Source organism: Gossypium hirsutum, chromosome D02, assembly GCF_007990345.1.
Source record: "Gossypium hirsutum isolate 1008001.06 chromosome D02, Gossypium_hirsutum_v2.1, whole genome shotgun sequence".
NCBI lineage: Eukaryota > Viridiplantae > Streptophyta > Magnoliopsida > Malvales > Malvaceae > Gossypium > Gossypium hirsutum.
Genome location: NC_053438.1, coordinates 55,691,495 through 55,763,583, shown reverse-complemented (window position 1 = coordinate 55,763,583; position 72,089 = coordinate 55,691,495). Strand labels below are relative to the sequence as shown.

General features: G+C 36.1%; 1 protein-coding gene and 1 non-coding gene across 7 annotated transcripts in view; both read right to left on the bottom strand.

Annotated features, from left to right (window-relative positions):
• Window positions 1-3,040, bottom strand: part of LOC107909848 (teosinte glume architecture 1-like) — a 3,840-nt gene extending 800 nt beyond the window's left edge. Inside the window, exons 1-4 of one of the 6 annotated variants that reach the window (XM_016837535.2) lie at window positions 2,803-3,040; window positions 2,531-2,585; window positions 606-881; window positions 30-166 (exon numbers count right to left, since the gene is read on the bottom strand). In XM_016837535.2, the coding sequence (XP_016693024.1) occupies window positions 30-166; window positions 606-817 (349 nt within the window). In that variant the 5' untranslated portion in view covers window positions 818-881; window positions 2,531-2,585; window positions 2,803-3,040. Of the gene's footprint in view, window positions 1-29; window positions 167-605; window positions 920-2,530 lie in introns of those variants that run through there. The other 5 variants (XM_041087878.1, XM_041087877.1, XM_016837531.2 and 2 more) reach the window with 5 other exon arrangements.
• A 33,136-nt stretch (window positions 3,041-36,176) lies between these two features.
• Window positions 36,177-36,283, bottom strand: LOC121215086 (small nucleolar RNA R71). The gene has a single exon (XR_005910818.1). It is a non-coding gene; the product is annotated as a small nucleolar RNA R71 (small nucleolar RNA).
• Window positions 36,284-72,089: the final 35,806 nt, after the last annotated feature.

Genomic DNA, 72,089 nt, shown 5'->3' with positions numbered 1-72,089 from the left:
AGCCATTGCATGGGAATATGAAGGCATACCTGGGGGATTTGAAAGTAAGCTTCCAGAATTTACAGTCAAAGCATTAGGTTGAGGCTTTCTCCGCCGTCTGTTGTGTCCATCTAGACGCTTCCGGCAGCTTCGTTTCCCTTCGTCAAACTCCACTAACGAATGAAACCTAATAACATTGCATTCACCAGAAACAAACTCTTACCATTTATGAAACAAAATAAGCTAAGAATGAAAGCATGTGATAGAATCTTGCTAAGGAGCAAATCACATTAGAACATTTATCGATGCCATTAACTTTCATGATGCATCACAAGAGAATTTCTCACTTGATAGAATTAATTTCCATCATGAAAAAGGAGAGTTTTAGCGGAGACTAAACAGCTTTATCGATTCTAATCTCAAGATAAACAAATCATACTCATAAACCTTAAAACACAAAGGAAATACCCAAATTCGGAGTAATAACGCATTGCTAAGCAAGAATCGATCCATATAGGGAAAAAAAATCAGCAGATGAGGAGGCAATGGAAAGAAGTAAAATGATTGAGGAAAGCAAAATCTATTAAACTCCATGTTCAATCTGCATAAAGCGATTCAATTGTTACCTGCTGCACTGCTGACAAAATCGTTGTTCTTGACCCCTAATTGAGACTTTTGGGGTTTTAGAGTGGACTTCGCATACTTTATGGCGTCGATGGTAGTCCCTGCATTTGCTGAGGTCCGCAGTGCAACCATCAACCAAGCATGAAGGTACTTGGTTACCGGAACCAGGCGGCCGAGCCCTTTTAAACGAAGCAGATGACGGTGCTGATTCCATCAATGGCACCCTTCACGGTACCAATACTCTCAAATCCAACAATGGCTGGCGATTCCTAATTCACCTGCTGAGTTACAATGGACTTTAAACACCTCAATATCGCTGCAAACATTACAATGTATTCTTATTTCTTGTTCTTCAGTCCCATCACCTTAATCAAACTATAACGTAAATTCAAGCCCCTCTTAAAAACGTTCCTTAGAAACAAATAATGGGAATTAAACCAAATCTAGAAAAATGTTAAATTTCTACTTCGGAGAGTTGGGTTTTATTAAAATATATTGGGACTACAAAGTTTGTTTCCTTTTTTGGGTCATTTCAAGATGAAGAACAAGAGGAAGGGGATGATTGGTTGGGTTGGGTTGGAAACTCATAAAAATGATCCATCCATCCGCCTACTATAAGTGACTCATCATATATGACCAAATTAAAGAGTCGTTGACAATTAATACTTACTACTTAATAAGTTTAAATGGGAGAAATGAAATTTTGAATTATAACTTGAAAAAAAATTGAATGGGAATGATGGTGCAAAGTTGTAAATGTGTCAAAAGAGTCATGAACATACTTGCTATTACAATGGGAGAAGTATAAAAAGAAGTCTAATGTTGACTCTTCCATTGTCCTGTTCAGCCATGTTATTATGATTCATATAAGAGCAAAACATGACTATATTTAAAAATTTCAAGATGTTTAGCTATTTGAATGATCTTAATGACTCTCATTATCTACGTTTGTTGTTTTATAAATATATGAATATTAAAAAGAAACTTTAAAACATCATACATTTGTCAAGGAAAAGAGTGTGAAAGGAAAGGAAGGCGGTCTTAATGGTAATAGGCCCCCCAACTTTTATGATATTTAAAGTTAAATTTATAGTTTTTTTTTATAATTTTAATAGGTAACAAGGCTTTTGGGAATTGAATTTAAAAATAGGACATTGGAAATGTTGTAAACAGTGTGACATCAATGGAGTCGGCACTCGCATCCCAACCACAAGTAGCATGGAAGATATTTTTGGAAAACAAAGAAAGGCCTTTGCCACAATGTGTTTTTCTTTTTCCTTTTTATATTGAAACAAAACTCTTAAAACTTTTTAAAATCCCAATTGGGCTTAAATAATAATTCATTGGAAATGTTGAACTTGTATTGAACCCCAAAAAGAACATGTTAGTAGTTGTTTTTTTGTTCTTAGGTTAAGTGGGTATTTCCCAAAGTAGAGACTTTTTCACTTTATAAACTTGGAGCAAAGGTTGGTGAATATACTAAACCCCGTTGATTTACTAAAAAAGAGGGGCACAGCCCATATGGGTCTTTTTCAACCGTGACATATAGTTATCATTGCAACGACCAGAAGAAACCACTTTAGTTTACTATTAAATACATTTATTTAATTTTTATAAAATTGATATATACGGTTTAAAAAATATAATAAAATATTTTTTATATCACGTCTATTTTTATTTATATTTTTTAAAATTGTTTAAGGTTGAACCCACGTAAATCTCAAACAGTAACAAATGTAAATTTTATTAAAATAAATTTAGTAGATAAGTAATAAAGAGACCTAAACTTTCTCCCCTAAAACAACCCTACGATTTTTATAAACATAAAGTATAGAGTTACATCTAATTTCTTAAAAAGAATGAAGCACTTTGAATTAGTATTTTGCTTACCATATATAAAGAGGTAAGTAAAAGGGTGAAGGGGTACCTGAGAGAAATCTAACAGAAGCTGGGCACGTTCTGCAATGATAGTTTCAGATAAGCTGTGAAAAAGGAGAAAAAAAAGTTGGAACGGGAAGAAGTGTGAAGTGAAAAAAAAACTACTTTTGAGCACAAGAATAAATAGCCATTTAAGAAAGGGATTGTGAGCTTCTTAATCTATGAAAGCTAAGCTAGGGTTAATAATTTATTCAACAATGGAGATTAAGAGAGAGAAGTGAAAGTGGCAAAGGAGATGAGCATGTAAGGTTTCCAGCTTACTTTATAGGTGTAGAGAGCTTTGAAAGTTAGAAACAAGTTGCATAATAAAATGAAACTCAAAAATAATGGTTGCTGGAAAGAAAAAAAGAAACGAGTGGCAAGGAAAGTGACAGGGTGTTCTAATTGCTTTTTAAGTATCAACCTTTTATCCGGAGAGGGGAAAGAAAAAGGTACAAAAGGTTTATGTGTTGTGTTTCACTTTCCGGTTCCTATTTTATTTGTTTGTTTGTCCTTTGTTGAATGTCTTGGTTATTTAGTTTTATTTTAATTTGATTTTATCATATATTTTTAGTTTTTTAAATTATAATTTTTCTTAAAAAATATGTTTTTTTCCCAAATTCAATTTTAGGATGATTTGTTGTTGTTGTTTTATCTATTTTGAGGTGGGTAAGTTAAAAAATTAAAAAAAGTGAAAATTTAAAATAATTTATGTTTATAAAATTAGACGGTTAAATGATTAATTATGAATTTTTAAAAAGATTCTTGTATGAATTAAATTGTTTTGATTATACTTCACTATTCAATTGTATTTCAGAATTTGTTTTATTTCACATGAAAAAGCACATGCATGATTCTATTTTAAATTTTGTGCCAAAACCTGAAATTCGGTAAAATAGAAAAAAAAGATTATATAATAAAGAAAATATTAATTTGGGTATATAATAATGAGGGAGATTATATCATATTGGAACCCAATTTTGCACCTGGGAACCTTTTATCATGCCATTAACATGACTATTGGGTTCAATTTAATTTTGGAATAAATAAAACAAAATTGAAGTGTAATATTTTGATTTTCAGTGTATTAACCCATACTTCTATTGACTTGTAATTTTGGATATGATGTTTTTCTTCATCAGTAGCAGCAACAAATGGAATAATGATGGAGTAAGAGAGGGGACATTAGGCTGTCCGCTTTAACCCTAAAAAAGTCATTACCTATAAGTTTTAAATAATTCTTTTACTAATTAAAACTGTTAATGTATAAAATAATACATGTTAATTTTTTAAATATTTTTTTATAAAAATAATTATTTGATACACAAAATTTTCTAACTCCACCAAAGGAGATGAGATTTTGTATTATTTATTTATTTATATTTATTTAAATACAACTTAAATTTACATAAAAAAATCTCAAATTCACTTATGGAGTTTTAAAATATTTATAATTTATATACTAAATAATTATCTAAAAAAAAGACATATAGCCAATTTTTTTATATTAATGTATTTAATTAATATTTTCATTTTCATCTTATAATCACTATTATGTTTGTACTTTGTATCCAAATAACATATTCCACTATTAATTTTAATTGCACCGATCTAGCTATTCACTTTTTGTACGTAAGTATAATAGGTTCTTTTATCATTTAGTAAAATAGGTATCATTAAAAATTAAATTTCAGAATATACGTTGTTATAGTTACCCCAACACTTATGGGTGTCAGAGTTTAATAAAATGTATTGCACCATTAAGTTTTTTGAATCTCATTAGAATTAGAATAACTATTATGGAATTATTGAAACACCTTGACATCGGTGAGTGCCGAACTCTGTGTAGAATAATTAAATTTAAATTGTAACAATATAACTTATTTTCTTAACATGTGGATAATATTTAAAACGAACTTGACACTCATGAGTGTCTAGCTTTTTGTAAAATTTAAAAAAATTGTACATCTTTATTTGTGGTCGATTATTTGAAAAAGAAATGAATATTTAAATTGACCCGTCACCCATGAGTGTTAAGGTTCTCTTAAAACCCTACCAGAACCCTAATTTTAAAACTTATAAATAGCTCATCCAACTTATTAGTTTTTAAAAAAAACCTAAAACAATCTCATACTTAAGATTTTCGAAATTCGAACTTCCAGTCATATGGTAATGGTTGTCCCTTTATTAAGATTGAAAGTAATATATGTTGCTTAGAATGCAAAAAAAATTGGAGTATTCTTTAGTGGCATGATGTCACAATAATATGGGAATAAATTTGTCTAACGACACAATAATTCCTCACTTAATAAAATGCAATTTCTATCATGCTAGCTAAATTAGGAAAGTTACTTATGTGCCTGATAGTACTAGAAAGAACATATGTATTTCCCTACTTATTGGTTAATTTGTACCCATTTAGTTATCTTTAGCACATATTTTAATATTTTTAGTTTAGTAAATTGTATTTTATAACTCAGTGGATCAACCTATTTATCCTTAATTTTGTCATGCTTTGGTACTGTTGTTGTTGCATGAGTGTTTTCAGATTGAGCCCAGAATTGTCACCGCACTTGATAGCTGTTTGGATAACAACAAAGAAGTGTGAGCTGTCCAGTCTGGTACAACTAACTTGTATGTACAGAGGCAGCATGTTTCTGATGAAAAAGACATATGTGCTATTTGGATAAATATCAATATATTTACGTGAAAAGAGGGAAGAGAAAAGGAGGATATTCTTCAACCTTTCTTTCGAAGCTTTTTAGCTATGGCGGGTTAAATCTCCTATGGGTGAACTGACGTGAAAGGAATGTAGACTAGCTCTTGACGAGGAGCCTTGAGTGTGACACAAGAGGGAATAGAGAGATTCAAGTCGACTTGTCTAGGAATATTATTCTCCACTTGTTTCTTTTATTTTTCTTTTCTAAATGCTGGTGATTACTTTCTATTTCATGTTAGTATGGAAGTACACATGATTTCTGGATTAAATGTTATTTTATTCAATCTGGCTTCTACTGTTTAATCTTTGGGTTTGAATTTTTTAGCATGGAAGTGTTATTGCGGTCACTGACACTGGAAAGTGCAACGACAGTTCCAGCTAACAAGCATGACAACGAAAGTTGCTTGAGGATTAGAGGAATTTAATCCACTTGTTCTTAATAGTGTTCCATTGCCAGCATTGGAAGGTGTGGTTAATGTGCATGTTTAAGTCTTAGATTAAATATAGAAGTTAAGCTTAGTAAGATATTCATTGCAGTTTAATGCATTGACAATCACCTATCCTTTTTACCTTGTGAGTACTTAGCATTCTGTTGAATATTCACGTTGGGAATCCCAGTTTATTATTATCATATTTTATCTTATTGTTTTCAAGTTATTTCTTTGACAACTACTCTCAAAATTTTTCTCATTTCTATTTATTTATTGCACTGACATTGATAGACAAAAGACAACCATCCTCGTGGCATCGATATCCGACAGACTCATTTTTGTCTACTATACTTGCACCGACAGTGTACGCTTGCACATTATTACTGTGACGTTAAACAGTCGATCAGTGCCCTTATTTTTCTCCACTCTGATTGAATGATGGAGACTTGAGACCTATACATTTCATCTCCTATGTGGTGAAGTGATAGTAACGTCAGAAGATAGAGCAGTACTTATTAGCCTTCCAATGAATAGGTGTCTAGAATATGAGTTTTTGAGTACGATCTAGGGGAAATCTTTGTTTATGTGTTGGGATCGAGTACTGACCTTAAGTATGATTTTAAAGGGCATCAAATAAAGATAAAATGGTTGAAGAGCTACCTCCAGCATCTCTTAGAGAATCCAACACCTAATGATATTCAACATCATGCTAGTGTCACGGACTTAAGATTCTTGCCTCAAAATCCGTGCGGCCTTAGGCAGTTTCTTACTCCAAAACGCCTAAGTCAGCCTAACTTCCACAAAAGAAGGATTCAACAGAATTCCTCCCAAAACACAACTCAAGCGAAAGCAACTCAAAGCCAACAAGATGAAAGAAAAATGAGACAAGAACAAGCCAAGGAAAATAAGAACACAAGAGAGAAAAGTTTGAGTGAATGCTCTCAAGGATTCTTCTTATTCAAAACTCAAGTGATCTACAATGAGGGAAGAGGTCTCTTATTTATAGTTGAGCCTCCCCAAATCCAACGGTGCAAAATTAAGTACATCAACGGCTATGATTAAAGGCCACCTACCACCAAACCTTTAAGAATATAAAATCATATCTTCTAAGATTACATATCTTATCTAAGATATGTAATCTTATAAAATAATATATTATATTTGTCTAACTTGTAGATGGGCCTTCAATCTCTTCAAGCAACGGGCCGGTCTGATTGGGCCAAATGACCTCCTGCCTTCTTGATGGTTCACACAGATGTGTCATGGTTGCGGGCTCCCATGCGCAACCCATGACATTCTCCCCCACCAAATCTAGCGACGCCCTCGTCGCGTCCTCTGCATGGTATCGATCTATCTTGTCTTGGAATTGCCACAAGGCTTCAGCAGGTTCCCAACTCATCTCACTATCCGGGAATCCCTTCCATCGGACTAAGTATTCGCGCCGCGGTCGGTAGTGCTTACGTCTGACCATACGATCCGCTTCGATGTTCTCGACCTCTCGATCATAGGCGGCTTTTACCCCCATTGGTGCTCGTTTAGACTTGCTTCGATTTGGGTCTTCTCCATCTTCATGGAATGGTTTAAGCATACTCACGTGGAATACTGGATGAACTTTAAGCTTTTCAGGCAACTCAAGCTTGTAGGCCACCTTGCCTACCTTCTTCATAATCCGAAATGGCCCCTCGTACCGCCGAACGAGTCCTTTGTGCAACCCATCATGTCGTAAAATCAGGTGTAGTTTGGCAAGAACTGGTTCACCTACCTGAAATTGTACGTCCCTTCGATTTCGATCCGCCCACTTCTTATTGCGCTTACTTGCCTTGTGAAGACAAGCTCTAGCCAAATCGTTTTGCTCTTGCCAATCTCTCGCAAAACGATAGGCTGCTGGATTCGGTCCCCCATAACGAGTCGCAACAGCATTGGGTGTAAGTGGCTGTTGTCCTGTTACTATCTCGAACGGACTCTGGTTTGTCGCCCCACTTCTTTGCAAATTGTAAGAAAACTGAGCCACATCTAGCAACTTTGGCCAGTCCCTTTGTGTGGCACTCACATAGTGCCGTAGATATATCTCCAATAACGCATTCACTCGTTCAGTTTGCCCATCGGTTTGTGGATGCATGCTGGTTGAAAAGTTCAAGTTTGAACCCATTAACTTGAACAACTCCGTCCAAAATCGTCCCGTGAATCGCCCATCTCGATCGCTGATGATAGATTGTGGCACTCCCCAATATTTCACCACATGTCTAAGAAACAAGCGAGCAGCCTCCTCAGCAGGACACTCCTTGGTTGTGGGGATAAAAGTTGCATACTTCGAAAACCTGTCCACCACAACAAAAATGCTTGCAAATCCATCAGATTTAGGCAAACCTACAATAAAGTCCATTGATAAACTCTCCCATGGGCGCTCCGGAATAGGTAAAGGCTGTAGCAACCCAGCAGGAGCCTTCAACTCGATTTTATCTTGTTGGCACACCAAACAAGTTTTCACATAAGTCTCCACATCGTCACTCATGTGAGGCCAATAAAATCGATCCTCCAAGAGAGCTAAAGTGCGGTGTATGCCTGGATGTCCAGCCCATCTCGAATCGTGACATTCCTTCATGACTTCCTTTCGCAAGTTCCCATGTTGGGGCACATATAGACGTTGTCCTTGAGTGTATAATAATTCTCCCTCGAGCCAAAATCGCCTCGTTTTTCCCTCTTTAGCAAGCTCAATCAAATTTTTGGCCGTGGAATCGTGGGACAACCCTTCTTGAATGCGCTCCAATAAGGGACTATTGGGTTGGCTTATCATTGCAAATTCCATCTTTCGGCTAAGCGCATCAGCTACAATGTTGGCACTCCCCGGCTTGTACTCCATGCTAAAATCAAACTCTGCTAGGAAAACCTGCCAACGAGCCTGTTTGGGGGACAACTTTTTCTGGGTTAGGAAATAACTATTTGCAATATTATCAGTGAATACCACGAACCTGGAACCCAGCAAATAGTGCCTCCATGTGCGCAAACAATGCACCACAGCAGTCATCTCTTTTTCTTGGACCGTGTATCTCCGTTCTGTCTCATTCAGCTTTCGACTCTCGAAAGCAATTGGATGTCCTTCTTGCATCAATACTCCCCCAATTGCATAGTCTGAGGCATCCGTGCGTACCTCGTACGCCTTTGTAAAATCCGGTAAAGCAAGTACAGGTTCACTCACCATTGCTTGCTTTACTTGGTCAAAAGCTTTCTCACACCGAGAGTCCCAGTCCCATACTTTGCCCTTTTTCAATAAGTCCGTCAAGGGTGTAGTGATCTTGGAGTAGCCTTCAATGAAACGTCGATAGTAGTTTGCTAAACCAAGAAAGGACCGCAATTCCGTTACCTTGGTTGGTGGCTCCCAATCGGAAATTGCTCGGACTTTGCTTGCATCCATTCGGATCATGCCACCTCCTACAATATGGCCAAGAAAAGGCACCTCTCGTTGGGCAAATGAGCATTTTTCCTCTTTGACATACAGCTCATTTTCCCGTAGGACTTGGAACACCTCTCTCAGATGTCCAACATGCTCCTCAAGCGTCTTACTATACACCACAATGTCGTCAAGATAAACAACCACAAAGCGATCTAAGAAAGGTTGTAATACCTTATTCATTAGGGTGCAAAATGTTGCCGGAGCATTTGTCAACCCGAACGGCATCACCAAGAATTCAAAAGACCCATACCGAGTCACACAGGCTGTTTTGGGCTCATCCCCTTCGGCTACTCTCACTTGGTAGTACCCCGATCGCAAATCCAACTTAGTAAACCATCTCGCGCTACCAAGTTGATCGAACAGATCTGCAATGAGAGGAATGGGATACCTGTTCTTCACAGTGATCTTGTTTAAGGCCCTATAGTCAATGCACAATCTTAAGGACCCATCATGCTTCCTTTGGAATAACACCGGTGCTCCAAATGGGGCTTTGGAAGGTTTAATAAACCCGGCATCTAGAAGTTCCCTTAACTGCTTCCTCAATTCCTCCAACTCAGGTGGAGACATTCGATATGGTGCCCTTGCTGGTGGCTCAGTATTAGGCAACAACTCAATCTTGTGATCTACCTCCCTCTTTGGTGGCAATGTCTTGGGCAACTCTGTGGGCATTACATCTTGAAAAGACTGCAACAACTGCTTCACTTCTTTTGGGATTTCTTCTTCGAATTTCTCCTCCACATTGTTCCTTAAGGTGGCTAAATAGGAGACTTCGTTTCTACGTACTCCTTTGGCAAATTGGATTGCCGACAATGTTTTGCCTTCCATGTTTCCCTTTCTTTTCATTCGCACCATATAACGATGGTTCGAATCAGAGATCATCATGTAGTTCTCGGAAGGATGAATATACGCATTAAGTCGGTCAAACAAACTCAATCCTACCACAAAATCATAATCATCAAGTGGGATTACCTTAATGGTTGCCTTGCCTGTCCACTCGCCAAGTTTGAGTTCCACCCCTTTAGCCACACCCGTTATGGGAATACTTTCTGAGTTTACCGTTTTTATTCGACCCGAATCTTCCTCCACTTTGAGACCGAGTTCCTTCGCCATCTCTTTAGACATGAACAAATCAGATGCACCAGTGTCAACAAGGGCATTCAATTTTCTGTCTGCCACGATGATGTCTACAAACATCAGCCCATTACTCGTCTTGTCTTCAACACCGCCCAATATCGTACCAAGACTTTTGGTGTCAGGATTGGCCTCTTCGCGTGCTTCCATAGCATTGAAAGCGGCCCTCTTTGGACAAACACTCAACCGATGTGGACCTTGGCAAAGAAAGCATCTCATTGGCTCTTTCTTATCCCCTGGTCTACCATTATAATTCCTTGGGGCTTCGCCACTCCTTTCTGTTTGCTCTTTGTCTCCCCCACCATTGCCTTTGGGTCTTGGCTTGGGTTTGGAAGCATCATTATTGTCAAACTTTCTCCCACCAGCTTCGTAGAAGTTCTCTGCCTCAGCCATAGCTACAGTCAAATCGGTGATGCCTAGGCGGCGCAACTCTTGCTTAGCCCACATTCTTAGCCCATCCTCAAACATATAAAATGCTTCCTTCTCATTCAAGTCTGAGATCTGAAGCATCAGCTCACTAAACTCCCGCACATAATCTCGAATAGTGCCTTGTTGCGTAAGCCGACGCAACTTAGCACGAGCCTCCTTTTCAGCATGCTGTGGATAAAACTGCTTCTTTAACTCTCCTTGGAACTCCTCCCAAGTCCCAATGGTCGTTCCTCCACGTCTCTCATCCGTGGACCTACGTCGCCACCATAAGAGAGCAACATCAGTAAAGTAAATCGAAGCAGTGTTTACCTTAGTGGCATCATCCTCAATGCCCATTGCTCGAAAATATTGCTCCAATTCCCACAGGAAGTTGTCCACTTCTCTCGCAGACCTAGCCCCCTTGAACTTCTCGGGTTTTGGAACATCTACATGGCGTTGCTTCGATCTTGAAGTCAACATCCCATTTCCCAAAGCGACCTTACAAATTGTGAGCTCCCCCTTAAGCTCAGCAATCTCCTCTTTCATGGCAGTCACCAGGGCCTCAAGAGCTTCGTCCCTTACCGTCAGCTTGTCCGAAGTGGATCTAAGAGTGTCAAGCACGAATACTTTGCTGTCTTCCCGCAGTTCCTCCATACGGGTTAGGACCACTTCGAGTGTCTCCCTCATGTCACCAACAGACTCCTCGAGATTGACCACTCGATTTTCCAAGCTCGACAACATGTCCCTCGATCGACTAGCCTTCCTGACCCTCCCACGGGTCTCCATTGGCTCATTCTCACCAACTTCTCTTGACATATCTCAAAAGTGCTTTCGAACGGCTCTGATACCAACTGTCACGGACTTAAGATTCTTGCCTCAAAATCCGTGTGGCCTTAGGCAGTTTCTTACTCCAAAACGCCTAAGTCAGCCTAACTTCCACAAAAGAAGGATTCAACAGAATTCCTCCCAAAACACAACTCAAGCGAAAGCAACTCAAAGCCAACAAGATGAAAGAAAAATGAGACAAGAACAAGCCAAGGAAAATAAGAACACAAGAGAGAAAAGTTTGAGTGAATGCTCTCAAGGATTCTTCTTATTCAAAACTCAAGTGATCTACAATGAGGGAAGAGGTCTCTTATTTATAGTTGAGCCTCCCCAAATCCAACGGTGCAAAATTAAGTACATCAACGGCTATGATTAAAGGCCACCTACCACCAAACCTTTAAGAATATAAAATCATATCTTCTAAGATTACATATCTTATCTAAGATATGTAATCTTATAAAATAATATATTATATTTGTCTAACTTGTAGATGGGCCTTCAATCTCTTCAAGCAACGGGCCGGTCTGATTGGGCCAAATGACCTCCTGCCTTCTTGATGGTTCACACAGATGTGTCATGGTTGCGGGCTCCCATGCGCAACCCATGACACTAGAGTGTACATTTTTTCAGTTGATCAGTGGTGTGCTGATGCTAGAAAAGTATAGAAACTTAATTTATATCATGTATCTCTGATTGTTATATAATTCCAAAATGTTTAGTACATACAATTGGGGGCTTGCCATTTAGCATGCCTATTAAGGCAATATGTAAAGCATGTAAAATAGGGAATGAAAAAGTAAATATTTACTCTTAGTATAGCAGTTTTTTCATATTGGATAAATTACAAAACTGGTCAAACTAAATGTAACACCCTAAACCTGACCGAGTTAGTTTGACTCAAATATGGTGTGCTGCATTAGCCATCGGAGTGACTCTCTTTTAACTCCTAACCTAACCTCTAACACACCATGATTCACAGCACCAAAATGTGCTAAGTTATCATATTGCAGCGGCATGCCATATTAACATGCATGAAATATTAAATATGCAAGCACATCAGATTTACATAAATAGGAAGAGTTTGTATGAAGTAAAAGAAAACAAAGAATTTTAGGTTTCGCATATTCGAACAAAAATACACAAGTACTTAAAAGTTAATATTAAGGTTCGCACAACAGCAGGGGTTCACATAATAACATGGGTTCGCATAATAACATAGTGTAACATCCCAGTTTTGGCAGATTCAAGGTTATGGTGCGTAGTGTAATGCCCAATTATTGCCCGGGCCCATTTGAATAAATAAAGCTAGATATCAAAAGTCCAAATACAGAAATATTAGCCTAAATACAAAAATAAGGAAAAAGGTCCAATCAAACAATGCATTTTTACATATATGTGGCCCAATTACATTAATCCAAACCCAAATACCCAAATACCCAAACCCAAATCTAGCCTAGCCTAGTTAACCCAATCCTAAACTGTTTCCAGAAACCCTAGCCCCCTTGCCCTAGTGCCGCAGCAGCAGACAACCTTAGTGCCGCAGATGAATCAGGCCCTTTCCGCGCGTGTGTGCTAGCGATTATCACCCTCCGCGTTCATCTTCCTTCCAGTATGCACCTGCAACGAACCACGAACAGCAAGAGAAGGCACTAGAATAATAGAATATATAGAAAAAAAATATAAAAAAAGAGATTTTTTTCTATAATATTCGGTTATAAAAACCGATTGATACATTTGCAAAAGTTTCTTACGCATATTGAATAAAAAACAAAAAAAATCAAAGCAAAAAGGAAAAAAAGTTGTTTTGAAAGGTGATTTTCTTCGGCTATCATTTTTTTCCTTTTCTTTTTATTTCTTTGATTCTTTGTTTTTTGCACAAAACGAAAAGAAAAAGTAGAGGAGGACTTACCATCGTGAGCGCCGTCAGAGCACCTTTTCATTTCCTCGTAATCAGAATGAAATGGGTTTGGAATGATGAAGAAAAAAGAGGGCTGCAGTGCGATTTTGAAATGGCAAAAGGGATAATGATTTTAGGGTTTTGAAATTGGTTCTTATGGGGAATTTAAACGACGTCGTTTGAGGCCTGAATTAGTGCCCCCAAAATGGCGTCATATTTGCTTAAACTGTGCGCGACCCGATCCGACCCTGGGAGGATCCGCGCATTTTTTTTCAATGGTCTATTTGCGCGATTGGTCCCCCTGTTTTTTGAAGTGTGTTTAAATCAAAATTTTTATTTCTTTTAAATTTAGCCACACGTTTTATTTTTGTTTCAATTTGGTCCGTACAAAAGCGCAGTGTTTCGAAGGTAGGGGAATATTTCCTTTTTAATCCCCGCGTTATTCATGCATCTCGTTTCAGCCCCGCATTTTGATTTATTTCCATTTATTACCTTTAATTCTGCTTTTTAAGTTCAAATTCGACCCTTATTAGGTTGTTTTTATATTTTCTTTTTCTTTTTTATATTTGTTATCCCATTGTTATTTAAATATAGTTAATTTTAAATCTAATATTATTTTAATATTTATACTTCATATTATTTTAAAGTTATCATACATAAGATTTATCATATAATATTATTATGTACTATATTTTAAATTTATTACATATTATTATTTTAAACCTATCATGCATTATTGTTTTAATGTCATCATGTATTATGTTAGATTTTTCTACGTGAATACAATAAATTGTGTACGTTTTATGGTTTTACTTTATAATACTTTTTTTAAAATTTTCTTTTATATATATATTTTTAAGTTTTATAGATTTATATGATAATATTTTTATTATACTATTTTGTTTATATACAATTTATGTTTAATTATTTTTATCTTGCATATATACATATATAATATACTAAGGATTTCAAATCTTATATTTTTTACCTATTTGTACATATATACCTTATTACTTTTATGTATTTTATTTTGCTTACTTTAACTTTTTACATATATTATTATATATATCATTATTTATATTGAGTTTTCTTTTTCATTTAATACGTATTATTCATCTAAGTTCACATATATTGTTTGATATATTTTTTTTTTTTGATTTACACGCATATATATAGGTTATTTATTTTAAATTTATTTTAACGTATAGTTTATTGATAATAATTTCATTTTTTTGCTTTTTTTTATTTCATGTTGCTTTGTTTAGTGTATCTTTTACAACTAACTATTAATTCATTTAGTTTTTTTAATGTGGATATTTGTGCTCGCATAATGTATGAATGAGATTGTTGTTGCTATGCTTGTTTGTATTTATTTATTGATTATTCATTGGTGTATATTTTATTTACAAATTATCTTCTTTACATTATATGTTATTATTCAACCGCATCACATTCGCTTAAAAGATTGCATTTGATTAAAATACTAAAATCGTTTTATCCATAGGTTTTCAAAACACTTGTGTCCAAGATTCTCGGGATAGTTGTGCCCTAACTTACTGGGATTCAATTTTCTTCGTAGAATTTAGGCAGCCGAGTATCCCTTTTTCAATTAAAGCATAAGAATTCCAAATCAAAGCTTATCTCGAAGATTCAAAACGTTGTGTCCTAACTCATTGGATGTGGCATTTTATTATCTCTAGATGAGGTTTTTAAATAAAGGCAAACTCATGTGTCATCTTTGGAACTTCAAGAAATCGTGCTCTAATTTACGGGGTTTCAATTTCCTCATTGAAGCAAGATGACCGATTTTTTTTAGTTTTCAAAATGATAAATTTCAATAAAGATTTGTAAAAGGGGAATCACTTTTAATCTTTTTTCAACATTTGACCTTGAAACATTAAATAATCAATTAGGTACCAATTTTGGGCGTTACGAGGGTGCTAACCCTTCCTCAAACGTAACCAACTCCCGAACCCATTGTTTTAATTTATAGACCAAATTTGTTTTTAGGTGATCTGATCACACTTTGATAAAGGATCGGTGGTGACTCCATTTTCGTTTTTCAAAGTCGACTCATGTTTTTTTTCAAAAAATGGTTTTGACAGCTTGGCGACTCCACTGGGGACATTTAGAGAGTCGAGCCATAAATTGATTAATTTTTGTCTTTTTGTTGAAAAATCAAATTTGTTTTAAATCATGATTTCCCCTTTGCATTCATTTGTTTTCATCATAATATGCTTGCTTAATTGGTCTAAGTCTGTTAGTTTGTTTGCATTTTGCATTCCATGGACGATTTTACCCCCTAAGTGGGAGTGAGAAACTATTCCTTCGTGAGGTTTTCACCTTCTTATAGGATAGTGGATTGCTTTTAGGATACATCCGTACCTATGCCTTCATGAGATCTTCATCTTTGTATAGTCAGAGGGAAATGTATTCCCCTAAATCGAACTTGGTCCATATGAGCCTATAATGGGTGAGGATCGAGGAATTTGCTGGTTCGGGTACCCTTGCTCAGAAGCCAAACCACATATATTGAACCTTAGGAACTCACTTTAGGTAGAACTACTTTGAACCCTAGTATATACCTGACTAGGAATTTTATTATTTCTTGATTTAATGTTTATACATGATACTGACTTTTTGTGTTTTACTCTGATTGCATGACATTGCAATTACATGGCATTTCATTATAAAAGGCGTTGGTTTGTATTCAGTTACTAGATAGAAAGCTTATCATGGAAAAAGGGTTTCTTGATAAAGTTGAAGATAATGCGGCTGTCTGAACTTGGTCTGAGATGACACAGCACGACAAAGGTGATAGTTTGGCTGAGGGATATGTATCAAAATTATGGGACTTCACTCGTATTAGCGTAATTCAGAACAACTTGCAAGAGTTGAAGGAAATTTAGGATCAGTGGAATGATGAGACTAGACAGTTATTCTATTCTAATTATGGGGACCTGCCTTATTTGCTTGATATGAAAGTAGACAAGCATCTGTTTCGAGCTCTCGCCTAGTTTTGGAATCTTGTCTACAGTTGCTTCACATTCGGAAAGTTCGATTTGGTGCCTACAGTAGAAGAATACATGGCTTTACTTTGGTGTTCGAGGATTCAAGTGGACAAAGCCTACTCAAAAGCTCTAAATGTACAGACCTTTTTGAAGAAGTTGATGAATATAACAGGGATGAGTGAGCAGTGGGTTATAGCTCGGATCAAGCAAAAGGGGGATAGCAAGTGCATTCCTTGGAAGAATTTGAAGGACCTAATTCTAGCGCACCCAGATACGAAGAAAAAGGTAGATGTCATTGCTTTGAGTATATATGGTTTGGTTGTCTTCCCTAAAGCTTTGGGACACGTTGATGAAGCAGTCACTGATTTATTCGACCGACTTGATAAAAGAGTTACACTAGTCCTGACGATTTTGGCAGAAACCTTCAGGTCACTAAATGCATGCCGGAAAGCGGGTGAGGGTAGATTCATTGGATGTGTGCAGCTCCTACTCGCATGGTTCCACAGTCACTTTTGGAAGGTTGATAAGGTTTCATATCAGGTTTTCTCTGAAAATTATTCGCCATTGAAGGAGATAGTGGCTACACCAAGGACGGATGACATCTCGGAAGAAAAATGGATGGCAATTCTTTAGAATTTGCAAGAGGAGGACATCAAGTGGAGAGCTCCGTGGTTGCTTCCAGATGAGATCCTGTATCAGTGTATTGATTTTGACTGGGTTCCTCTGCTTAGAATTTGGGGAGTTGTTGGCTATGCCCCATTGCTAGTGCTCAGGTAATATAGGTCAAGGCAATTTGTGCCCACAACTCAGGGACTAGCTAAGTGTGGATTCTCATATAAGGGTGATGGTTACAAAAGAAAGTTCGTGAGATGTCTAGTACCTGAAATCAGACTCGCCGGATGAAGAGATTAGCTGTGGGTCTGATGACATCTCTCGAGTATAACGAATGGTGGGTTAAGAGGATTAATGATAACGTTTCTAGGCCAAGTTCAGAAAATAGTCAGTCGATAGAGGAACATTTGCGGGTGGTCCCTTTTGAGCTGGAGATCATAAAGCAAGATTTTGAAAGAAGAAATGCAAAATTAGAAAAGGAAATAGAATAAATGGAGGAATAAAAGATAAATTTGAGACTAGATGTCGATGTTCAGAAACTCGAGGTCGAGAAATTAAGGAAGGGGAAAAATAAGGCCGAAGATGATCTAGATAGCTTGAAGACAAATTATAAGAAGCTGTGTCTGTCAATAAGAACTGCCGGGCTTGGAAAGACTTCAGAGCAGTGGCGTGAAGAGATTCGAGAAGAAAGAAACAAGTCAGACAGATGGGAAAGAAAATTCCAAAAGGTTCAAGCACGAAATGAAGCATTAGAAAAGAGCTTGTCAGAGAACCAAAAGTAAAAAGCTGAACTAAAAGACAGAGTGATTGAGTTAGAAAGATCTCTTTGCCAATATAGAAATCGAAATTCTGCAAAAGAGTTGAAAGCAAGTTTAAGCAAGATTGAAGAAATTAAGAACAGAATAAAAAAGTTAGAAACAACATTGCGAAATTGTAAGGTCCGGATTGAGTACCTAGAAGCAAATGAAGGTCGTCAGAGTGAGCAACTTCACTACTTTCAAAATCAAGTTAGAAATAGGGATCACGTTATGGGAGAAGCTGTGGTTTAGATTCGAGAGGTAGTAGATCACCTGTAAACTTTGGCAGTACAGGCTGATACGTTGAGCGTGAAGTATGAATTGGAATCAGACTGGGGACAAGAGTTGGCCTCATTACTTAAGAGGATTAAAGTCTTGAGTATTAGGGTAAAGCCTTATTTGTAGCCCATTTTATGTAAAGAAATTTATTTTCTAATAAAGTTTTCTAAATCAAATTGAATCAGAATTGACACCTTTTTACATTCATTTCATACATTGCATCATATGCATTAAAAAATATTAAAAGGTTCTAATTGATTAAAATCATTCCTCAGTTGACCTAAAAGTTAACTTGAAAGCCAACCATCCAACCAAACATCGTTACGTTACACGAGCAAAATCGAAAAATATGGACCAAAGATTGGAAAGGCTTGAACAGTTTCAAAAAGAAATGCAGGATCAACTTTAGCAGCAAATGCAAGAGCGGCTCGAGAAGATTCAGCAGGATATGATGGACAGAATGATAGAATCTCAAGGGAACATGATGACTCAGTTAACTCAACTGTTGGCTGGGGGAAATGATAAAGGAAAAGGGCCCTATGGTTAATGTTGAAGAGGGAGGCGATGATGGACCTCTTTATCCTTCGGGCTTTATTCCTCCACATGTGCAGACCCAAGCTGAAGTATACCCGCGCAAATCTTCTGTGACAATCAGGCCTCAGCAGTTTCAGGCTGACGCTTTGAGGCCATTAAATTTCCAAGCCAGATCAAGCTCTAGCCCCGAGAATAATTCTGTCAATCCTGTTATTCCCGATTTTTATGATGCGGTTGAAAAGGAAAAAACAAAAGAAGAATTACCAAAACAACTAGAGGAAAGGTGGAAGTGGGTTGAAGAGAAATTCAGGGAAATGGAAAACACTGAGAGATTTCATGGGATTGATGCTAAGGATCTAAGTTTGGTCCCAGATTTGGTGCTCCCTTACAAGTTCAAAATATCAGAATTCGAGAAGTATAATGGGACCAGTTGCCCTAAAGCCCACATCACCATGTTTTGTAGGCGAATGATTGGGTATGTCAACAACGACCAACTATTAATACATTGCTTCTAGGATAGCCTCACAAGGGCAGCATCAAAATGGTATAATCAATTGAGTCGTACTAGGATTAGTTCTTGGAGGGATTTGGTACAGGCTTTTATGAAGCAGTACAGTCATGTAGCAGAAAAGGTTCCTGATAGAATTACCTTGCAAAACATGAAAAAGAAGTCGAATGAAAGTTTTAAGTAGTATGCGCAGAGGTGGAGGAAGGTTGCTGTCCAGGTCCAGCCACCACTCTTGGAAAAAGAAATGACAATGCTCTTTATAAATACATTGAAAGCCCCATTCATCACACATATGTTAGGAAGTGCCACAAAAAGCTTTTCTAACATAGTCATGAATGGTGAAATGATTGAAAGCGCCGTAAGGAGCGGAAAGATTGATGTTGGAGAAAATACCAGAAGGCAAGCCTCAAAGAAAAGAGAAAATAAGGTAAACAACGTGAATACATACAACAAATCGATTACAGTGAATCAGCCAAGAAAGGTGGTTGCTAATCAACAGGGTTCAACAAAACAAGAATCTGGTGTGAGGCAAAGTACTGAGAAGCCCCAGTTCACACCAATTCCAATGTCATATAAGGAGCTGTATCAGAGTTTATTTAATGCACACGTTGTTTCCCCTTTTTACTTGAACCCTTTACAACCTCCGTATCCTAAATGGTATGATGTAAATGCACAATGCGACTACCATGTAGGAATTACGGGGCATTCCATAGACAATTGTATTGCTTTTAAAAAGCTTGTTGAAAGGCTTATTAATATGGGCGTTGTCAAGTTAGATGATGCATCAGGTACAGAAAATTCGTTACCCAATCATATTGATAATGGGGTAAACATGATGAGTGAAAATATGGGGAAAAGAGTCAAGAAAAATATTGTTGAACTGAAAACCCCTTTTAAATGGGTTTGGAAATAGATGGCAAGAAGAGGGTTAATTATTTCGGATTCAAAAGAGGGTTGTGAGACCAAAAATTATTGTGAGTTCCATCATGAGGTGGGGTACGAAATCCAAATATGTGAAGAATTCAGAGTTATGGTCCAGAGCATGATGGATAATAAAGAACTGGAGTTCTATGAAGAAGCGGAGGAAAAAGGAAGCATATGCGCATCAGAGTCAATGACGAGTATTGCAAAAGTAAATCATCCTATGATTATCATCTTGCTCCCTAAGATTAACGAGGTAGGGGCACAGGTGACACCAAAGATCGTAATTCAAAAACCAGCAAATTTCTCATATAAGGATAGCAAAAAGGTCCCCTGGAATTATAAGTGCAATGTAATAATCCCGGGAGAGGAAGCTTCGGTCAGTATTGCAAAAAGAAACCAAAAGGCGGGTTCTTATACATGTAGTGGGAAGCGCTACGATTTGATAAATGCCCGAGTAGAACAGATAGAAGGAAAAATTTTAACGGCAGAGCAAAAGAAGGAGAAGGTAGTTGAATCTAAGCCATTGATTAATGGGCCAATAAAAGAAGAAAAAGCCAAATAATTCTTAAATTTTTTGAAACACAGCGAGTACAGTGTCGTGGAACAATTACATAAACAACCAGCTCGTATATCTGTATTAGCTTTGCTCTTGAATTCAGAGGTACATCGAAGTGCGTTGATAAAAGTGTTGAACGAAACATATGTGACTAATGATATTTCTATCAACAAACTGGATCAGTTGGTCAACAATATAAATACCGATAATTTTATCTTCTTCAATGATGATGAAATACCGTCTGAGGGTATGGGGTCCACTAAAGCTCTGCACATTACTAACTCGGTGCAAAGGGTATACGCTGCCGGGAGTTTTGATTGATAATGGATCCACATTGAATGTATTACCCTTATCCACTCTTAATAGACTACCTATGGGTAACTCACATATGAAGACATGCCAGAATATAGTGAGGGCATTTGATGGAATAGAAAGGACGGTTATGGGAAGAATTAAGACGCCATTGCTAATTGGCCCGACTACTTATGAGGTGGACTTCCTTGTAATGGATATTAAACCTTCTTATAATTTTTTGTTGGGAAGCCCTTGGATACACTCGACAGGGGCTGTACCCTCATCAGTACAATAAAAATTGAAGTTAGTGTCAGAAGGACGGTTGGTGACAATAAATACCGAAGAGGGTATTATCGCAATAATAACTAGTGATGCACCATATGTGGAGACTAATGATGAGGCAGTGGAATGTTCTTTCCGGTCCTTAGAGTTCGTGAATGCAACATTTATTACTGAGGGGAACAGAATCCCAGTGCCAAAAACATCCAAGACTACAAAAATGGGTCTTCAATTAATGGTGGAAAGAGGAGCTTTACCGGGAAAAGGATTGGGAAGACATCTTCAAGGAAGAGTTGAGGCACCAATGCTGAAAGACAAGTTTGATCGTTTTGGCTTAGGCTATAGACCAGACAGAAAACAAAAGAGAAAGGAAATGAGGCAGGAGAGAAGAAGGGCACGCCTGAGCGGAGATGAAGTTAAGTGGGATCCTATGACTTTTCCCCACATATCCAAGACCTTTGTATCAGGTTGGTTCATTCATCCCGAGCGAAGAATGCCCAGAGAGGAAAGTATTAAAGAAATGTTGGGAAATGTTCACATTAATGCCATAGACACAACTGAAGAAGGGACCTTGTTAGAGATTCACCCTTACGAACCTGGGAGCGAGCTAAACAATTGGACTGCGGAAGAGATCCCTATAGTTGTTAGAGCTTATTCAGAGTAATGTTTAGAACATCCTTATTATTTTTAGCCTAAAAATAGGAATTCCTTTATGGAATATGCTCATGTTTGAACGTCATTATTCTAATAAAATACATTTTTGCATTCATTTTTGAGCCACTATTCTTTCATGCTCTTCGAGTAATTATTCTTTCATTCTTTTGGATTTTCTTTCACATCATTCTTTTACTCATTCATAATCATATTGTACAAACAATTATTCATAAATTCATACATTCTTTGTATATTCTTTGGAACCTACCATAGGTTCCCGGATATCAATGATATGAGTGACGCTGCTTTAAACTCAGAATCTCCTTTTGAGTAAGAAATGTGTTTAGGGGGATCTCACGATTTTGAAGATGACGTAGACTGTGGCGTATCTCCAGACTCGTTGAGAATGATAGAACAAGAGGATAAACAAATCCTACCTCACAAGGAATCATTGGAGATTGTGAGCCTAGAGGAAGGAAATGAGGTAAAGATCGAAAGTGACATTACCGCAAAGATGAAACGAGACCTCATTGAATTACTCTGAGAATTCAAAGATGTCTTCGCATGGTCATACCAGGATATGCCTAGGTTAAGCACTAATATTGTGGTACACCGTCTTCCTATAAAAGAAGATTACAAGCTAGTTCAGCAGAAGCTCAGGAGAATGAGGCCCGATATTGTGCTAAAGATAAAAGAAGTCAAAAAGCAATTCGATGTTGGGTTCTTGCAAGAGGTCAAATATTCGGAATGAGTAGCCAACATTGTCCCTGTCCTTAAAAAAGATGGGAAGGTGCGAATGTGTGTGAATTATAAGGACTTGAACAGGGCCAGTCCAAAAGACAATTTCCCGTTGCCTTATATTGATACTCTGGTGGATAATACAGTAGGCTATTCACTATTTTCTTTCATGGACGGCTTTTCTGGATACAATCAAATAAGGATGCATCCGGAAGATATGGGAAAGACTATATTCATCAGTTTGTGGGGAACGTTTTGTTATAAAGTGATGCCCTTTGGATTAAAAAATACGGGAGCAAGTTATCAAAGAGCCATGGTGACCTTGTTTCATGACATGATGCACAAGGAGATTGAGGTTTATGTTGGTAATATGATTGCAAAATCCAGAACTGAGGTGGAGCATGTTCAAGTCCTGAGTAAATTGTTTTTGAGACTGAGAAAATTCCAGCTCAAGATTAATCCAACAAAATGTAGCTTTGGAGCCAGATCAGGGAAATTGCTAGGCTTCATAGTTCGTGGGAAAGGAATTGAGGTCGACCCAGGTAAAGTCAAGGAAATACGAGATTTGCCTCCACCACACACTCAGAAAGAAGTTTGAGGTTTTCTAGGAGGATTGAATTACATTGCCCGATTTATTTGACAACTAACTGAGAAATGTGAACCCATATTCTATCTTTTGAAGAAACATAATCCGAGTGTATGGGATGAGGAATGTCAGAAGGCTTTTGAAAAAATAAAATAGTACTTGTCCAATAGTCTAGTGCTATCACAACTAGTCTGGATAGGCTATTAATATTGTATTTAATGGTGTTTGACAATTCCATGAGGTGCGTGTTAGGCCAACATGATGAAGCAGGAAGGAAGGAAAGGGCAATATACTATCTCAGCAAGAAATTCACTGATTGTGAAACGAGGTACTCGTCTATTGAGAAGTTATGTTGTGCCTTAGTTTGGACAACTCTGAGATTACAATAATATATGTTGTATTATACGACTTGGTTAATTTCAAAGTTAGACCCTTTAAAATATATGATGGAGTCGACTGCTTTGAACGAGAGAATGGCTAGATGTCAGATTTTGCTTTCTGAATTTGACATAGTGTATGTGAGTTAGAAGGCCGTGAAAGGAAGTGCAATAGCTGACTTTCTAGCTAGCAGAGCCTTGGAGGATTATGAGCCTTTGAACTTTGATTTTCCAAATGAGGACTTGATGTATGTGGCAACCACTGAAGAAAATCCCCAAATAGATCATATGTGGAAGCTAAACTTTGATAGAGCCTCAAATGCTGTGGGTAATGGAATTGGGGCAGTCTTGGTATATCAAAGCGGAGATCATTATCCTATTGCTAGCAAACTGGATTTTGATTGCATGAACAATATGGTAGAATATGAAGCATGCATTATGGGCATTCGTGCAGCTATTGAACGTAAAATCAAAGCGCTAAAAGTGTATGGGGATTCCGCACTGGTGATATATCAACTCAAAGGAGAATGGGAAACAAGAGACCTCAAATTGATCAGTTATCGAAAGATGGTTCTTGAATTGATGAACGAGTTTGATGACATCACTTTCTGTTACCTCCCACGAGACGAAAACCAGATGGCTGATGCATTGGCCACCATAGCCTCTATGATCCGAGTGAACAAGTTAGAGGACATAAAGCCTATTCAGATGAGCATTTCTGAAACCCCGACTTATTGCTATAGTATTGAGGAAGAGGAAAAAGATGGCCGTCCTTTGTACCTAAATATACTGCAATATGTGAAAAATCGTGAGTACCTAAATCGGGTAATGTAGAATGATAAGAGAACATTGAGAAGAATAGCCATTGACTATGTCCTGGATAGGGAAATCCTATACAAAAAAGGGAAGGATCAGGTACTATTAAGATGTATGGACTCAATGGAAGCTAGAAAAATTCTATGAGAGGTCCATGAGGGTATTTACGGAACGCATACAAATGGTTTCACAATGGCCAGACAGATCATGAGATTTGGGTACTACCGGTCCACTATGGAAAGAGATTACATCAATTATGCTAAAAAGTGCCATAAATGCCAAATTTATGGTGATAAAATGTATGCACCTCCTTCACTTCTTCATGTTACGACTTTTCCATGGCCTTTCTCCATGTGGGGTATGGACGTCTTTGGGCCAATATCGCCTAAGGCTTCTAACGGGCATTGTTTCATCTTTGTGGGTATTGACTACTTTACCAAATAGGTGGAAGTTGCTTCATATGCAAATGTCACGAAGTTAGCAATTAGCAAATTCTTAAAAAAAGAGATCATATGTCGATATGGAATGCCTAAGAGGATTATATCCGATAATGCGCTAAATTTGAACAATAGCACAATAGCGGAGGTCTGCAGTCAATTCAAGATCAGACATCATAACTTGTTGCCATATTGCCTAAAGATGAATGGCGCGGTAGAAGCAGCTAATAAAAATATTAAGAAAATTGTGGGAAAAATGACTGAGACTTACAAAGACTGACATGAGAAATTACCATTCGCCCTCTTTTCTTATAGAACGTCTATCAGGACTTCGACCGGGGCAACACCTTTCTCTCTAATTTATGGGATGGAAGTAGTTTTACCTATTGAGGTCGAAATCCCTTCTCTCCGGGTATTGGCTGAGTTGAAATTGGATGAAGCAGAATGAGACCAATCTCGATATGATTAGTTGAAGTTAATAGAGGGAAAATGGCTAAAAGCTATTCAGCACGGTCAGATGTATCAAAGGCGAATGATGCGATCCTACAACAAAAAGGTTCGTCCTAGAGAATTCCATGGGGGGAGCTAGTGTTGAAAAAGATCCTTCCTATACAAAAAGATTTTAGAGGAAAATGGATGCCAAATTGGGAAGGCCCATTTGTTGTAAAGAAGGCATTTTCTGGAGGAGCTTTAATCTTGAGTGAGATGAATGGTAAAGATTTGCCAAACCCTGTAAACTCAGATTCAGTTAAGAAGTACTTTTCCTAAAAAAAAGAGAAGAGGAGAGGCCAAGGTGAAAACCCGCAAAGGGCGCCTTGAGACCAAAGCGGATTTGAGTTGAAAACTCGAAAAAGGGTGGCTCAAATGTTGATCAAAATAGGGCATGCATGATCTTGCTATGCCTGAATCAGTAAGAAAGGGTATGCGACATCTTGGGGATCGACAGAGTACTGTAGATATCCTAAGCACATGTCAAGCTCATAATGGTTTTCAAAAAGTTTGCACAGAGAAGTTCAAGCTGTGATATCTGGGGCGCCTAGCCTTCATACTATTTATATTGAATCTGTTGTTCTTGGAATACTTCATTCTTTTTCAAGATACATATTCTTAATTAATTCCTCTTTTATTCTTACTATCCTCGATAAATTATTTCGAGCTATGCTCTCAAATCAATTTTATTTTATCCATCGTTATGTTTTTTCTGCAAAGCGTGTTGCATTAGGATAATAATTAATGGACTAATAAAACTTTCACAAAAGAAGTTTCGCATATTACTCTAGAGGTTTCTAAATAATGCTAGAACCTGAAACAGGACTACTATTGAGAACATACCAAGTTTAAAGGTTAGAAACCTGAGAAGGAGGAGTCCAAATTAAGACTATTTATTTGGATTTTTGTTGATTGAACAAAATGACAGAAGGTCATGTTGATATTAAGGCTTCAATGATCAGATAAGCAATGATCACCAAGCAATAAGAAGATGTTTCCTTGAAGAAGAAACTTCTTCATTTGTGCATGAGCATTTGGCATGGCACCCTAGGAATGGTGTAAAAGACCAAAGAGCTTCACATTCTGTATCCTTGATTTACGATAGGAGAGGATTAAGGAAAAGCTAGATTTTTCTACCTTAGGGTTACAACAGGAAAAGGATGGTGCAAATTTTAGCGCCCTAGTGGATTTTTAACGTTTACACTTGGGGCAATCTGACTAAGTGTTTCTTTGGAGATGCCAGCCGAGCAAGAAGGCGTTATAGCACATCAGTAATAAAACCTTAATAAACTTTGAGTAATTATTACCTAAACATTAAAAAGGGATCATTTTTAGAAAAAATGATATTCTGTATTCATTCAAATGTCATTCATACACGTCTAGAAGCATTTGATTCATTTTGATCATGACATCCTAATCACTAGGCATAATTAGGTTCATAAAATAAATTATACAGGTCATGTTCCCCAAAGAATAGATCAATGAAACTACAGATCTTATCCCCCTGAAGTTGCAGTGGGGCAGACTGAAGATGGCGAATCTTAATTCCCTGAAGTTGCAGTGGAGTAGATTAAAGCCAATAATCCTATCCCCTTGAAGTTGCAGTGGGGCAGATGGCAGATCTTGTCTCCCTGAAGTTGCAGTGGAGCAGCTTAAAGCCAATAATCCTATCTCTCTGAAGTTGCAGTAGAGTGGATTGAAGATAACAAGTCTTATTCCACTGAAGTTGCAGTGGGGCAGACTGAAGATGGCGAATCTTATCTCCCTGAAGTTTTAGTGGAGTAGATTAAAGCCAATAATCCTATCCCCTTGAAGTTAGAGTAGGGCAGATGGCAGGTCTTATCTCCTTGAAGTTACAGTGGAGCAGATTAAAGCCAATAATCCTATCTCCCTGAAGTTGCAGTGGAGTGGATTGAAGATAACAAGTCTTATTCCCCTGAAGTTGCGGTGGAGTAGACTGAAGATAGCAAATCTTATTTCCTTGGCGTGGCAGTGGTGTAGATTGAAGCACCAATTCCTATACCTCTGAAGATGCAGTAGGAAGGAATGAGGCTATTTGAAGAAGAAGAAGAGCACCAAGGTCGAGCATGACCGGGCAAAATTGGCCATTTTAAAGTCTTTGCTCCGTTCTCGTTACGCGTCAACGAGCAAAGAGGGGAAGCTGTAGTGCCCAATTATTGCCCGGGCCCATTTGAATAAATAAAGCTAGATATCAAAAGTCCAAATACAAAAATATTAGCCCAAATACAAAAATAAGAAAAAGGTCCAATCAAACAATCCATTTTTACATTTATGTGGCCCAATTACATTAATCAAAATCCAAATGCCCAAACCCAAATCTAGCCTAGCCCAGTTAACCCAATCCCAAACTGTTTCCAGAAACCCTAGCCCCCTTGCCCTGGCGCCTCAGCAGCAGACAACCTTAGTGCTGCAGATGAATTGGGCCCTTTCCGTGCGTGTGTGCTAGTGGTTATCACCCTCCACGCACGTCTTCCTTCCAGTATGCATCTGCAACGAACCACGAAGAGCAATAGAAGGCACTAGAATAACAAAAAATATAGCAAAAATTATAAAAAAGAGATTTTTTCTGTAATATTCGGTTATAAAAACCGATTGATACATCTGCAAAAGTTTGTTACGCATATTGAATAAAAAAATTGAAGCAAAAAGGAAAAAAGTTTTTCTAAAAGGTGATTTTCTTCGGCTATCATTTTTTTCCTTTCCTTTTCATTTCTTTGATTCTTTGTTTTTTGCACAAAGCAAAAAGAAAAAGTAGAGGAGGACTTCCCGTCGTGAACGCCGTCGGAGTATCTTTTCATTTCGTCGTAATCGAAATGAAATGGGTCTGGAACGACGAAGAAAAAGGAGGGTTGCGGCGTGATTTCGTAATGGCAAAAGGGATAATGATTTTAGGGTTTTGAAATTAGTTCTTATGGGGCATTTAAACGACATCATTTGAGGCCTGAATCAGTGGCCCCAAGACGGCGTCGTATTTGCTCAAACCATGCGCGACCCGATCCTACCTTGGGAGGATCCGCGCATTTTTTTCAATGGTCTATTTGCGGGATTGGTCCCCCTATTTTTTGAAGTGTGTTTAAATCAAATTTTTTATTTCTTTTAAATATAGCCACACGTTTTATTTTTGTTTCAATTTGGTCCGTACAAAAGCGCAGCGTTTCGAAGGCAGAGGAATATGTCATTTTTAATCCCCGCGTTATTCGTGCATCTCGTTTCAGCCCCGCATTTTGATTTATTTCCATTTATTACCTTTAATTCTGCTTTAAGTTCAAATTCAACCCTTATTAGGTTGTTTTTATATTATCTTCTTTTTTTTTATATTTGTTATCCCATTGTTATTTAAATATAGTTAATTTTAAATCTAATATTAGTTTAATATTTATACTTCATATTATTTTAAAGTTATCATACATAAGATTTATCATATATTATTATTATGTAATATATTTTAAATTTATTACATATTACTATTTTAAGCCTATCATGCATTATTGTTTTAATTTCATCATGTATTATGTTACATTTTTCTACGTGAATACAATAAATTGTGTACGTTTTATGGTTTTACTTTATAATACTTTTTTTTAAAAAATTTCTTTTATATATATTTTTAGGTTTTATAGATTTATATGATAATATTTTTATTTTACTATTTTTTTATATAAAATTTTTCTTTAATTATTTTTATCTTGCATATATACATTTATAATATACTAAGGATTTCAAATCTTATATTTTTTTTTACCTATTTGTACATATATACCTTATTACTTTTATGTATTTTATTTTGCTTAACTTAACTTTTTACATATATTCTTATATATATATATCATTATTTATATTGAGTTTTCTTTTTCATCTAATATGTATTATTCATCTAAGTTCACATATATTGTTTGATATATTATATATATTTTTGATTTACACGCATATATATATAGGTTATTTATTTTAAATTTATTTTAACGTATAGTTTATTGATAATAATTTCGTTTTTTTTTTGCTTTTTATTATTATTTCATGTTGGTTTGTTTAGTGTATCTTTTACAACTAACTATTAATTCATTTAGTTTTTTTAATATGGATACTTGTGCTCGCATAATGTATGAATGAGATTGTTGTTGCTATGCTTGTTTGTATTTATTTATTGATTATTCATTGGTGTATATTTTATTTACAAATTATCTTCTTTACATTATATGTTATTATTCAACCGCATCACATTTGCTTAAAAGATTGCATTTGATTAAAATACTAAAATCGTTTTATCCATAGGTTTTCAAAACACTTGGTGTCCAAGATTCTCGGGAAGGTTGTGCCCTAACTTACTGGGCTTCAATTTTTTTCGTAAAATTTAGGTAGCCGAGTATCCCTTTTTCAATTAAAGCATAAGAATTCCAAATCAAAGCTTATCTCGAAGATTCAAAACATTGTGTCCTAACTCATTGGATGTGGCATTTTGTTATCTCAAGACGAGGTTTTTAAATAAAGGCAAACTCATGTGTCGTATTTGGAACTTCAAGGAATCGTGCTCTAATTTACGGGGTTTCGATTTCCTCATTGAAGTAAGATGACCGATTTTTTTTTAGTTTTCAAAATAATAAATTTCAATAAAGATTTTTAAAAGGGGAATCGGTTTTAATCTTTTTTCGACATTCGACCTTAAAACATTAAATAATCAATTAGGTACCAATTTTGGTCGTTACGAGGGTACTAACCCTTCCTCGAACGTAACTGACTCCCGAACCCATTGTTTTAATTTATAGACCAAATTTATTTTTAGGTGATCCGATCACACTTTCATAAAGGATCGGTGGTGACTCCATTTTCGTTTTTCAAAGTCGACTCACGATTTTTTTTTCAAAAAATGGTTTCGACACGTAGTTTCAAATTTGTGGCGAGTTAGTATCCGACCAAGTATTTATGTTGGGCGTATTCCGATAAAAGTTTAAGTTAATGATGGTTCTATATTAAACTCCTATGTTAATTGGATTATGATAATAGCGAAGTAAAAAGGTAGTTGTGGTATGAGTTCACGCTAGAGGTATAGTGCACCTATTTTTTTGAAGCACTGTTCAAGTTATGATACAAGGTAATCTAGTTAGAAGTGAATTGGATTGGATAACCTGGCTGTAGACCATTATTAAAGACAATTCTGAAAGAATGTGACACATGCTAAGTGCCACTTTGGAGACTTAGGTTATATATATATTGTATATTAGCTTGAGAAAAAAAGGGGTTTTTCTTCTTCCTTCTTCTAAAATGCTACTATCTAATTCTTTCTAGAGCCAAAAACATTTCTTTCTCCTTTAAGTTTGATGTTGTAATTCTAGATCTCCTTAGTTTTTACTATATGTCTGGGTAAGTAATATGACTCTGCTTGTGGAACTCAGAAAGAAAATTTTATAAAGAATATATGAGTAGCGAAATAAAAGCATGAGGCTTTGCATGGTGGTTATTAGTGTTTGAAACATAAGGAATTGTTCTTGAACGAGTCTTTGATGATGTTCCTATGTTCTATAAGTAGTGGTTGCTGCAGTTTCATAAGGGATGTTTAAGCGTAGAGCTTAAGCTATTGTTCATAAGCGTCAGGTGAGTTTTACGTTGACTTTTGCATGTATACTATTCACACTGAAGTATTCCTATAGGAGATTGATCGAACTAAGAGTTTCGATACCATGGAAAGTATAGTATGAGTATGATATGTATGCGAGTATAAGAATGTTTGCTGGGGATAGTATTTATATTTGGTATGGAATTTGATAAGTTGAAGTATGTGATTGGTGGTGTATGAGTATTGTGATGTTGAAGTATGGTTGTATATGTCTATTTGGAATGTAGGCTGGGAGATGTGTGTTCTTTAGGGTGTATGTTAGGGTATTAAAGTATTGGGTTTAGATTGTGTCAGTGTTTAAAGGATCTGTTAAGTGAGTCCATTTCTGGTCATTGCAGTGGTATATGAGGAAGTCCATCGAGATAGAAACACAAACTTTGATATGAAATTCTAAAGGAAAAGTCCATGGCCATGACAATCTTTAAAAATGGAACTAAGGACGACGTATGTTTTTGAGGGTTCTTTGTGTGTCCTGAAGCGGTGATAGGCAAGCCTTACGCGATGTGAGTTTAGGCAAATCCATATCGCCAAGATGGTAGTCATGAAATGTTTAGGTGGCATTTTAATAGCCTTTGTGGCGAACTTTGAAATGATAGTTGACCGCCTCCAGACGTAATAACGTCTAGAGTAAGAAACCTACACAAAAGATATGAAATAAGTGGTATCTACAAGTATACGGGTCAGGTTGTAATATAATTACAATGAAGTAAATAAGTACTCCGACGACCGTACCTAAGGGAGGCAAGTACTAAATTAATCTTAATCTAAACACAAATGGATCTAATTAGTACTTCAAATAAATTATATTACGAATAAACCTATAGAGATTTTTGATGTCTTTATAACAATAAAGAAAATAACATAAATAAAGAGACTTTGGGAAACGAATTATGTAAACTGAATCAGATCTAAGCATGGACGATTAGTTTGCTTTGGTAATCATAACCAACTATTGATTCGGGCTTCTCTTCAATCAACTAGTCGTTACCCTAGTAGGATCTCTAGATCTTCCACTAAAATGACGAGTCGGAGAGAACTACTTATCTCTTGACCTCATAGTCTAGACAGGTTCGAGGCTAAGGTATCCACAGATAGGCCAACGAATTTTGGGTTAATTCCCACCTAAATGACTACCTAGGGTTGTCAAGCGTACGGTTTAAGTTCTTCCTCTTTCGAACAGCTGATCTGTTAAGAAAACCTTACACAATAATTAATTAATCATACCTCCACTCACTAATCCCCCATAAGAAGATTAGTTCCTCATGGATTTCATAAACATAATAAACTTGATACTAAAAATAAACATGAATAATTAATTAAAAGGAAAGGGTTGAAGAGAATCCTGAATTGTATTGAATGAAATGTAGAATCCAAAACAAGTTGGTCGAGTCTACAAATCAGATCTCCCGAAAAACACAAAGATAAAAACTAGAAATAACCTAAAACCTAAGAAAAAAGAACAAATTGAAAACTGAAATTACAAAGAAAATTCTAAGGTATGAAAAGTTGTCCATAACAAGTGTTAAATGAGCCTATTTATAGATTGAACACCCCTTGGCTATGTTACAACACCGAAGGCAGTCTCGGAATTCTTGTTCTTTGCTCCCTATGTTGCAACATCAAGCTCCCAGTGTTTCAACACAACGACTAGTATTGAGTTTGTACGCCCTTTGATGGTCTCATGCACACTCAAGAAGTATATTAGCTCACCCTTAAACTTTATTTGACCCTTAAGGTCAATAAAAGACTCAAATCACACTTTTTATTGAATGCAAATGAAACTATGAAAACTTAGTTAAAACATAATAAAAATGTTTGTATTCAAGCTCCTAAAATGTGAAAACTAGTTTAATCTGTTACACCGAATTACGATAGATCAATAACATTTGTGGGGAACTCTAAAAGAATAGCCATTGTGGTGAACTCTGAAAGAATAACCTTTGAGGCGAACTTTAAATGGACTACTTTTGTGGCATACCCTGATTTGGAAGCTTTGTGGCAAGTACTATATGATTTTTTAAATTACTAAGTAAAAGCAGTATGATATAAAAGATTTATCAATTACATGGTATGTACTATATAAGGCTAAGATTTGATTGAAGTTTATGAATTGAAAGAATACAAAGAAGAAATGAGATAATATTGAAAATATGATTCTGGTTAAAGGTTTGCAATTATATGTTTGAAGATTGTATCTGTGAACTGTGTATATGCTCTTTCATGATAGGTGATTGTGCATTGATTCTGGGTAGAGTATGCACATTTATGATATTTTGAGTTGTATGGATCTTTAAAGAGGAAATTGGTTAAGATATATGAATGTTCATATTGAAGAATATAAGTAAAGAATTGAACTCATTGATGGGAAACAAATGAATTCAGAGTAAGGTATAGTAACTAGTGTGTTTAAAATATTAGAATTCGAGGAAGTATTCACCAGAAGCAAAGTTAAATGTTGAGAACAAAAAGATCATCATTATGAATCATCAGCTACACTGTACATGTATCAACTAAGGTAAATGGTGTTTTTCTCATTAAGTTCTTATGAACTTATCTATGTGTATGTATGTTTTAGGTTAGTATGCTAAGAGACTGTGCCAAGAGGGACAACACTAGGACCATGCCAATGAGCTGGCGCATCAGGTTATTATGTATACAGAGCACATTTGGTGGTGTATAAGAATAAATAGTATTGTATAGGAACCCATATTTAGGATAATTGTAATAAGTTATGATATTAGATGATAACTTTTGTAATTAAATTACTTTACATATCTTTGTATATGTCATTGATTGTTTATGTGATCAATCAAATATGTAATTAATAGTGGTTTGTAATAATAGCTAAATTTATGTCTGTATTCATGTGGTAACACCTGAGATCTGGATCTGGTGAATCGAATCGGGTTGAGGGCGTTACATATTGGTATTACAACTCAGTTCAATCGATTCTTGAACAACTCTCATGGTAGGTGCCCTTTATGCATAATAATCCGAACTTGGCTTAGTCTTTTAGGTGTGTGAAAGATAGTTGTTATTGTAAAATAATAATAAATAAGATGGTAGAGAAAGATAAAGGTGATCTGTCGTAATTTGTTGTAGCAGATTAAACTAGTTTTCATACTTAAGGAGCTTGAATACGAGCAATTATTTTATGTGTTAAGTAGTTTTTTTCTAATTTAGCTTTAATTCAATAAAAAGTGCAATTTGAGTAGTTTTATGATCTTAAGGGCTGAATGAGGCCTAAAGGAGGTCTAACGCACTTAGTGAGTGTGTAGGACACCATTCAAAGGCATAAGAGCTTAAGGCTGGTCGCCCTATTGCAACACGGGAGTCCAATGTCACAACACAAGAATTCCAAGATTGCGTTTAGTGTCGTGACACAGCTAGAGGATGTCGCTACACACCCCTAAAGCTAAATCTGAAGCCAAGCAAACTACTTTCAGTGTCGCGACACAAGCACTAGATGTCGCGACACCGAACCTGTATGTGAAAGCATTACTGAGTTGAGGGCATTTTAGTCCACACGATGAAAATTAACGTAAAAACGTCAGCCAACTAAAGGCTAAGGACAACAACCAACCATAAATCTATAAATAGACTTTTTAGACACTTAAGAAAAGACAACTTTGATAAGTTAGAATTTTCTTTGTATTTTAGTTTTTAGTTTTCAGTTCTTTTTAGGCTTAGGATTTATTTTCAATTGTTTCATTTGTGTTCATCAGAGAATCTAACTTGTGGATTCGACCAACTCTTTGTGGATTCTATGCTTCTTCTATTAAATACAATCATGATTTCTATTTAAAATCTTATTCTTGATTTGTTCTTAATGCCTACTTATTTTATCAAATTTACTATGCTTATGAAATCCATGAGGCACTAATCATCTTATAAGGGATTAGTTAGTGGAAATATGGTTAATTAATTTCTGTATAGGGTTTTCTTAGTGGATCAGTTGTTTAGGATAGGAAGAACTTAAACCCTAGGCTTGAAAACTCTAGGAAGTCATCTAGGTAGGAATTAGCCCAAAATTCGTATTGCCTATCTGTGAATCCCTTGCCCCAATCCGACCCGGACTGTGAGGTCAAGAGATAAGTAGTTCTTGTTGACTTGTTAGTTTAGTGGAAGATCAAGAGATCCTGCTAGGGTAATGACTAGTTGATTGAGTAGAAACCCGAAATAGGAATTAGTTATAATTATTGAAGTAAGCTAAGAACCCTTGCCTTACATTTGGTTGAATTTATACATTAGCTTTTTGTGTTCACTATTTTGTGTATGTTTATTTCTTTTCTTATAAAAACCTAAATTCTTCTATTTATGTTTAGTCGTAATATAAAATAATTAAAGTACTAATTAGTTGTATTAGCGTTTATGTTAACATTGATTTAGTACTCGCCTCTCTTAGGTACGATTCTCAGAGTACTTATCACTCTGTTGTAACTGTATTACAACCTGACACATATACTTGCGAACACCGGCTCAAATTAATATATTTAGTTGCAGTATTCATACTCTGGACATTAATACGTTTAGAGGCAGTCAAGTTGATGATGTCGTTGCCGAGGAGACAACGTTACTAGATTGATTTTAATTTTTACGTTTTAGAATAATTAGGAAAATTTTAAATTATAGCTACGATTTTTATTTTATTTTTACTAATTCTTTTATTTTCTTTTTTGTTTTTAGTGTATGACTCGAAGTAAGGGCACACCTATAGAGCTGCCAACTAATCCAGAAAAAACTAATCCATAAAAACTGCAACAGCTGTAACAGATGTAAAATCAACCACCTACCATGAGTAATCCACTACGAGAAAACCCAGCGTTCGACGAATTTAACGAGGCTAACATACAAGATCCACGACCACCACAATTATTGTTAAATCCACAAATGGCACGAGAAGGAAGAACCTTAAGGGACTATGCACTACCAAATCTAGATATGGTGTAAAGCAGCATTACAAGGCCAACCATTACGACTAACAATTTTGAGATAAAACCAGCCATGATCCAGATGATCCAAAATAATATAGAGTTCAGAGGAACTATGACGGAAGACCCAAGCCAACATTTGGAACAGTTCCTTTAGCTTTGTGATACATTTAAGTTTAATTGGGTTACCAATGACACTATTTGTCTTCGGTTGTTCCCTTTCTCCTTAATTGATAATACCTTTTCTTGGTTAGACTTGTAGGTACCAGGATCTATCATGACATGGAACAAACTTGTAGAGAAGTTTCTACACAAGTTTTTTGCTATCAGCAAGATGGTCCAACTAAGAAGAGAGATCACCACATTTAAGTAATTAGAAGGAAAGAGCTTTTACAAAGCTTGGGAGCATTTTAAAATGCTAATCCAAAGATGCCCACATCATGGTTTACCCGAGTGATTGAGGCTGTAGATATTATACAATGGGTTGGATGCACATGCATGCTCAGGACTTGATGGAGCTGCGGGAGGAGCCTTGATTAATAGAACATACGAGAATACGTATGTCCTAATAGAGAACATGCTGATGAATTCCTACCAGTGGCCAGACAAAAGGTTTACTTATGGCCGGAGACCATTTACGGTAAAAGCTTTCCAAGAGGATGACAAATGCCAACAAATTTTGGATAGAGTTAACCGAATAGAGTCCTCAACCGATGTTTCTTCAACATTTGACGGAGATAAACCTCTTAGCCATTATTTTAATAACCTAGCCAATGACTTGAACTACATTAGGAATAAGGGTGGAAACCCTTATTCAAACACCTACAAACCCAGTTAGAGAAATCACCCAAACATGAGGTGGGGCGAAAACCAATGAGGAGGTAGCAATTCTAACTTTGCTAAAAAAAATACTTACCAACCTCTATGTTTGTAGAAACCTTAGGACAAGGCCCACCCGAATGACCATACTTATATGGTCAATGCCTAGATTGGATTGAGGGAGAGATGAAATCAAAGAGGATGAAAGTGAAACAACTGCAGTTTGAGTGAACTAATACAACAAAGACATTGACTAAGCTTGAAGATCAAATAAGGCAATTGCTGAGCATGATGGAAGACATAAAAAGGCAAATTGGAATCAGAATCCCAAGCAATACTGAGAATAATACTTGGAAAGAGAGGAAGGAGCATATGACAGCAATTGCGCTTTGCTCGGATAAAGTACTGAGTAACCCAAATAACCCAACTCAAGAGGAAAATAAGGAGGACACCGATTATTTTTGAGAGGAAGACCCTTAAAAAGCTGATGATGAACCAGAACCAGAGAAGGTAGCCGAGCTGATAGCTGAGCTAGAAGATGATCCAATCAAAGAACCTACACTAACCAAGGTACCGTTCCCCTTACTGTTAGAAGATAAGCAAAAACGGGATGAGGCAGAATTTGTAAGTTTTCTAAACTTATTTAAATATCTGAATGTTAACTTTCCTTTAATTGAACTAATTGAAAAAGTTCTTAAATACACCAAGTATTCAAAAGAAATTATGTCTAGGTGTAGGAAAATTAAAACAAGAGAGCAAGTCAGTGGGACGACAATTGCTGGAGGAATACCAATGGAAAAGGAACAAAAGATGCATCCACGTATAACATGACTGAGCTGACGGATGAGTCAGGCAACAAAACTTGATATTTTTAAAACTATGATAATTTTTGTGTATATTATTATATTTTATTAGATTTATAAGTAGTTTTGAACTTAATTTTATTCAATCTTTTTTGAATTTAAACCGAACACTTTAAAAATCGAGAAGAAGGGTAGAAACAAAATTAGTATCGCAACACCGAACAAAGATTTAAGAAATTAAGGAAATCAGTTCGATGTCGCGACATGACACCTCTGTGTCACAACAAGGTATTAGTATACCCTAGAGTTCAAAAATTTGAAAGTGTTTCGCGACATTGAACCCTGATGTAACAACATCGACATCCTACTAGCGGTGTCGGGACATGGAAACCCCATGCCGTGACATTGTTGCAATTTTCTATGGGGTTGATCTGACCCGTTCCACAACCCGACAATCTAAACCTTATTTTAATATGGTTTTAAACCTATTTTAACTTTAAAATCCTCTAAAAATCTCTCAATACCCTTAAACCTTAAAATTCTCTTTTTTTATTCTTTCTCTTGAACGACAACTTCTTTTCTTACCTTATGATTTCGCTTGGTGCAGGAACTAAAGCATCACATTGACACAACAAAGCTCCCCTAGGACTCTGAAGCAATCAATCGAGGTTAAGGGTTCCTATTTTCATTTTATTGTTCTACTAAATATTGCTTGATTTCAATTAGTTATTCTAGCCATAGGCACATTGAACATGCCTCCTAGAAAGTCTAGAAAAAGTAATGTACGAGAAACATTGTTGGTCTTGGACCCCTTGAAATTTTGAAACCCTAATGTCGAGAAATATTTTCTTGAGTTACAAGGAAAAATATTTATTCAAGAAAGGGGATTTGAGCCATCGATGGCTCTTTGTAAGGAAAGTTGGTCACTAGTCCGGTACCATAGATGGGAGTGCTTTTGCATAATCCCAAAAGAGAATACTGTTATTTCAATCATCCAAGAATCCTATGCTGCCCTTAGGCACAAGGAAACTCGAAGATGACATGGTGTCATGTAGGAAATAGTAATAGTAAGGGGTAAAAATGTGCCATTCACCTCGAGGGCAATTTGTGAGTTTTACAATGCTCTATACTATGAATCTGATTTATTGAAAAACACTAATTTGATAAATTTTAATGGCATATACATGGATAGCATTGTAAAATATTTAACTGATACTAAGAGTGAGTGGAAGTATCGACCGGATACCGGACTCCCAACCAACTTCAATCAAGTGGTCATGTTTCCAATAGCTAAAATGTGGATGCAAATTATTTGCACTAGAATTAAACTAGCTTTGAATGTGTCTAACGTCAATACTTTTTGAGCTATTTTGCTATATGGAATTTTACAGAAAAAAATATGCATTGGAGAATGGATCCATTAGAATATGAAATGATGTGTTAACGTTCAGAAGGCCGAGGTCTTCTTTCCCCATCTTATGACGACACTATGCAAACAAACTAGAGTTCTTATGGAAGAGAATGAGCAATTTATGTGACCGGCAAAGTGCTTAATAGGAGATTTTATGTACACACATTAGGTAGAACTCAACCAAAAAAAAATTAAATATTGGAACTAGAAGGGAAAAGAAAAGATGGATGTCTCAGCTTCGCTTAAACGAAAAGCTAGACCAATGCCTCAAAAAGAAATTGGCGAGAGTAACATTTCACAAATAGAATGGATGACAAGATGGATGCAAGAGACGAGCCCAGTTCTTCAAGAGTTGTGTGGTAGAACAATATAAAAATACCAAACTATTCGCCAGACATGTGTGGTCCGATGCATTCCGATCATGAAAAAGAGGAGCAATGAAGTGAGGAAAGGGAAGATAGTGAAGATAAGAAAGGGGCTGAGTTGGATTCCTAGGAGGAGGAGGACGATTGATCAAAATATTAACTTTAATTTGAGGATTGTATTTAATTTGGATAATTTTTATTTTATTTCTTTAGGAATAGGAGTAATAGTAGATTTATATATATTTTTTTGTCTTCAAATTTTCTATATATGAACCTCACATGAAGGAAAGCATGACATTTACGAGCTTTCAACGAACAAGGAAGGAAACACCCACCATTAAACTACAACAATGTCACGATCAACCGGGTAACTTCTTTGCTTACCTATTCTAGGATGCACATTAGGGACAATGTGCTATCTAAAGTGTGGGGGGTAACATAGGAAATTTTTGTTTTTGTTTTTATGCTTTTTTCTTTTATTTTTCTTGTCAAAGTGTGCTTGAGTTTGTAGAAATACAAGCGATTGGTTAGGAGCATGTATATAGGTTGATTGTGTTTACTGTAAATTTAGCATGATAGTGAATGATTTTAAATTTTCAATATTTAGACTAATAAGTTATATATATTACACGGTAAATAAGCATTAAGTATTTGAATATACCAAATGACATAGAAAATACAGGGAAACATGCATGATAGTATGAATGATGAATAGTTAAATTTCTGATTACTTGATTGATTAAGTCTGTGAATATTGATATACCTAAGGATGATCTAAGGCATTTTTTGTTATAACCTAGAGCCAAAAAGCTAAACCTATTTATCGATCCTTAGTACCTATTTTGAGCCAAAAAACACTTCTTGATGAACCTTCATACAAAACCTGAGCCAAAATAATTTGTACTTACCCTTTTTCTTTGGTCCTGAATTGTACGAATTTAGACGTCTGGCCATACACATTGAGGGTTAAGTATATAAATCATGGAAAATTTTGTAAAATCAGAGTTAAATAGGAAGAAACAATGTGATATAATGATTATAGGTTAGCCAACATGTGCAAAACAAAAGAAAAGTAAAAAAAGTCAAAAACAAGTAGAAAAAGTACTTGAAAAGCAACAACATTGTGAGTGAGATGTGTTGAAAAAGTCAAATGTGGAAAAGTCACAAAAGTAGAAAACTCATTCATTAGTGCACAAAAACTCATGAGCTACCCATCATTACTTTATTATGTTATGACTTCCTATGTGGTGAAATAAGGAAGGTGAGAGAAGAAGAAAAAAAACGGTGAGCAGACAGGGGTTATTAAAGGGGAGAATAGGGAACAATACGATGTATCAAACTACTTTCGTGCTTAAAACTGTTTTGATGCCTCCTGTTCTTTAATTCCATATATGTCCTAAGCCTAAAAAATTTACAAGTTGAAAAACGCTATGTGATCTAGGTAAATCTATTCATGAATTGATCTCATACTGAGTAATTACAATAACAACTGTTTGTATTATGTTAGGATAATCAAATTACCTGTATGATTTATTAATGAATCCATATATTTGAGGACCTTAATATTTGTATACTTTGTAATATACTGAACTTATGCATTCGAGATTCAAAATAGTAAGTAGTTTACGTATCATGCCAGAATCATGTGTGGATATGAATGTGCCTAGTGATGTGTTCCAAAACCAGTCTTTATATCATACTTATTCAAGAGTCATATTTTATTTTTCATTTTTATCTTTCTTTTCTTGAAGACAAAAATGAATTAAGTGTGGAGGAGTTTGGTCTGTCGTAATTCGTTGTAGTAGATTAAACTAGTTTTCATAAATAAAGAGCTTGAATACTAGCAATTCTGTTATGTTTTAAGTATTTTTTCCAATTTAGTTTTAATTCAATAAAAAGTGTAATTTCAGTCATATTATGACCTTATGGGTCGAAAAAGGCCTAAAGGAGGGCAAACATACTTAGTGAGTGTACAAGACACCATTCAAAGGCATAAGAGCTCGAGGTTGGTTGCCATGTTGTAGTACGGGAGTCCAATGTAGCAAAATAGGGAGTAGAATACAAGAATTCCAAGACTGCCTTTGGTGTCGTGACATAGCCAGAGGATGTAGTGACATACCCTTAAAGTTGAAACTGAAACCAAGCAAGTTGCCTTTGATATCGTGACACAGAAACTAGATGTCGCGACACCAACCCTGTACGTGAAAGCATTACCGAGCTAAGGCCATTTTGGTCCACAAAATAAAAATTAACGGAAAAACGTCAGTCGAACTAGGGCTGAAGACAACAGGCAACCCTAAATCTATAAATAAACTCTTTAAAGACTTGAGAAAAGACAACCTTCATAACTTAGAATTTTCTTTGTAATTTAGTTTTTGGTTTTCAGTTCTTTTTAGGCTTAGGATTTATTTTCAGTTATTTCATTCGTGCTCGTCGAAAAATATGATTCTTGGATTTGAGCAACTTTTTGTTGATTCTGTATTTCATCTATTGAATACAATCAGGATTTCTCTTTAAACTTTTATTCTTGATTTGTTCTTAATTTCTACTTATTTTATCAAGTTTACCGTGTTTATGAAATCATTGAGGAACTAATCCTTTTATGGGTGATTAGTGAGTGGTAGTATGATTAATTAATTTCTATGTAGGGTTTTCTTAGCGAATCAGGTATTTGAGATAGGAAAAACTTAAAAGCTAGGCTTGACAACCCTAACAAGTCATCTAGGTGGCAATTAACTGAAAATTGATATTGCCTATTTGTAAACCCCTTACCCCAATTCGGTTTGGACTGTAAGGTCGAGAGAGAAGTAGTCATTGCTGACTCGTTAGTTTAGTGGACGATTGAGAGATCCTGCTAGGGAATGAATAGTTGGTTGAGTAGAAACCCAAAATAGGAATTAGTTATAATCACCAAAGCAAGCTAATTACCCATGCCTTACATTTGGTTGAGTTTATACATTAGTTTTATGTGTTCACTATTTTATGCATATTTATTTCTTTTCTTATAGAAACCTAAATTCTTCTATTTATGTTTAGTCATAATATAAAATAATTAAAGTACCAATTAGTTCTATTTGCATTTAGGTTAACATTGATTTAGTACTTGTCTATCTTGGGTACGATCCTTAGAGTACTTACTGACTCTGTTGTAACTATACTACAACCCAACTCGTATACTTGCGGACACCGCTTTAAATTCATATTTTTAGTGTTAGTATTCACACTCTAGATATTAGTACATCCGAAGGCAGTCGAAAGGATTGGTTCATTAAGAAATATGGAATATATTACACAGTTTCGAGGATAGCAAAATGAAAGATACAAGTAAGAAATTCTAGTTCTCTTTCTCAATGTATGGAACAATTGATTCTACAGGATCCTCTTCTGTGGTAAGAAATCTTTCTGTTTTTCTACACCGTTTGGAGCTTGTTCTAAGTCAATTCTTTAGAATTTCCTACATCTTTACTTCGGGCGAGTTAGGGGGTAAAGAAATATATGTATGTTTCCACTTTGACAGAAATTCTTCCCACTCTTATCCTTCAGGATTATAAACATCGAAATTTAATGAAATAACAGAGATATCTTTTAGAAAATCGAAGTCTACTTGACATAAGTCAATTCGGTCAGCAGCCACTTGGGCGTGAAGAACCAAGTTAGACTTCAATTTTGGAAATGCCTTAGCTAAATTCATTGTGTTGTCTTCTTGGTACTTTCTGAAGGCTTCATCACTGGATTGGCGTAGATTATCCAGTTTAGTTTTGTGGCGTAGTTCTTGAACCTTGAGCTGCTCTTCCAATGATTTAAGTTTAACTCAACCTATACTGGAAAACCCCAGTTTGCTAACCCAACTAGCGAACCCCAGCTCATGAAACCAACTGGAAAACACTCCTTACCACATCCTTACGTGTACACTACTTTGCTGATCTTACTGAAAAACTCTACTGAAAGTCTTCTAGTAGACACCAATTCATCGTACCATTGGTGAGCTCCTACTTGCAAAATCCAAACTTCCAGGCTCTATCTCGGGATGTTACACTAAATATTCATGGAAATAAACAAATGTCAGTCATTATCTCTGTGCTAGTCTATACTCAATTTTATTTAGACGTAAAGCAATAATGTTCAACAAATATTGGCTCCTTAATTACTTTGGGTTTAACTAATACCATATGTAGCCACTGTTCATCATTGCCTGGACTTTCTACCCCATTGTGGCAAAAAGAGTAGTCGTCCTATAGTAAGTCTATTTCACCACACCATATATAGGAAGATGGCATGTTCCCTTCCAAACAGATTTAAGAGCCTCGACAAGATCTATTGTCATGTGGCTATATCGTCATCTTCTATCAAAACTTAAGCTTATTGGTCAAGCTCCATTTGAGCCAGCCATGGTTTGATTCCCACGTGATATGAACATAAAGTCGCATAACTCTCTTGAAAATAAGCTCTTACAAGTTCATAACCTATTACACAAATAAGAAAACATTATAAATGAAACTTATACCACATGAATACATTCTACCTTAAAACATAAGAAATAAATCATACTAGCATTAGCAACTGTTTTTTTTTCCATATCTTGTTCTTGAACTCCTTCGCAAAGTTTGCCTCGATATGTCGAATGAAAAAAAAGGTAAGCATGTAGAGGAGTCCATCCATTCTCTTCACGTTCAATGGCAACAAGTATGCTAAAGGGATCTATCGGATAAGAGGCATACATTGTCCTTTTTCACAACATACCACCATGAATTCCTTAATAAAAACAAACTTCATGCCTCAGTAGTAACACCTCTCACCCAAAATGAACCGATACATTTCGAGCAAGGGATGCCACATTTGGTCACTAAGACTATTTAACCCAAACATCAATTTCAAAAGTTGTTTTAACATAAATAGACTCATTTAAAGCTAATCAATTCATTTCTAGGCTTCTTTTAAAGTTTGGTTACAAACGAGAAGCATTCAAGATTTTTTGGGTCAAAAGCAGGGTAAGCAGGATCAATGTCACGAAACTGGAAAATGAAGTCGTGACTCTGGGAGCAGATTGCTCCAATGACATCCAGTGTCACGAAACTAAGTTCTGATGTCTCAACATTGAAAAAATTTACCCTGATTCCATCTGTTTCTACTACTATCTAACACCAATCATTCCATAATTCTCCATTTAAAACGTCATATAATTCCACATATAACTCAATTCATAATTTAACTAAATTTGTAAGGTTAACAAATTGATTAATATTCTTCAAATATTTTCACTAGAAATCTTTTACACATGTTTTATTTTAACCTATGTACATGCTATAATCTATTGCCAAAAGATCAACATCATACCCTCTTCCAAGCTTTGAGATGTGATCTGATGGGTTGAGATTATATCTTTACTTTAAAGCTTCAATTCGAGCCTCTACCACCTAAGCATTAAGAAATAATGCGTTAAGCTTATAAAAGCTTAGTAAGTACATCAAAATTAAACTTACCATTATCTTAATTAAATTAACATGTCAATACTTTAATATAACATATTTAATTAAATGATCATTAAATGCTCGTTTCCACTTACAATTTTACTATATTTCACTTATTAATTCACTATTGATTTTACTGAACACTTTTCATTTAGCCATAGTAGACTCAACTGAACAAGTAGGATATGCGAACAAAAAATATTGAAATGCACTGGAGCGCAAAATCAATGAAATACTTTGAAAAGCCATTATCATTGAATTGCATCGAGGTGCCACTATCACTAAGTTGCACCAAAGTGCCACTATTGCTGATTTGCACTGAAGTGTCATTCTCACTATGCATACCAAAAGTTTCCTAATGACATGCCATTTATATCCTACATGTTCATATATTGACTACTTGGGGCTTTATGTTGTAATTTTCATCACTATCACTAATTAATTAATAGCATATATAACTTTACATTATTTACTATATAGTCCTTATTTTCTTGAAAATCAATTTTCATTAAATTATCACTTTAATTTCACTTAGAATTAAATTCACTATCATAAACACTTCATTCAAACTCTCAATTCAAGTGTTTTTATTTCACACTTCTAATCTGTACGCTCTTTCCAAATCAGTCCTCTTTGTTGGATCTGGTGCCCTGAGTGTAGTATATTCATTTGTAAACTTGTAATTTTTTTTCAAAAAGATTGGTTAATAAAAAAAATTATTTATTACATTAATATACTTTGTATGATTGTCCTCATATGGTTTTTGCATACAAAGTGAAATGGAAGCAAATATTTTTCATTGGTTGTCTAATGTTTAAACTAATACTAAGTGGTATTACGTGGTCGGATCGTAATACATAAATACAACTTGTATTAGTAGATGAACCTAAATATGTCCTTAGTCTTATAAAAAAATGAGCAAACCGATTGAAATACTATGTCATCTATAAAGTCCAATTGGGGAGATGCTTTGTCTTGGGTATTAGAGCGGATGACTCCCAAAAGATAGAGACGAAGAGGTGACTGATTGGAATTGTACCTCAGACTAGACCCAAGAAGAATAGATCTTGAATTCGTTTATGGATTTATTCTTGTAACGTTCATAGTGCAACATACCTAAATCCTAAGTGGATGACGGATTATGTATGCGTGACTTGTACAATTTGATGTAAGTAAAATCCTGAGTTCAAATAGATAAGGAATCAAAAGCTGGTGCGTTAGGTGTATGATTTCTGCAATATGTAGCGTCATTCATAACAGTGGAATTCGTAGCCCGAGACATGAGTAAATGATATCCTAACATTGGCATTACATGGTTGATGAAAAGTAAATGTGGCCACATGTCGTTAGTCTTTATGATGGATGACTTGATTACTATTTGATAGTAATTGAGTTTTCATGAAGGAAGATAAGATGTTTACCATGAGATAAAATAGGATAATATTGGGGGAATGGATATTATCCCAAAGAGATTAAGGATATCCTATGAGGGTAACACACTTATGACAAGGTCATTGAACGAGCACTGATCGAGTTGTTTTCGTAATAGTATGCCATTGGGGAGAGCTCAGTCATGATACTATAGTGGAATGAATTTGTGACTATATAAGTTCTTTTATTAATAAGTGAAAAGCTTAAACTTATTTATTGTAACACCCCTTACCCTTCCCGATTGTCAGGTCCGAGCAACAGGATGCCACATTCGTTGCCAGATTAACTACTGACAAGTTCACAATAAAATCATCATTTCACATCATCAATCATGAAATCTAAAATAATAAAACATCGAATAACAGAAACATTCTTTCCCGGGTCTGATACGAGCATACGAACGCTTCAAAGTCAACCTAAGATCAAATAGGGACCTTTTTGTTACATTTTTAAACTATCAGAACAAGTTCACCATAAACAAATCATTCAAGTATTCAATCCTATCATAAACATCTAGATATTATGATATACAATGAAATTCGAACATTAGTCGAGCTTACAAAAGCTTTTTTAATGACCCGAGCACGAATTAGGACTAAATTGTAAGGTTTTGAAAGCTTGGGCTCGACATCACGATGTCACTATATCCATGTCATGATGTCACTAAATAGGTTGTCATGTCATGACGTTGGACCACACAAAATTTTGATGTCACAAACTGTCAGTCGATGTTGCAGCGAGGGATATTCCACGTCGTGGCGAGGATCCTGTTTTTGGTAAAATGTGGCCATTTGGTACCTATTTCCTGTCAAACCAAATTAATAGCTTATTTGGTGCATAAATGCACACTTAAACCTGCATAATAACCAATCCAAGTCATACCAAGGCATCCATTTAACCATTCCTAATATTAACTAAACCAAAAGGCCATATTTGACACCAAACTTAACCATGTTACCTATTCATACATAATCTATACTAATATGCTTTTGAACCATTAAACATCAACATCATACCAATCATTCATATAACCCTTTCCAATTTAACCAATCCAACCTTTTCACTAATAGACATCAGAACATATCAAAACAACTTGTACCAATTCAACCTACTTAACCATGTCATATATCCATTTCAAGTCATCATTCATTCCTACCATTCCATGCTCAATAACCCTTATGAATGCCATTCAAACATCACAAAATTTTATGACCAACATTGTTATTCATATAATTCAACTATAGCTTAACACATTGCCAACATATTCACTTATAGGAACAACAAATAACCATTCAAACTCAAGCATCATTTAAGGTTAAAAATCACCATCTTTCAAGGTAAAAGCATATACATAACCAACCTATATACATGTCACATCACTGAGTCTAGAATGATTAAAAGACTATCGAACCGAAGGTTGGATCTTAACCATCGATAAAGAATAATTCAATTTGCTCACATAAGCTGTGCTATTTGGGTTGCTTACACAAACTGTAGATCAGGGTTGCTTATATAGACTTTATTCGATGCTAGTCACTCAAGCTGCCGAAAATCCACAATACATGTTGGATCTCAGCCATCGATAAGGTACCCCTAATCAACGCTTGATTCCTTTTTTCAACCCTAAAGGGTTGCCATTAGTATCCTAATCGTTTATTAAGTTCAGCTGGCATCATTACCAGTTCTATATCATTTTTAACCCTATAACATCATCATATACATATTACTCAATCATATATAAATTTCACATTTAATCATTATCATGAATTTATTCATATTAGTCAGTCATTTCATGTTTACGATTTAGTCTATTTGATGCCAAAAGACATTATTTACCTAATAATTTGAACTAAAAAGTAAAATAATATAATACAAACATAACATGAATTATTAATGTAAGTCCTGTTGAACTTACTAGATAAAAACAACAAAAATTAAAAGGTCAAGGACTAATCTGTAATTTTGCTTTTTCTTCAATTATTTTTGGTTGATTCAAATCTCGATCTATAATTGATTACAATTTATCAATTTTAAACATATTTTAACAGTCTAATATAACCATAAGTTAGTTCAATTTCACTTTTTGAAAGTTCCCTAAATTTTTTTATTTTATTCAATTTAGTCTTTAAAATCGAAATAACTATCTTTCACATTTAAACTTTTTCTTTTCAACCCGATTTCAATTCCATCCTTCTATAATCCTCTATTATCAATAATTGTAGAAATCCCATATCAATTTTGAAATATTTAAACTTTAGTCCCTATGTTCAAAACTAACCATTTTCACTTTACAAATTAGTCATTTTTCATCTTTAAACTTACAAACTAACAATTTAACAACAAAACTTCAAGAATTCATCAATTAAATAATTTATAAACTTTAGTGGAAATTCATCAATGGCATATTTTAGTCTGTTTCTTGTAATTTTTATAAACTCACCAATTGAAGTCTTCAATCATGATTGCTTAGAACCAATTCTCCACCCTTCAACAATGGTGAAGAAAAAAAGTGAAAAAGTGTTTCTCTTTCTTCTGTGTTTTTGTGTTTATTATATCATTTTTATTATAAAACTTTAATATAAATGAAAATTTCAATGTTATTACTAACCATATTAAATGACAATTTAATCACTAGATAAGTCCCTTAGTTAATAAAAATCTATATTGACTAACTTTTACCACTTTTACAATTGTTCTTGTACCTTAATTAGTCACTAATTCGGAAAAAATATGTAACACCCTATACCAGACCCATTTTACCAAATCTGAATATAAGATGTCATAATACTTACATACAACTAAAATTTTCATTCAGTGAAAAATTATACTGAATGTACCTCTTATTTATTTAAAATCGTTTCTAGGGCATTAGGTTTGAAATAATACATATGTCGTTTGTCATAAACTTTCAAAGGTAAAATAAGACCTTTCAACAAATTGTCTGATAAAATAGACATATTCGTAGCATATATTACTATTTGTAATTTGAAAAATACGTTTCTATAAATGTCCCTCTGTATGCATAATATCACCCTCGATTACCGCCATGGCGCATCCCTGGTTTGGTCCCTCTCGGCACTCTAGTTCAATTTATAAACATGCATACCAAGGAACTTAGTGAGCCTCACTTATTATTACATTTAAACGATGCTGTAAAAATTTTCAACTCAAGGATTTGGATTCCTTCTTAGACCTTGGCAGATACTTTTCTGATTCTTGGTTGGCGGATAACCATACTTCACCCGACTAACGGATCTCAGAGTTATCACCATACTTCAAATCCCATTACACAATTTCTTTGCAGTTGTTTTTAGATACGCTTCTCAAAACGATATTCAGTGGATACTACTTTTGACGGATTCCTTTCAGGAACTAGCGATTATCAAAACACAAGTTACATCGCATCTTCAAATCAGTCTAGACAGACATACTTGCTTAGAAGAATACAATATTTTAATTCAAGCAATAGAATCCTAGATAACTTTAATACAGGACCTAAGAAGTTACAAGTGTGGTGGGCACTTACACTACCCAATATTCAATATATAAGGTTCCTGTCATAGCAGATCACTAAGGTGGATTCATTAGTTGGTTACTTTGTCGAGAATTCTATCAGAAAATGCCTCACAGGCATACCCAGATCTCACATAAGGTAGATTAACATCTCACCATTTGGTAATTACAGAATTCACTCAATGAATTTTCCAAATAATTCGAGAATTTGCCTTAAAGGGTTTCCAAAGAATTTGCCACAAAGGCTTTCTAGAGAATTTTTGAGTTTACTGTCCCAGCAGACTAATCTTTACCATGCTAGCCTTCGTGTTTACTATCCCGATGGACCAACATAATGGATGCCATAGAGCTTCTCCTACATGATTTTATACCTTCACGCCCTCTTGGCGTATTCTCATATGATGCCATGGGCCTCATGCACATGGTCTTACACATAACGTATTCACCCGCAAGGTCGGGTCGTGATCTGCCAGTCTGACTTGTAATAAAATTTCCCTACCAGTTAGCAATATACCTACCCTAACAGAGGCTATACAAACAAATCTTGTTCTCACCTTTTTGCATAACTCAGATCTGTCAGGTACTGAACCCCTATAACAGGAAAGGATTAAGCAATGACTACACACACATGCCAACAAGAACATCTTATATCACACAACATCATATCATGTCGTACATTGTTCACCTTATTTACGTATTTGTAGATATCTCTCAAAAACATTCATTCACATAATTACATGACCTGCAGGAGTCAGGTTTAGAGACTCACCAGAGACCTGCCTTAACATTGGCCTGGAGTATCTGTTTCAAATGTCCGTTCCAACCAATAGTAGTAACAACTTAAAAGATCATAAGATTTACATTAGAATTTCCATTACAAACATTTTACTAATATTTCAAATATATACAACCCCTATAGAAGGCCTTCTGTAACACTCTTCCCTTCTATAATCGTAACGTGCAAAGCTGTAAGACTTGACAGAAGGCAGAATCATCTACTCATTAGACGAGATCTTAGTCCGATCTTAACAAAGAAGAAGATGAATAGAATGTTGAGGTTAGAAAGAATAACCTGAACATTAAATAGAAAGCAAACCCATCTGAAATGGTCCCCTCCTATAAATATACTCTTGGACCCCCTGATTTCCCTACCAAATCTAGGATAGGTAAAAAAAATCCGACGAAAGTTAACCTTACTGTTGACCAGTCATGGGAAGGTTAAATCAATCTAATTTACTCCTGGTGAGAAATGTCCAACCATGCTGCTTGTGATGATTTGTTTAATTTTTTGGTTATAGAGTACAAGTAATCTTTCATTAATTTTGCTACTCTACTCATGGAATCAAAGATTTGATCAAACAATTAAGACTTTCCAATTTGAGCAAAATGTAGATGAACCTTGTATTTATAAATGTTTAAGGGATGGAAAGGTGGTCTTTCTCGTTCTATATGTCAATGACATTCTACTTATTGGGAATTGTAACACCCCAAACTCGACCAAGTTGGTTTGACCTGAATTTGGTGAGGTACATTAGCCACCGGAGTGGCTCTCCATTTATTCCCAACCTAACCTCCTACACACCACTTATATACAACATATAATGTGATAAGTGGAATAAAATTATACATAGAATGTAAAACATGCGAGCTTATCGAACGAATAAAGAAAAAAAAGTTTGCATAGCAAAGTAACACATGACTTCACATAACAACAAAAAGCATGAGTTCTCACAAAAACACAGGTTCGTTTAATTTCAGTGGTTCACATACTACCTAAGTTCACACATCAAAATTTATCATAGGTTCGTATGCAAACGGGCTTCGTCACGAAAGAGTTTATTCATGCAAGGGTTCTCATAATTTCATAGGGTTTGATAATAGTAAAATTATCATTACTAAGGGTTCGTACGCATAATGGGGTCGCAAACATACAAGGGTCACAAAAAAATTGGCTTGTATATGCTATTAAGTCATACTTTAGAAAAATTAAAAGAATACAACATGGTACGCATGTTAGGAGAAGTAAGGAAACATTAAAATTTATTCATGTTGAAAATGATAGATTATCAGACAAATATTTTTGTGCATAGTTCACAAAAATTGAAAATAAGACAAAACAAACTTAAGGAAATTGCTTCAATAACAATAGCAAGACTATAATAAATCTAATCCCACACAATTAACCTTATGAACTTTATGATCGAGTTCACTAGTATCTGTTCAGGATCTAGCCTCTCCTAAGTCATCTACCTCACCATTGCCATCTGCGACCTATTTACCTGCGAAGTAAGAGAGGTGTGGGTGATTACATTGAGAACTTAGTGCATATTCAGATAACATCAGAGTATGCTTAACATACGAAGTTTAAAATATAAAGGAACTTAGTTTGGAAATCATTTCACGTGTTGGGTTTGTTATGAAGATGCGAGACCCAATTTGCAGATCCTGATTGTCAAAAAACAGATAAGTTTGAAAAACAGTTTCAATCGTATTTCTTGAAAATCATACTTAAAAAATTAGCTTATTCTTTTTCATATAGCATGAAACATGCTCTTATGCTTGTCTTAGTAGAATGGTTGAAACACATAGAACTTGTTCTCAACACTTGTCATAACTTGTTTTATCTTATCTGTTGGATATGTGAATCTTCTTATAACACCTCAGTATGAATTGATGAGTTCTTAACATGTCCCATAAGTGTAGCATAATCTAAGCAATCTCCTGTACACCAACATGTCTCATTGAATGGAGCATAGCTCGATATTCCCTTATCTCTCTACATGTCTCAGGGCCTCAACGCCCAAATCACAGAACTTGTAGGTAAGTACTTACAATCCATTGGGATACCAATATATCTAGCATAAAGCTCGCAAAAGAGCTTGTACAGAACACTTATCACATAGAGCTCGCATAGGAAGCTTGCTTAAAAATACTTGTTCATATATAGCCTGTAAAAAAACTCGTAAAAATACAATTTATAAAATCACACTTTAAAAACATATCTTTAAAACATAGGCTCACATAGTCGCACGTATAAAACATAAATTAAAAACATGGATTGAAAATATAACTTGAAAATAGAGTTTATAAAAAAGCTTACTCTTGGAATTTCATTTAAGAGCTTAAGTTTTTGAAAGCATAACAGTTTATACATACTGAAAAACATAATAGTTAACACATATCTTGCGATTAGTGGACACTCACCAAAAAGCTGAGAATCTTAAATGAGTTTTTCTTTGATTTATCCTTATTGGTAGACAGTATGGCTAGTTCGCAACACACATAAATACACAAGTTACTTAAGTAGATAAAATTTATGGAATTCAAACATACAAGCAAACCTAGGTTTCTAGACAATCAAACCTAATAGGATAGAAACTTACCATGGTTGCTACAAACCTTATTCTGAATAGATACTTGACAATAGAAAAATCAATGAGAGAATTTTCATGGAAAAAAAACTTATTTATGGCACTAAGTGTCTTAGTAATCCTAGGATTCCCTATTTAACTTAAGAAAGCCTAGTCAGTTTAGAAGAAGGTTACATGCACAAAAAGTATCCTGGATACAAAATATCTTAATTTCCTAATTTAAGTCTGACTTGACTTTTTCTGGTGAACCCTAGCTTCGCCAAACCAACTGGGAAATCCCAGTTCGCCACTCACCTAGGGAACACAACTTGTAATGAATCTGGCGAACCCTCACTTGTAAGGCCAAAACTTCTAGGCTCTATCTCGAGATGTTACAACTCTCCCCGACTTAAGTATTTTATCCATGAAAAGTTCTCTTTCAAAAAGTTGAGGGTATTGTTGCTTCATTGCTTCTTTTGTTTCTTGAGTAGCTTCACTAGTCTTATTGTTTCGCCATAACACTTTCACCAAAAAAATCTTCTTGTTTTGCAAGATTTTCACCTCACGATCCATAATATTCATTGGTTTATCCTCATAAGTTAAATTAGGTCATACTTCAATGCCATCTGTTGATACTACATGGGATGGGTCTGCGTGATACTTCCTTAGCATGGATACATGAAACAATCATTAATTCGATCAATTTTACAAGGTAACTTGAGTCGATATGCTACAGGATCAATTCTTTCCACCATTTCATAAAAACCAATAAATTTCAGGCTTAAATTTCCTTTACACCCAAACCTTAGGACTTTCTTCCATGGTAATACTTTAAGAAACACATACTCGTCCACTTTGTACTCAATATCTTGCTGTTTTAAATCAGCATAGGACTTTTGTCTATCCGAGGTAGGTTTTAACTTTTTGCATATGATCTTCACCTTGTCTTCAATCTCGCAAACCAACTTAGGTCCAACGAATCTATTTTCATCCAATTCTGCCCAACATAGAGGTGTTCGACACCTCTTACCATAGAATGTTTCAGAGGGTGCCATCTGGATACTTGCTTGGTAACTATTTTTATATGCAAACTCTACCACAAGGTAAATAACGTTCCTAACTTCCTGTGAAATCCAATATATAGCTTCATAGTATATCTTCCAACACTTGTATCACTCTCTTAGACTGGCCATCTGTTTGAGGGTGATAAGCATTACTGAAATTAAGCTTCAAACCCAAAACTTCTTGCAAACTCTTCTAGAATCTTGAAGTGAATCCAAGATCTTGATTGAAAGTAATGGAAACTGGCATGTTGTTAAGTCTCACAATCTCAGCAATGTAAATTTCTGCGAGCCTTTCCAAGGTGTAGCTTGTGCAAATAGCTAAGAAATGTGCTTTCTTGGTAAGACGATCCACAATCACCCAAACAACATCTTTCTTTGCATGAGTCAGGCGCAGATCTGAAACAAAATCCATGGTGATTCTTTCTAACTTCCAGTCTAAAATTCTGAATGGTTGAAGTAGTCCTGAAGGATACTAATGTTCTTCTTTGACTTTCTGATAGGTTAGGCACTTTTCCACAAAGTCTGTAATAGCTCGCTTCAATCCCAGCCACCAATAAAATTCGCGGAGGTCATGGTACATCTTGTTACTTCTTGGGTTCATTGCATGAAGAATATTGTGGGTTTCAATAAGAATAACATGTTACTCATCCTTCATTTCTTCTCTTTCATTTCTATTTTTTTTCTTACTCATCCCCTCTTGTACCAAAACCTCCTTTGGTATTGTTCTTCACTCCTCGCCGGACCACCCCTCACAGCCAAACCACCGTCAAACTGCCACCATTATTGGTGATTGAAATTCTTCTTTTCTCTTCCTCTATTTTTCATTTCTTATATTGTTTAACTTATATTCTCTTTGCTCTATCAATTCTTTTAGATCACTCAAATCATCGATGTCATTTCTTTCTCGAATCATTGACCATTCCGTATTGAATCAAGTAGCCAAACGATATTCGTAAGGGAGACCCCTAACTTTGCAATTGGAAATCCTCCCTTCGAGAGTCTTAAATTGTGAGATTGTCTTGCGAGATAAATCGAGTGAAATCGTTAAAAAAGGATTATGGCAATCAGATCTACAATATAAGGTGTGGAATCTAAATTTTTAATTTGAGTATTGTAATAGGCCAATTTGGCCCAGGCTCATAAAAAAATAATAAACCCAAAATAATAAAACAAAGTCCAAAATTATATCATTTGGCCCGAACGAGATGACCTATTACTTGAAAAGGTTGAAGGTCTATCTACAAGCTTGATGCATATGGAAACATAATCTTCAAGGATATGCAATCTTAGATATGATATGTAATCTTAGATATGATATGCAATCTTAGAAGATTTGATTTTGTAATCTTAGAGATTTAATTTGTAGATACCTTTTAATCTTAGCCGTTGATGTAATTAATCTGTACTATTGGATTTGGGGAGGCTCAACTATAAATAGATGCCTCTCCCTTCATTGTAAAGGACGGAAGTGGGGAGTAATAATAATTCTTAAGAGTATTTACTCAAATTTCTCTCTCTTGTGTTCTTATTTTGTTGATTTGTGTATAAGTTATTTATTGATTTGTATATTGTTGATTTTAAATTTCTTTTTCTGTGATTATTCATTTTCAAATTCATTATTTTCAATTTTGTTTACATTTTATTTGACCTTATATATATTTTATACTCTTTGTTTTAAATTCATTGTGTGACAGCCCAAAATTGACCCTAGTCGGGAAGTGGTTTCGGGACCACAAAACCGAGTCATAAAAATAATTGATTTCCATATTCTATGCTTATTATGTGTGTACATGAGTATGTGGAAGTTTCATTCTCCAATTTTGCCAATTGCATGAGAAATTATTAAATAGGGATTGATATGAGACATGGTGAAAATATGATAGGCTAATTTAAAATGGTCTATTAATGCATGTTGTGAAAATGATGGGTTTGCATGTCAAATTACCCAAAATTTGAGCTAGTGGTTGGCCATGCTATGGGTGGAAACATGTTGGGAACATGTTGGCCTAGTGAGGTATGTAGGAAAAAAATAAAATAAGGGGCATGGGCATAAAATAATGAAAAGGAGTATGATGAATACAAAAAAAAATGTGTGTAGTTGTTTCCCCCCCATTGCCGTGAGCTAAAGAAAAGAAAGGAGAAAATTTTTGTTCATCCTTTCTCATCTTCATTTAGCCGAAACTAGAAAGAAAAAAACAAAGAAAAAAAATGCTCATCCTTTGGTTCATCCTTGGCCAAAAATTTTAAGGAGGAAGGAAGAAGAAAGGTTGAAGAGGTTCGGCCATGCATGTAGCTAGGCTAAGGTATGTTTGATGATGTTCCATGAGATGCATACATGTTTTAGTTGTTAGCTTGAGTTCTACCTAGCCCATGGTCTAAATCTTGCTATGTGATGGAAATGACACTCGGCCATGGATGCATCATTCTTGGTTGATGTTTGATGTTGTGGTGATGAGGCATGAGGATGAGTTAAGATTCGGCCTAGGTGGAGTTTGTGTTAATGCCATTGCATGCTAAATATGAAGCTTGTTAATGATGCATGTGATGGTGGCTTGATGATTCTTGAACCTCCTTTTTAGCATTTTTGAGTGAGCACATATGTGCATTGGTTGCTAAATGGAGAAGAATCGGCTAGCAAGTTGTGTGCTAAGGCCGAATATAACTTTTGCATGTTAATGAGCAATGCATGTGTTAAATTGATGGAAAGGGAGAGGATGCTTTACTAGTGTGTATATGTGTGTATTAGCCAAGTTTTGAACTTGAAACAAAAGGGTGTTTAGTCAATACAAGTGACCATACTTGTAGAATGTATTAAGTGTTGAAATCGGCCCCAAAATAGACATGCATATTCGGCCAAGGGGGAAAAATTAGCTAAAATGTTGAGTTTGATTCATGATTCCGTACATATGTGACTTTAATGTCTAATGTATAAATATGGGCTAAGTGCCTTGTGTTCCTCTTTTCGATGCTCAAATGATTAAATCAATTTATTTGTTTAATTAAGCTCAAGAGCAAAGGGGAACTAAATCCGATAAAGGGAAGGAAAAAGTGGTCGAATAGCTATCGGAATCGTTCGACAACACCCGAGGTAAGTTCTTGAGTAAGAGAGCTTAAATTATGATGTGATTAGATCATGTTTTAAGCAAATTAAAATCATGCTCTTTGTGTGGCTATTGAGCCGAATTTGCAAGAATGATAAATGTCTTGTGTTTGAGTTTTGCTAACGAAAATGAAATACGAATGGGCCATGATTTATTGTTAAATGTGCATGGTTATTTGAATGATGTCCGGGCTAAGTCCCGAAGGCTTGTGCTAAGTGACAATATCCGGACTAAGATCCGAAGGCATTTGTGCGAGGTACTAATTCCGGGCTAAGCCCGAAGGCATTTGTGCGAGATACTAATTCCGGGCTAAGCTCGAAGGCATTTGTACGAGATACTAATTCCGGGCTAAGCCCGAAGGCATTTGTGTGAGTTACTAAATCCGGGTTAAGTCCCGAAGGCATTTGTGCGAATTACTATAACCGGGCTATGTCCCGAAGGCATTTGAACGAGGAGCTATATCCGGTTAAATTCCGAAGGTACGTGATTTGGGAATGAATGAACTTGCTGTAAAATTCCAGTTAATACTCTCGAAACATCCCAACATTGAGGTATGTTTCGTATGTGCTTGAATTTAGTTGAGCCCTTACAAATAAGTATTCGCTCAGTTGATAAACGAGCTACCGGCCTTTGGCTGAGTTGATCTTTTGTGTATGTACATAAGGGTTGATAATGTGAAGCAAGTACGATATCGTAAATTTGTGCATATGAAATTATCCGTTTAGCTATATGAATGCTATACTTTTGTTGTGCTGGAATTCCTTGCTCAAAACTTACTAAGCATAAATTGCTTACTCCGTTTCATTGCTCCTCTGTTTTATAGATTTGGTTCTCCAGCTATCGGACTCGGGATCTTGAAGTCAAAGTCGCCCACACTATCAAAGCCCCCCCTTTTGGTACAATTTTGGTTGAACTTCGAAATGGCATGTATAGGACTACCCGTTTGTTGTGGGTCGTGGACCCTTTGGACTTGTATAAATTTTGGATAGCCATGCGAAAATGGCTTATATGTGTTTGAGTATAATGTTATAATCATTTGGTGTGGATATGCTTGACAAGGATTGGCCACGGGGATGGTTAATCACTTTCATAAATTGTGCTATTTATGCAAAAAGAGCTAGTTGAATCATGGAAACCATGAAATAGGTAAAGTCTACCTTAAAGGCAAATGCTGACAGCAGCAGTGATGTAGATTTGGAAAATCACTAAAAATAGTAGGAATGGAATTAAATAGTGAATAAATAATTTAAACAAACCTTGATGAATCTACTTTCATAGGAAAGTAACGAAACAATCATACGGACAGTATGTTAAGAGATATTCAGGTTCTCGTGATACAGGGCCAGAACGGTTTCTGGATTCCCTGTTCCGACTTTAGAAATTAATTATAAATTAACCAGAGATAATTAGGAGTCATACCATATATGTATAGATTCCTCTCTGAGTCTAGTTTCTATAGAAACAAACGGCATCAGTATTGGAGCCCTGTACAAGGAGATATCCAAGTCGTAATGCGCAAAGGTCAGGGTAGTCGATCCCTGTAACATGGGAGACTTTTACTAATAAACTGTACTAATTGGCCCGACCAAAAATTCTAGAAAAAAATATGTAGATGGGCATATGAGTCTAGTTTCAGGGAAAAATCACGAAACTGATTTTCGAGTTGTGAAACTCAAGATATGATTTTTAAAGCGACTAGTACGCAGATTGGCAGTGTCTGGGAAATATTTTTTATAAGGGGTTTAAAGTCTGTTAACACCTCGTGTTCGACTCTGGTGTCGGTCTCGGATTCGGGGTGTTACATTTGATTGGTATCAGAGCTACGGGTTGGTCGATTCTAGGACTACCGTAATGCGTTGGGTCTAGCTATACATGCCATTTTATGTGATTACTTGATAGTGTGGTGATTTCTGACAATTGTAAATGTGTTTATTTATAGTAATGGATCCCGATCCCAACCGAGAGGTAGCTGATGATCTTGAGAGTGTAGCGCCTGCTCCCGCCCAAGGGACAGCGCCGGCGGACTCTCAACCTAATGCTAGTAACCCGAATGATGAAGCTAGACAAGCTTTCTATAGCGTGATGAATGATTGGTTCAACCAATACATTCGAACTAATACGGCTGTCCCACAACCTCCATTCCCAACTAATACCACCCCCACACCTACAATACCTCCGGTAACTGACCAAATAAGGTCAAATAAGCCCCCAGTTGACAGAATCCGAAAACATGGGGCTACTGAATTTAAAGCTACGGATAGCGACGATGCCGAGCAAGCTGAATTTTGGTTGGACAACATTATCCGGGTACTCGATGAGCTATCTTGTACACCTGATGAATGCCTAAAGTGTACTATCTCCTTGCTACGTGATTCTGCCTATTATTGGTGGAGTACTCTGACTTCTGTTGTGCCCCGAGAGCAAGTAACTTGGGAGTTTTTCCAAACTGAGTTTCGGAAAAAGTATATCAGTCAGAGATTTGTTGATCAAAAACGGAAGGAATTTCTTGAGCTTAAGCAAGGTTCCATGTCAGTTACTGATTACGAGCGAAAATTTGTTAGACTTAGTAGATACGCTCGGGAATGTGTTTCGTCTGAGGCTATCATGTGTAAACGCTTCGAGGATGGGCTGAATGAAGATATAAAAATGTTCGTTGGCGTTCTTGAAATACGAGAGTTCGTAGTACTGGTCGAGCGAGCTTGTAAAGCCGAAGAGCTTAGAAAAGAAAAACAAAAAGTTGATCTGGGAACTGGAGAGTTTCGTAAAAGATCTTCGGGAAAGTCTCTTCAACAGGCATCGAAGAAATTTTGAGATGATGCGGGCCAGTTCAGAGGCACTTCGGGCCTTTTTAGATGAGATCGTGATCGACCCCCTGTGGGTACACGAGGCACTTCGGTCGCCAGTGTTGGGAATGAACGTCGAGATAGAACGAAATGTCGATATTGCGGTAAATGGCATTCGGGGAGTTGTAGATTCCCTGACCGCTCCTGTTACAAGTGCGGATCAGTTGACCACTTCATTAAAGATTGCCCGAGGTTGTTTGAACAGAATGAAAATCAGAGTGGGAAACCGGGTGCTACCACTGCTCGAGGTAGACCATCTGGAAATACGGGCAATGCTAGTGGTGGTCAGAGAGGATCTAGAGATGCTACGACCAGATCCGAGGCTCGTGTGCCTGCTAGAGCTTATGCTATACGTGCCCGCGAGGATGCTTCTTCGCCTGATGTTATTACCAGTACTTTTACTCTCTTTGATACTAATGTAATTGCTTTGATTGACCCCGGTTCTACTCATTCTTACATATGTGAAACCTTAGCATCCAGTAAGACTTTACCTATTGAGTCTACTGAGTTCGTAATTCGGGTGTCAAATCCCTTGGGTCGTTACGTGCTTGTCGACAAAGTGTGTAAGAAATGTCCCCTAGAAATTCGAGGTTCCTGTTTTCCGGCGGACTTGATGCTTTTGCCGTTTGATGAATTTGATGTTATTCTTGGTTTGGATTGGTTGACCGCGCATGATGCGGTTGTGAATTGCAAAAGCAAGACTATTGATTTGAGGTGCGCAAATAACGAAGTAATCCGAGTTGAGTCTACGGACTTGGAGGGGATGCCAGCTGTAATATCAGCAATGTTGGCCCAGAAATATGTAAGAAAAGGGTGCGAAGCATACCTTGCGTATGTACTGGATGACAAAGAATTAGACAAGAAACCCGAATCTGTGCCGGTGGTTTGTGAATACCCGGATGTTTTTCCTGAAGGATTACCGGGTTTACCACCTGTTCGGGAGGTAGAGTTTGGTATTGAGCTTGTACCTGGGACTACGCCGATTTTGATAGCTCCGTATCGTATGGCACCAACCGAGTTAAAAGAGTTGAAAGCTCAGTTGCAAGAATTGATGGATAGAGGTTTTGCTCGACCAAGTTTCTCACCTTGGGGTGCACCAATATTGTTCGTGAAAAAGAAGGACGGAACCATGAGGTTGTGCATTGACTATCGTCAACTGAATAAAGTGACGATAAAGAACAAATATCCGTTACCGAGTATCGATGATTTATTCGACCAACTGAAGGGAGCCTCAATGTTCTCAAAAATAGATTTGAGATCGGGCTATTATCAGTTGCGAATTCGAGATTCGGACATACCCCAAACTGCTTTCAGAACGGGATATGGTCACTACGAGTTCTTAGTGATGCCGTTTGGGCTCACAAATGCCCCTGCGGTATTTATGGATTTGATGAATCGGATCTTCAGACCATATTTGGATCGGTTCGTAGTTGTGTTCATTGATGACATCTTGGTCTATTCAAGAGATGAGACCGAACATGCTGAGCATCTGAGGCTAGTGTTGCAAATTTTGCGGGATAAGCAGTTATATGCTAAGTTCAGTAAGTGTGAGTTCTGGTTAAGAGAGGTTAGCTTCTTGGGTCATGTGGTATCCGCATCGGGTATTCGAGCTGACCCGAGCAAAATTTCAGCCATACTTAACTGGAAGCCTCCAAGAAATATTACCGAAGTTCGGAGCTTCCTGGGACTCGCCGGTTATTACCGACGATTTGTCAAAGGTTTCTCGATGATAGCCACACCAATGACGAAGCTACTTCAAAAGGATGTTAAGTTCGAATGGACGGAGAAATGTCAGAAAAGTTTTGATCAACTAAAAACTTATTTGACTGAAGCTCCAATTTTAGTGCAACCCGAATCAGGCAAAGAGTTTGTCATTTATAGTGACGCATCCCTACTTGGGTTGGGTTGCGTATTGATGCAAGAAGTTCGAGTGGTGGCCTATGCGTCGAGACAATTAAAGCCACATGAGAAAAATTATCCGACCCATGATCTTGAACTAGCTGCCATCGTATTTGCTTTAAAAATATGGCGACATTACTTATTTGGTGAGAAGTGCCATGTATTTTCGGATCACAAAAGTCTCAAAAATTTGATGACTCAAAGAGACTTAAATCTGCGACAAAGACGTTGGCTTGAGTTGTTGAAAGATTACGAGCTTGTCATTGATTACCACCCGGGAAAGGCTAATATGGTTGCGGACGCCTTAAGCCGGAAATCATTGTTTGCTTTACGAGCGATGAATGTGCACTTGTCTGTTCTACCCGACAATGTGTTAATAGCTGAATTAAAAGCCAAACCATTATTGATTCATCAAATTCGTGAAGCGCAGAAAGTTGATGATGAATTGGTTGCAAAACGGGCTGAGTGTGCTCCGAACAAGGAATCGGAGTTTCAAATTGATGATGATGATTGTTTGAGGTTCAGAAGTCGTTTGTGTATTCCAAGGAGTTCGGAACTCATTTCGATGATTCTGAACGAAGCCCATTGTAGCCGAATGTCAAGTCACCCGGGGAGTACGAAAATGTACAACGATTTGAAACGTTGGTTTTGGTGGCATGGTATGAAACGAGACATCTCCGACTTTGTTTCGAGATGTTTAATATGTCAACAAGTGAAAGCGGAACATCAAGTGCCTTCAGGATTACTTCAGCCGATCATGATACCCGAGTGGAAATGGGATCGAGTCACCAATGGACTTTGTGTCCGGACTGCCATTGTCAACAAGTAAGAAGGATGCGATTTGGGTTGTTGTTGATAGACTGACTAAGTCGGCTCACTTTATCCCCGTGTGTATGGATTTTTCATTGGATAGACTAGTTGAATTGTACGTTTCTCAGATTGTGAGATTACACGGGGTACCTATTTCTATCGTGTCGGATAGAGATTCGAGATTCACCTCGCGATTTTGGAGGAAATTGCAAGAAGCTTTGGGTACCAAGCTGCATTTTAGCACTGCTTTTCATCCCCAAACCGATGGTCAATCTGAGCGGATAATTCAGATACTTGAGGATATGTTGAGATGTTGCATCCTCGAGTTCAGTGGTTCATGGGAACGGTATTTACCTTTGATTGAATTCGCTTACAATAATAGTTTTCAATCAAGTATTAAGATGGCACCTTACGAGGCTTTGTACGGTCGTAAATGCCGTACACCGTTGTTTTGGACCGAGCTCGGTGAAAGTAAAATTTTCGGAGTTGATTTGATTAAGGATGCTGAACAGAAAGTAAAGGTAATCCGTGAAAGTCTGAAAGCAGCCACAGATCGTCAAAAATCGTATGCGGATTTGAAACGAAAGGACATTGAATATCAGGTGGGAGATAAAGTGTTCCTTAAAGTTTCGCCTTGGAAAAAGGTACTCAGGTTTGGCCGTAAGGGCAAGTTGAGCCCGAGATTCATTGGGCCGTACGAAATCTCCGAACGAGTTGGTCCGGTTGCGTATAGATTGATTTTGCCCCCTGAGCTTGAAAAGATTCATGACGTCTTTCATGTTTCGATGCTTCGACGCTATCGATCTGATCCATCGCACATAATTAGCCCATCAGAGGTTGAAATTCAAGCCGATATGAGTTATGAAGAAGAGCCGATGCATATCCTAGCTCGTGAAGTGAAGGAGTTGCGAAACAAAAGGGTTCCGTTAGTGAAGGTGTTATGGCTCAAACACGGGATCGAGGAAGCTACTTGGGAAACCGAGAGCTCGATGAAAGAACGATACCCAAACCTATTTACCGGTAAGATTTTCGGGGACGAAAATTTCTTAAGTGGGGGAGAGTTGTGACAGCCCAAAATTGACCCTAGTCGGGAAGTGGTTTCGGGACCACAAAACCGAGTCATAAAAATAATTGATTTCCATATTCTATGCTTATTATGTGTGTACATGAGTATGTGGAAGTTTCATTCTCCAATTTTGCCAATTGCATGAGAAATTATTAAATAGGGATTGATATGAGACATGGTGAAAATATGATAGGCTAATTTAAAATGGTCTATTAATGCATGTTGTGAAAATGATGGGTTTGCATGTCAAATTACCCAAAATTTGAGCTAGTGGTTGGCCATGCTATGGGTGGAAACATGTTGGGAACATGTTGGCCTAGTGAGGTATGTAGGAAAAAAATAAAATAAGGGGCATGGGCATAAAATAATGAAAAGGAGTATGATGAATACAAAAAAAAATGTGTGTAGTTGTTTCCCCCCCCCATTGCCGTGAGCTAAAGAAAAGAAAGGAGAAAATTTTTGTTCATCCTTTCTCATCTTCATTTAGCCAAAACTAGAAAGAAAAAAACAAAGAAAAAAAATGCTCATCCTTTGGTTCATCCTTGGCCAAAAATTTTAAGGAGGAAGGAAGAAGAAAGGTTGAAGAGGTTCGGCCATGCATGTAGCTAGGCTAAGGTATGTTTGATGATGTTCCATGAGATGCATGCATGTTTTAGTTGTTAGCTTGAGTTCTACCTAGCCCATGGTCTAAATCTTGCTATGTGATGGAAATGACACTCGGCCATGGATGCATCATTCTTGGTTGATGTTTGATGTTGTGGTGATGAGGCATGAGGATGAGTTAAGATTCGGCCTAGGTGGAGTTTGTGTTAATGCCATTGCATGCTAAATATGAAGCTTGTTAATGATGCATGTGATGGTGGCTTGATGATTCTTGAACCTCCTTTTTAGCTTTTTTGAGTGAGCACATATGTGCATTGGTTGCTAAATGGAGAAGAATCGGCTAGCAAGTTGTGTGCTAAGGCCGAATATAACTTTTGCATGTTAATGAGCAATGCATGTGTTAAATTGATGGAAAGGGAGAGGATGCTTTACTAGTGTGTATATGTGTGTATTAGCCAAGTTTTGAACTTGAAACAAAAGGGTGTTTAGTCAATACAAGTGACCATACTTGTAGAATGTATTAAGTGTTGAAATCGGCCCCAAAATAGACATGCATATTCGGCCAAGGGGGAAAAATTAGCTAAAATGTTGAGTTTGATTCATGATTCCGTACATATGTGACTTTAATGTCTAATGTATAAATATGGGCTAAGTGCCTTGTGTTCCTCTTTTCGATGCTCAAATGATTAAATCAATTTATTTGTTTAATTAAGCTCAAGAGCAAAGGGGAACTAAATCCGATAACGGAAAGGAAAAAGTGGTCGAATAGCTATCGGAATCGTTCGACAACACCCGAGGTAAGTTCTTGAGTAAGAGAGCTTAAATTATGATGTGATTAGATCATGTTTTAAGCAAATTAAAATCATGCTCTTTGTGTGGCTATTGAGCCGAATTTGCAAGAATGATAAATGTCTTGTGTTTGAGTTTTGCTAACGAAAATGAAATACGAATGGGCCATGATTTATTGTTAAATGTGCATGGTTATTTGAATGATGTCCGGGCTAAGTCCCGAAGGCTTGTGCTAAGTGACAATATCCGGACTAAGATCCGAAGGCATTTGTGCGAGATACTATTTCCGGGCTAAGCCCGAAGGCATTTGTGCGAGATACTAATTCCGGGCTAAGCCCGAAGGCATTTGTACGAGATACTAATTCCGGGCTAAGCCCGAAGGCATTTGTGTGAGTTACTAAATCCGGGTTAAGTCCCGAAGGCATTTGTGCGAATTACTATAACCGGGCTATGTCCCGAAGGCATTTGAACGAGGAGCTATATCCGGTTAAATTCCGAAGGTACGTGATTTGGGAATGAATGAACTTGCTGTAAAATTCCAGTTAATACTCTCGAAACATCCCAACATTGAGGTATGTTTCGTATGTGCTTGAATTTAGTTGAGCCCTTACAAATAAGTATTCGCTCAGTTGATAAACGAGCTACCAGCCTTTGGCTGAGTTGATCTTTTGTGTATGTACATAAGGGTTGATAATGTGAAGCAAGTACGATATCGTAAATTTGTGCATATGAAATTATCCGTTTAGCTATATGAATGCTATACTTTTGTTGTGCTGGAATTCCTTGCTCAAAACTTACTAAGCATAAATTGCTTACTCCGTTTCATTGCTCCTCTGTTTTATAGATTTGGTTCTCCAGCTATCGGACTCGGGATCTTGAAGTCAAAGTCGCCCACACTATCAAAGCCCCCCCTTTTGGTACAATTTTGGTTGAACTTCGAAATGGCATGTATAGGACTACCCGTTTGTTGTGGGTCGTGGACCCTTTGGACTTGTATAAATTTTGGATAGCCATGCGAAAATGGCTTATATGTGTTTGAGTATAATGTTATAATCATTTGGTGTGGATATGCTTGACAAGGATTGGCCACGGGGATGGTTAATCACTTTCATAAATTGTGCTATTTATGCAAAAAGGGCTAGTTGAATCATGGAAACCATGAAATAGGTAAAGTCTACCTTAAAGGCAGATGCTGACAGTAGCAGTGATGTAGATTTGGAAAATCACTAAAAATATTAGGAATGGAATTAAATAGTGAATAAATAATGTAAACAAACCTTGATGAATCTACTTTCATAGGAAAGTAACGAAACAATCATACGGACAGTATGTTAAGAGATATTCAGGTTCTCGTGATACAGGGCCAGAACGGTTTCTGGATTCCCTGTTCCGACTTTGGAAATTCATTATAAATTAACCAGAGATAATTAGGAGTCATACCATATATGTATAGATTCCTCTCTGAGTCTAGTTTCTATAGAAACAAACGGCATCAGTATTGGAGCCCTGTACAAGGAGATATCCAAGTCGTAATGCGCAAAGGTCAGGTTAGTCGATCCCTGTAACATGGGAGACTTTGACTAATAAACTGTACTAATTGGCCTGACCAAAAATTCTAAAAAAAATATGTAGATGGGCATATGAGTCTAGTTTCAGGGAAAAATCACGAAACTGATTTTCGAGTTGTGAAACTCAAGATATGATTTTTAAAGCGACTAGTACGCAGATTGGCAGTGTCTGGGAAATATTTTTTATAAGGGGTTTAAAGTCTGTTAACACCTCGTGTTCGACTCCGGTGTCGGTCTCGGGTTTGGGGTGTTACACATTGGTCTTTGATTATTGATGCTATTTAATCCTCTATTTGTTATTTTAGTTTTTTTATTATTAAATTAATTATTTTAATATTATTAATACTATTATGTGGCATCATTAATCTTGTATCATTATTATTATTTATTATTTTTATTTTTATATTCATGCGCATGCATCGTTTTTATGTAATATATATATTGTTTTATATATAGTATACGTATGCTTATATATATTTTATACATATGTTTTTATTTTATTTTACTTCCTAACTTTTATATACATATATATACTTTTATATTTAGTTTCAATTTTTTTTTTACTTTTGTATATATGTACATGTATGTATTTATATATTTTTCAAATGAATATTTTTATATATATATACGCACATGTCTATGTTTTTTATTTGCTTAAATACAAACTTATATTTTCAACACATATGTTATAATATATATATGTATATTTATATATTTTTCTTTATTTTCATAAATTCATTATATATATTTTGTTATAAATTCTATAGTCCAAAATTTTATATGTAAACCCATGTGTATGTCTTTTATTCTTTATAATTTCATGTATATATTTTGTACCTTTTTTTCTCTTTATATTTTTTTGTTTATTTCCTTCATTTGCTTATTGATTTATGTTTTCATTTATATTTTGTTCATTTGATACTTTACATGTCGTTGTTTTTATTGTACATTAATTTCGTTTATTTCTATGACATTGTTGTATTTATTATTGTATTTTACACTTAATGTAGCATTACATCATTTTTTTACTCGATTTTAAAATTTTCAAAATTGAGATAATACTCGTATTTAGGATTTTCAAGGAAATTGAGCCCTAACGTATTGGGTTCCAATTTTCTTCTTTAAATCTAACAATCGAGAATTGCTCATTAATCAAAAAATAAAATGAAAAGCTTGTTGTCGGGAATTTAATATGTTGTATCCTAACGTATTGGATGTGACGTATTGATTTCTCGAGACAAAAATTTTTCTTAAAAAAATAATAACAAAGGAAATATTCCAAGTTTAGGATTTTGAGAAATTGTGCCCTAACGTATTGGGCCGCGATTTCTTTATAAATCTTAAACAAATGAATATTCTTTTAAATTTTATTACACAAGTATTTTGGACTAATTCATTTTTGAGGAATTAGAATGCCGTGCCCTAACGCATTGGGTGTGGCATTTTCTTTCTCCGAAATGATAAGAGTCTTAATAAGTAACGTTTTTTAAGTTTTTATTAAGGATCATATTTTTAAATTTTCGACATTAAGACACTAATTAATTAACTAGGTACCAATTGTGGGCATTACGAGGGTGCTAATCCTTCCTCGTACGTAACTGACTCCCGGATCCATTTTTCTAAAACTCGTAGACAAAGCTATTTTTTAGGTGATCCAATCACACCTCAATAAAAGATTGGTGGCGACTCCCAATTTTTATTTTTTTAAAGTCGACAACTAATTTTTGTTTTTTTCCAAAATAAAAGTTGGTTTCGATAGCTTGGCGACTCCACTGGGGACTTTTTAAAAAATAAGAGAGTCGAGCCACAAAGTTGATTAATTTTTGTCTTATGGTCGAGAAAATATTTTTTTTAAAAAAAATCATGAGATCCTTTTGCATTCATTATTTTCTTGCTTAATTGATCTTTGCATTACACATTACATGAGTTGAATGATTTTACCCTTTTAAGTGGGAGTGAGAAACTATTCCTTCGTGAGGTTTTCACCTCCGTATAGGATAGTAGATCACTTTCGGAATACATCGGTACCTATGCCTTCGTGAGATTATCATCTCCGTATAGTCATAGGGAAAATGTGTTCCCCTGAACCGAACTTGATCTATATGAGCCTATAATGGGTGAAGATCGAGGAATCTGCTAGTTTGGGTACCTTACTTTAGAAACCAAACCACATATAGTGAACCTTAGGAACTTGCCCTAGGTAGAGCTATGCCAAACCCCTAGTGGTGACCCGAATAGGTTTTCTATTTATTCTTGCTTTAGCTTTGTACTAACCTATTTTCTTTTTGGTTGCGATTGCATTGCCTTTTTCATCATAAAAAAGAGGTGTTGATTCACGTTTAGTTGCTAAATAGAGAGCTTGTCATAAGAAAATGAGTTTCTTGATAAAGTGGATGACAATATGGTTGCCCGAATATGGTCCAAGAAAATATGATAAAAGAAGGATGATAGTTTAATGGAGGACTACATGACTATGGTTCCGTTGCCCAAGAATTCAAGATGACAAAGATTATTTGAGAGCTGCTAAACTGTCTTAAAGAGAAGCCAACGAGCATCATGCGGATGAGTAAGCAACGAGTTGCGACCCGAGTCGAGCAAAAAGAAGATAGAAGAGACGTCTTTTTTGAAGAGTTCGTGAGATTTATCTTAGCGCTCGAATGAAGAAGAGGATCGAATGTTTCTGCTTATGAGGGCAAGGCCGTATAAATATCTATTTTAAGTAAAGAAATTTTTTTTCTAGTAAAGTTTTCTAAATGAAATTGAATCAGAATCAACGTCTCTTTATGCATTCATTGCATGCATTCGCATCACATGACATCATACACATTAAAGTCCACTAAAAGAGCCTAATCGATTAAAATCATTCCTCAGTTAACCCGAAAACCAACCAACCTACCAAACACCGCTACGGTACTCGATCAAAAACAAAAGACATGGACCAAAGGATAGAAAGGCTAGAACAGTTCCAAAAAGAAATGCAAGATCAGCTTCAGCAACAAATAAAGGAGCAGCTTGAAAAGATTCAGCAAAATATGTTGGACAAAATGATGAAATCTCAAGGGAATATGATGGCTAAGTTGACTCAGTTGCTGACTGGAGGAATTGATAAAGGAAAAAGCTCTGTGCTTAATGTTGAAGAAGGAGACAGTGAGGGACCTGTTTATCCCCCAGCATGTTGAAATGTATCTGCACAAATTTTCTGTCACCAAGGGGGAAAAATTAGCTAAAATGTTGAGTTTGATTCATGATTCCGTACATATGTGACTTTAATGTCTAATGTATAAATATGGGCTAAGTGCCTTGTGTTCCTCTTTTCGATGCTCAAATGATTAAATCAATTTATTTGTTTAATTAAGCTCAAGAGCAAAGGGGAACTAAATCCGATAACGGAAAGGAAAAAGTGGTCGAATAGCTATCGGAATCGTTCGACAACACCCGAGGTAAGTTCTTGAGTAAGAGAGCTTAAATTATGATGTGATTAGATCATGTTTTAAGCAAATTAAAATCATGCTCTTTGTGTGGCTATTGAGCCGAATTTGCAAGAATGATAAATGTCTTGTGTTTGAGTTTTGCTAACGAAAATGAAATACGAATGGGCCATGATTTATTGTTAAATGTGCATGGTTATTTGAATGATGTCCGGGCTAAGTCCCGAAGGCTTGTGCTAAGTGACAATATCCGGACTAAGATCCGAAGGCATTTGTGCGAGATACTATTTCCGGGCTAAGCCCGAAGGCATTTGTGCGAGATACTAATTCCGGGCTAAGCCCGAAGGCATTTGTACGAGATACTAATTCCGGGCTAAGCCCGAAGGCATTTGTGTGAGTTACTAAATCCGGGTTAAGTCCCGAAGGCATTTGTGCGAATTACTATAACCGGGCTATGTCCCGAAGGCATTTGAACGAGGAGCTATATCCGGTTAAATTCCGAAGGTACGTGATTTGGGAATGAATGAACTTGCTGTAAAATTCCAGTTAATACTCTCGAAACATCCCAACATTGAGGTATGTTTCGTATGTGCTTGAATTTAGTTGAGCCCTTACAAATAAGTATTCGCTCAGTTGATAAACGAGCTACCAGCCTTTGGCTGAGTTGATCTTTTGTGTATGTACATAAGGGTTGATAATGTGAAGCAAGTACGATATCGTAAATTTGTGCATATGAAATTATCCGTTTAGCTATATGAATGCTATACTTTTGTTGTGCTGGAATTCCTTGCTCAAAACTTACTAAGCATAAATTGCTTACTCCGTTTCATTGCTCCTCTGTTTTATAGATTTGGTTCTCCAGCTATCGGACTCGGGATCTTGAAGTCAAAGTCGCCCACACTATCAAAGCCCCCCCTTTTGGTACAATTTTGGTTGAACTTCGAAATGGCATGTATAGGACTACCCGTTTGTTGTGGGTCGTGGACCCTTTGGACTTGTATAAATTTTGGATAGCCATGCGAAAATGGCTTATATGTGTTTGAGTATAATGTTATAATCATTTGGTGTGGATATGCTTGACAAGGATTGGCCACGGGGATGGTTAATCACTTTCATAAATTGTGCTATTTATGCAAAAAGGGCTAGTTGAATCATGGAAACCATGAAATAGGTAAAGTCTACCTTAAAGGCAGATGCTGACAGTAGCAGTGATGTAGATTTGGAAAATCACTAAAAATATTAGGAATGGAATTAAATAGTGAATAAATAATGTAAACAAACCTTGATGAATCTACTTTCATAGGAAAGTAACGAAACAATCATACGGACAGTATGTTAAGAGATATTCAGGTTCTCGTGATACAGGGCCAGAACGGTTTCTGGATTCCCTGTTCCGACTTTGGAAATTCATTATAAATTAACCAGAGATAATTAGGAGTCATACCATATATGTATAGATTCCTCTCTGAGTCTAGTTTCTATAGAAACAAACGGCATCAGTATTGGAGCCCTGTACAAGGAGATATCCAAGTCGTAATGCGCAAAGGTCAGGTTAGTCGATCCCTGTAACATGGGAGACTTTGACTAATAAACTGTACTAATTGGCCTGACCAAAAATTCTAAAAAAAATATGTAGATGGGCATATGAGTCTAGTTTCAGGGAAAAATCACGAAACTGATTTTCGAGTTGTGAAACTCAAGATATGATTTTTAAAGCGACTAGTACGCAGATTGGCAGTGTCTGGGAAATATTTTTTATAAGGGGTTTAAAGTCTGTTAACACCTCGTGTTCGACTCCGGTGTCGGTCTCGGGTTTGGGGTGTTACACATTGGTCTTTGATTATTGATGCTATTTAATCCTCTATTTGTTATTTTAGTTTTTTTATTATTAAATTAATTATTTTAATATTATTAATACTATT